The 71,828-nt window shown below is 45.6% G+C and overlaps 1 protein-coding gene across 1 annotated transcript; it reads left to right on the forward strand.

Annotated features, from left to right (window-relative positions):
• The first annotated feature begins 1,494 nt into the window (after nucleotides 1–1,494).
• On the forward strand, nucleotides 1,495–34,101 carry CD82 (CD82 molecule). Its single transcript, XM_023506786.2, has 8 exons — nucleotides 1,495–1,616; nucleotides 10,445–10,517; nucleotides 19,009–19,130; nucleotides 19,519–19,593; nucleotides 25,208–25,315; nucleotides 27,730–27,927; nucleotides 28,080–28,163; nucleotides 29,941–34,101. The coding sequence occupies exons 1-8, from the start codon at nucleotides 1,554–1,556 to the stop codon at nucleotides 30,016–30,018; spliced, it is 801 nt and encodes a 266-aa protein (XP_023362554.1). The 5' UTR covers nucleotides 1,495–1,553; the 3' UTR covers nucleotides 30,019–34,101.
• The last annotated feature ends 37,727 nt before the right edge of the window (nucleotides 34,102–71,828 follow it).

The following is a 71,828-nucleotide window of genomic DNA, read 5'->3' on the forward strand; positions in this document are numbered from 1 at the left end:
TTCCCAAACACCTTAGCATCCTCCCTATAACCTTCCAAACCCCTTACCCCACCTGAGCATAATAACTAAGGATTCTGAGCATCTCAGTGAAGAGCAAAGTGGGTAGAGAAAAGGGGTTCCCTGAGGATGCCAGAAGGGCACAATTTCCCCTAGATTTCTCTTTTCTTCCCATTCCTGTTAAGGAAGGAGACCCACATGCCTGTATTGGCCACCCTGAGGGGTCGTCTCAGGACTTGATAAAGGATCTGGGGATGAAGGGTGGGGTCTGCCTGGCTCTGCTCTCTCATCTCTCTCACCAACAAGCAGGCAGGTGTTTGGAAAGGGAATTGATTCTGGGGCTCAGGCCATGGGCCAGTGCCCACATTCCTGTACCCCTCTCTTCCTGCCCTCGCTGCAGCTGTTCAGTGGGGGCCAGGCCTGTTGTTCCATGTCGGGGAGACCAGCTGCTGCCTGCCACTCTTCCCCCCCTTCCGCATCGCCAGACCATCTGCCTCTCCACACATCCCAGCTCCTGTGGTCTGAGGGACCTCAGAACTTGGGACCCAGTGAGGGAGCCTGGAGAAAGCCCATGCGGTGGGGTTCCTAAAAGGAGATATTTGTGCTTCCCTCCTTCCCTCACAGGACAAATGCTCTGGAAACTTGAAAGTTCATAGGTTGATAGACTGGAAAGAACCTTCAGCTCAGGGAATCCAATTTCCTCAAAGACACAGGGGTCTGGGGAAATTAAGCCACTGAGCCAAGAAGCAGTCCTGCTCTCTATAACTCCACTAGAGCAATTTTTTCCCTCAATAGTATTTTTTTTTCCAGGGACACATAAAGATGGTTTTCAACATTCATTTTTGTAAGATTTTTGAATTGCCAATTATTTCTTCCTCTTTCCCCCTCTCCAAGACAGCAAGCAAGCAATTGAAAAGGTTATCCGTGAACGATCATTTAAAACATTTCCATATTAGTCATGTTGGGAAAGAAAAATCAGAAAGGGGGAAAAACCACGAGAAAGAAAAAACAAACAACAATAACAAAGAAGGTGAAAATAGTCTGCTGTGATCTGGATTCAGGCTCCATTGTTCTCCCACTGGGTGTGGATGATATTTTCCTTCCCAAGTCTGTGGGAATTGACTTGGATCACATTAGATCACGCTGTGGGAGGAATTAGTGGTTTGCTAAGGACCTTTCCTCCTAATAACCTCATGAGATAGGTCACCCTCATTTTACTATCCCCATTTCAGGGACAAAGAAACTAAAGTGATTTGCTTTTGGTCATGGTCACGATAAGTGGCTGAGCTGAGACTTGAACTCGGGTCTTACTTCCCAGCCCAGCAGGCTCCACACTTTACTACAAAGCTTCCAGCACATACAGGATGGGTTTGGTCAAAGGCTAGAACTGACTGTAACTGTCCACCTGGGGAATGGACACTGTTGGCCCCAATGTCCACAGTCCCTGCTGGACCAGAGTTTCCAATCTCCTGTAAAAACTGAGGGGAATCAGCATCCTAAAAGCATCTCACTCCTCTGCTTTCCATCCTCTCCCCAGATCCTGCCAGTGACAAAAGATGGGGTCCGGCTGCATCAAAGTGACCAAGTATTTCCTCTTCCTCTTCAATCTGCTTTTCTTTGTAAGTATGTCCATCTCCCTCCCATGGGGCATCTCTCATCCCTGGAAGTGGTGCTTCCAAAAAATGGGGATTTTTTTCTCTAGAAATCTCCCAATTTGGGGGCAAAAGAAAAAGCTCGAGAAGAAGGGAAAGAGTTATTGACAGTGGTACCTTGTAAGCCAGAGGAGTATTACAAAACAGGAGGCAGTATATGTGGCAGGGGGGGAAGACCACTGGAGTTGGTGTTGGGAAGATGTGAGTTCGAATCCCATCTCTGAATCCTGCTATCTGACATTGGGCAAGTCCCTTCACCCTTTGGTTTCATTTTCCTGACTTGCCTCCTTTTAGGCTGTTTTAACCCTACTCTTCCCACAGCCTCCCTCCCCTTCTGTCTCAAACTTAAGTATTTCGATTTTAGTTCCTTTCCCCAACGGGGAAAGTTGTGCATCGTGTCTCCGGGACCTCTGAGTCATTGCCACACTGGGCTTGAGGCTTGAGGGGGAGGGCTCCTTTTTCATGGTTAGCCAAAATTCATGTACCCATCATCCCAGCTGAGCTCAGACAGCCTACAGATGGGGAGGGGAGGGCTTTCCCGCAGGGCCCAGCTGGCATCCTTGTTTGGGGCACTGCCCTTAGAGCCAGAGGGATTTCCCCGTTCTCGGGTCTCCCACCCCCATGCATTAGTCTCCCCTGTGCCCCTCTGGACCAGCAGGCCTGTCTGCTAGAGCAGGAGCTCAGATGTTGGCTCTCTGGCACATCTGGATCTTGTTTTCCTGGGCTTGGGGTTTTTTCCTCCCTCTCCAGGCAGACAGTGAATACCCATCTCCTGAAACTACCAGAATTCCATGGAACAATAATCATAGGGAGGCTTTTGACATCCCTGGGATGGACTTTCAAAGGACCAGCTCTGCTCTGTGTGGAGGGGGAAAACTGCCCACACCTACATACATACTCTATAGGTTTATATTTATAAAGTATAGAATAGGTACATAATAAATGCTTATTGATTCATTGCTTGGGGATACAAATGTACAAGTGATCTATACCTTAACCTTGAGGAACTGACATTCTACAGACTTGACCATTCTACAGATTGATATATAAGTAAGTGCAAAATTTCTACCAAATCAAAACATATCAGAATGTGTGTGTGTGTGTAAAGGAATTGCTCCCACTTATGTACACACTCTATTGCTGTTTGTATATATGGTATACAGTAGGCATATAATAAATGCTTATTGATTGATTGCCTGGGGATACCAATATATAAGTGATGTATACTTTACAGAATTGAACCTTCCACAGATTGACATATAAGTAAGTGCAAAATCTCTATAAAATCAAAACATTTCTGTGTGTGTGTGTGTGTGTGTGTGTGTGTGTGTGTGTGAGAGAGAGAGAGAGAGAGAGAGAGACCATCCATAGGGGAGTCAGGCTTTTCCTCAGAAGGAGGCTGACCCTTGAGGAGCCCCTTGAGCAGTCCTCCTTTTCTGGCTGCTGAGGGAGGATCTGGTATCTGGGGAGGAAGGGCCCCCTGGTTGGGGGGGGGGGGGCAGCCAGGTTTAGCTTCAGGGAACTTGGATTTAAATCCCTGTTTTGCTAATATATACAACCTGCTATATAAATCTCTGTAGGACCTTGTATAGGTCCCTTCTGCTGGCCTGGATGCTCCCCAAGGTCCCTCCCAGCTTTTAATCTCTGATCCCTTGAACTTTCATTGTTCCAACAAGCCCGAGCCTCTCCCAGTTCTCAAAGATTACTAATTATGCTGATTTCGAGGCCATCCAAGGCCGGGGGAGGGAGTGGAGAAAGGGAAAGGGCGGGGGGGATTCTGGAAACGGGGGAAGTCCTCCCGGCCAGGGCTGGCCCGAGGGCAGGTACGAGCCTGGGGAAGGGCAGGGAGGCCCTGTTTGTCTCCCACGCAGTCACACAATGGGGATGTCCGTGCCCTGCCCTGCAGTCAGCCAGCTCCCCCTCCCTCCCCGGGGCTGCGCTCTGGGCACCATGCCCTCCCACCCACCCTGGGCCCGGCCTTCTGGGCCCACAAAGGATTGGCCTGGAACTGCGGGATGGGGAGGGAGGCACCAGAATGGCTCCGGCTCCTGAGCCCAAGTATTTTCCCACATTTTGCATGGAGGGGAGAGGAGGAGAGGGAGACAGAAGGGAAAAAATCTCCCCCCCCCCCCCCCACTCTATCCTATCCTCCCCCAGGGAGCTGAGGGGGGCAGAGAAGGGGGCCTGGAACAGCCGACCTTCCCAGCCAAGACTGGATGGGGGCCTCTCCTGGCCGGGCTCAGGGGGTGACGGGAAGCAGCTGGGCTCCGGGCAGCGAGCACTGAGCTCCCTGGCTCCCTGCTCGGGCTCAGCCTGCTGTCTTAAAGGGCCCGCAGGCGGGGCTCGGGAGTCAGGGAGGGGCTCTGCCCCTTGGGGACACCCTTTGGCCGATGAGTGGAGGTCACCGTGCTCGTGGATGTGGCTGATGGATAACGATGGTCGCCAGCCTTCATGTGGCCCTTTTGCAAGTTTGCGGAGCCATCTGCTTTTTCTTAGCTTGTTGTATGTCACGGACCCCTGGCCCTTGGCAGACCTTTTCTCAGAAGAATGTTTTGAAATGCATAAAATGAAATTTAGAGGGTGGCAAAGGAAAGCGATTCTATTAAAATGCAAACACAGCATTTACAAGTCCACCAGCCCAGGTTCTGCAGGGAGAGCTCTAAGAAAGGCGAGGGGGCTTTTTCTTTATAAGCTGATATTTTGATAGAGGCGAGGTATCCTTCTGAGTTGTTTTCATTTGTATTTTTTTTTTTTTTAACAGCTGAATTTAAAATTTGGGTTCTAACAAAAACTGTAAGATAAAGGGATTTGACAATCCCCATTTTACAGATGGGGAAATAGAGGCTGCGTGAGATTAAGTGACTGGTGCAGAGTCACACAGATAATAAATGTCTGAAATAGAAATCAGACTCTGAGGGAGCACAGTGAATAGCGCGCTGCACTTGGAGTCAAGAATACATACATATTACTGAGTTCCAATCTGGCCTCAGACACTTACTAGCTGGGCGACTCTGGACAAGTCTCTTGGACTCCTGGAGCTGCAAGGATGGCTCCAGTTCCTGAACCAAGATATTTTCCCACATTTTGTATGGAGAGGGAGACAGAAGGGAAAAAAACAACCTCCTCTACCTCATACTTTCCCAGTGAGCTGAAGGGGGCAGAGAAAAGGGCCTGGAACAGCCGGCCTTCCAAGACTGGGATGGGGACCTCTCCTGGCCGGGCTCAGGGGGTGATGGGAAACACTCTAGACAAGTCATTTAACTCTGTCTGCCTTAGTTTCCTCTATGGAAAAATGAGCTGGAGAAGAAAATGGCAAACCACTCCAGTGTCTCTGTCACAAATGGTGTTGCAAAAAGTCAGCCATGACTGAAAATGATGGACTAGGATTTGAACTCATCTTTCTGCTGGTCCCTAGGTGAAAATTCTATGTACAGTGTTACCTAACTGCCTCATCGATAACATAGAAATATGAGGTTTTGGCAGCCTATTATATGATGCTAGATTTTGAATTGGGAGGAATCTTTGGAACGTAGGATCTAGGGCTGGTGGAGAACTCAGGGTCATCTAGTCACCCCATTTTATAGAACACAACATTGGGACCCAGAAAGGAGCAATATCTTGGCCCACATTGCATAGGGAGTAAGTAACAGGTCCTCCCCAAGGCTGGCATTTTTGCCCACGTGCCACCCTACTGGCAAGGTCCTGTTCTTTGATGGAGGGGGTGCTCGCATCCTTTGTCATCCCTCCGGTAAAAGTTAGGGAAACCCTGGGCTTTGGTCTTAGAGAAGGGGCACAGATTGTAAATAAACACTCGGAAAGAAAAGGTTCAGCCTTAAAGAAATGCAAATTGGAAGGATTCCAATGGGGTTGCTCACATCCATCAAAATGTCAGAATAGGGGGAAATGATCTTGGTTTAGGAACTCCCTGGCAGTGTGCTAGAAGAGGGAAGGAAATAATCACGTCCTTATTAGAAGAATCCCATTACTGGAACAGGGAGGAGCTGCAGAAAGTATAGTTGAGTCAGCAAGCATTTATTGAGGGATGACCACAGGCCAGAAACTGTGCTAAGTCTGAGCAGAAAGAAAGACTTATATCTAATGACAGGAGCTGTGACAGTCACAGGATTATGTGATGATTCCCCCAAAGCATTTTCAAAGGGAGGGAGTTTCATATCAATGTCTCCGAGCCTCAGTTACCTCAACTGTAAGGGAGGGAATGACTTCTGAGATCCATTCCAGCTCAGTGATCCTAATCCCTGTCAGTCCTTGTGGAGAAGGGGGAAGGGGAAGGCGCCTTTTGGTGCTGGCCATCTAGGAGCAGCTCCGTTGGCTAACAGATCAGAGACAGCAGGGACCGGAGTGCACTCAGGGTCTAGATGGACCCTCTATGAGTGGGTTCTCCATTCAGGAGTTTTACTGCTCATTCTGTCGGTGAGATCCCTGGGAGGGATGGTCTGGTGTGGATGGGAGGAATGGAAGCCCCGTGGAGTGTTGTGGAGGGAAGGAGAGAGGAAAAGGGGGAGCAGGGCTGAGTCTCCCCCTCACCTCTTCCATTAGGCAGACACTCCAACCCAGCTGCCGCCTGCTTCTGTCCAAGATGGCGCTCACACATGCCTGGGGAGGGAGATTAAACCGCATCTTCTGGGTCACGTCCAGTGTGTGATCCGATCTCCTGGGCCACGGCCCTATCTCTTGTTCATTATCTGAGCAGAGGGCCGGCCCAGACTGAAGGAGGGACCTGGGACGGGAGGCCTTGCAGCCCCGCAGAGACTAACTTCCTCCTCCATTTTTCTCTCCCCATCCCTCTTCTCCTTCAGTCTTGGATTCCCTTATTCATTCTCACAGTAGACTGCGAACTCCTCTCTTTGGCGCTTAGAGCTTTGTACAGCCTGGCTCTGGCCCGTGCTTGTCATCCATTACCTCCCCCCATGTGCTCCGAGGTGCAGCCCGACCAGCCAACACCGCTTCTCCTGTCCCCTCCCAGCATCATCTGTCTCCGTTCCTGGAGACTTTCTTCGAAGCCCTAACATATCTTCTGCCCAATTCCTCCAGTCACTAGTACTTTCTCCAGGGTTATTTTGTATCTTCCTTGTGTATCTTCTCTCTCCCTCCCTCTCTTTTTTCTTTCTTCTTTTCTCTCTCCCTCCCTCCTTCCCTCTCTTTCTTTCTCTCTCTTTTTGTCTCTGTCTCTCTCTGTGTGGTCTTTGTGTCTGTCTCTTCTCCATCTCTCCCTCTGCTCTCTTTTTTGTCTCTTTTTGCCTCTCTCTCTCTCTCTCTCTCTCTCTCTCTCTCTCTCTCTCTCTCTCTCTCTCTCCCTCCCTCCCTCCCTCCCTCTCTCTCTTTCCTCTTTTTTTCTGTCTCTTTGCCTCTGTCTCTTTCTCTCTGTGTGTCTGTCTCTGTTTCTGTCTCTTTCTCTCTCTCAGAGCTGTTCCCCAGGGCCTTGTTCCCATTGCTAACCTTAAGGGAAGGTCTCAGATTAGGAGTGGGTGGGATCCCAGAGGGGATCTGCTTGAATCTTGAGACATGGAAGAACTTGCCTCCTCCCCAGACCTCTTCATTTGACTCTGAATTCCCTGACGTCAGCCTGGCCCCTGCAGGATTGGGGGGAGCTTCTTGGGCCAGGAGGTGCCCCTCCTGAGCCAGCCCGCTATCACACAGAAAGAGCTGCCTGGGAAAGTTGGGACTGGGGCCATTTCCTTTAGCCCAGTCGAGAAGTCTGGAGAGTGTGGGCTCAGATTTGTTATGATGATTGTATTTTTCTTCCCCATCCCCCCCCCCTCTTTTTGTGTGTCTGTATTTTTGAGGGAAGGGGTGTTTATCCTTCCTTACTGTCTGGAGGAGCCAGGGTGCCCATTTCCCCTTCATAACCCAGCAAGTTCCTGCTGAGACAATGGAAAGCTCCAGAGGCTCTGTATGATCCGAAACTCCCGGGGTTCCCAGAACCGGCCTCTGGGACTGTCCTTGGATGGAATCTCTTCTCCATAAAGAAGTGGAGTTGGTCATCCCAATGCGGGCCCTTTTCGGCCCTCCCACTTACTTCCTCCCAATTGTGTACTGGAGACCCAGCCCTGTGACAGCCCCCCATTTCCTACTGCAGTGACTTCATCACACACCCTCAATCCCCCTTCCCTTTCCCTGATCTCTCTATTTAAAGCCCTTTTGGAGACCCAGGCAGGGCCCCACAATTGGCACCCACAAGCGCTCCCCTAACAGGCGGCATAGACGGGTCAAAAAAGCATCAGAATTTGAATCCCAGCTCTGCCACTGTGACCCCCCTCCCCAGCAGGAGGCATCTGGAGGTGACCTCTCAAGCCGCTCCCTGTGACACCGTGACTCAGACCCGAGATCCCATCTCTACTCTGTCATCACTGGCTTGCTAACGTTGGGAAAATCACTTCCTTTTGATAAGCTTCAGTTCTTTCATCTTGAAAACACAAATAAAATTTATTTTAGTGACTTCTCATAGCGTTATTGTGAAGATCAAATAGGTTAATAGGTATGACAGCCCCTCCTGAAATAATAGTAATTATTGACACTTCTAGAACTTTGCAAAGTACTGTACATAAATTGCCTCATTTGATCCTCACCACAAACCTGCTGTTATCCCCATTTTATTGGGGAGGAAACCAAGACTTGGCTGCTTGTCCCAGTGGATAGAGCACTGGACTTGAGTTCAAATCCAGCCTCAGGCACTTGATGAGCTTAAGTACTAACAGCTAAATCCTTAATTATCGCACTCCCCCAGCTCTACATCTGTGATCCTGTAACCATTCTTAATTCTGAGCCAGAGGAATAAGATAATCACCCAATCTACCACTTTCCCTTAGCCTTCTCTAGACCTTGAGGCAGTTGTTGGGCAGGACCAGAATAGGCCCTTGGGTCCAAATGTGCATCAATTGGATTGTCAAGGAACCAGTGTGGACTAGTGATGGTCAGTCAGAAAGCCAGGCTCCTACCTTAGATCTTTAATAGATTATTGATGTGGACAAATCACAAAAAGGACCTTTTTTGACCTGTTTCCTGATCTGTAAATTGGGGCTGGTAATGGCATCTACTTCACAGGCTTGTTTTGAATGAAGTCCTCTTAAACCCCAAGAGGATTCGAGTTCAAATTTAGACTTTGCCATTCCGTGTGGGAAAGTCACTGAAATGGAAAAGGATTCAATTGGATGACTCCAAAAATTGCTTCCCAGCCCTAAAAGCCCATGATGCTGGTAAATGGCTACATAAATGTGATCCTGGAAGGTTTCTCAAAAAGCCCTCCCATTTTATAAGGGAAAGAAACTGCCTTTCTTATTATCGTAGCCCATGTGATCCAGAGGAATGGATCTGAGGGCTAGCTTCAAAGTCCTGGATTCAAATCCCCAGTAACACATGAGAGCCTCTCAGCACCCCAGGCAACTCTGGGATTCTATATAGTGGAGCAAGTGTTTGTGTTCATCACCGTGACGGTAGGCATTTCCTGACTGGGAGTTCTCTCTCCTGGTCACAAGTCTGGACCCCCCCAAGTATGTATATCATATTTTATATTAATATTACATATGTGTATATATAATACATATAAATATTATATATAATATATGTCATACATTATGTAAATATATACGTCATATATTATGTAAACCAAAATGTAATGATATATGATATATAATAGCAATTAATATCAATTAAATAGTATAATATCAAATAAATAATATAATAATAAATACACATGTGTGTATATATATATATATATATACACACACATGCATTGTGTATATATAGCTTTGTTGTTTCATTTTTATATTTACATATATAAACAGATGGTATGTGGGCATACCTCAGAAATATTGTGGATGTGGTTCCAGACCATTGCAATAAAGCAAATATTGAAATAAAAACATTATGAAATTTTCTGTATTCCAGTGCATATAAAGTTACATTTATATTATATTGAAGTCGATTATGTGTGCTATAATGTTATATCTAAAAAAAGACCCCAACAATGTACATACATTAATTTTTAAACAATTTTCTTGTTAAAAAATACAAAGCATCATTTGACCCTTCAGTGAGTCATAATCTTTCTGTTTGTGGAGGGTCTTGCCTCCCTGCTGATGGTTGATGACTGCTCAGGGTGATGGTTGCTGAAGGTTAGGGTGGCCGTGTCAAGTTCTTAAAATAAGATAATGAAATTTGCTGCATCAATTGACTCTTCACTTGAATACATAGAGACCATTGCAGAGTTATTAACTGGCCTGATTTCAATGTTCTTGTAACTCAGGGGATAGGGAGGCCCAAGGAGAGTGAGAGAGCCTGAAAATAGCTGGTCAGTGGAGTGATCAGAACACACATTAATCAAGTTCCCTGTCTTATGCAGGCGTGTTTCGTGACACTCCAAAATAATTACAATAGCAACATCAAAGTTCACTGATCACAGTTCACCATCATTGATATGATGATGAAAAAGTCTGAAATTTGGGGAAATTTACCAGAGATATGATAGGAGCATGTGCTGTTGGAAAAATGGCATCTATAGACCAGATTATTACAGAGTTACTACAACCTTCAGTTTGTCAAAGGTTATAATATCAGCAAAATATAATAAATAAAACAAATTATACCTGTATAGGCATAGGTGTGTACATATATTTTTTGATGTTTGTTATTATCTATGCAAATACATACACACGTATGTGTCTATATCATAGATCCAGTCCTTAGTCTTTTTTATTAATCGAGAGAAAGTACATGTTTCTACTGTTCCAGGACTTTGACTCCCATCACATCCTAACTCGCTACCCATTTCTTTCTAGATCTTGGGAGCTGTAATTCTCGGGTTTGGAATATGGATTCTGGCTGACAGAAGCAGCTTTATCTCCGTCCTGCGTAAGTTTCCCATTTGGCTTCTTCTGCTGTGGTTGGTTGGGTTAAGGGGAAGACCTAGAGAGTGAGAGAGACATCTGAGACCCCTTTTAATCATGGGCCATTCTCCTTATTCTAAAAAGTCAGTCTCTGTTGGTAACCCAGGGAGAAAGGGTAAGTGTTGGAGATTCAATCAGTCCTTTCCTCTGACTTGAGTACAAGGTATTTGATAGGTATGAAGTCCATTATTCTGAATATTTTGACTCCTCACTGACTTCTGGAGCCATATTAAGTACTGGATATGTGGCTAAGAGATTGGCCTTGGGTGGGTGTTTACTTTTGATAGAGACAGTCCTGCCATATGGATACAGTGCTCAGATTGAACTGAGAGGGGTGGAATTGAAAGAACCCTGCATATGAATTCAAATCCTACCTCTGACTCTAAATATCTCAGACAATCTCTGTGGACCTCATCTTCTTGCTCAATTTTTTTTTTTTCTAAAATGGGACTATTTAAGTAATTCGTTTCCTCTGTTAATGTGGGCAATCTATGTTTTTGTAAATATTCATCCATTTCACTTAGCTTATCATAGTTATTGGTATACGGTTGGACAAAATAGTTCCTAATTATTGCTCCAATTTCCTCTTCATTGGTGGAAAGTTCATCGTTTTCATTTTTGATACTAACAATCTGATTTTCTTCTTTCCTTTTTCTGATCAAATTAACTAAAGGTTTACCTATTTTGTTGATTTTTTCATAAAACCAGTCTTAGTTTTGTTTATTAGTTCAATAGATTTTTTTTTTTACTTTCAATTTTATTAATCTCCCCTTTTATTTTCAGAATTTCAAATTTGGTATTTACTTGGGGGGGTGGGTTATGTGTTCTTTGTCTAGCTTTTTTAGTTGCATTGGATTTCATCTTCTTAATCTGTAAATTGACAAATTGGGCAAGGTGACCTCTTGGTTCCCTTCCAGTTCTAACCATGGGGGGGCCATGAGGGTTTAAATCCTGCCTCTGAAGCTTAGTGCCAAGACATAGAAGCTCGCTTTTGTTTCAAGCAAATCCCAAGGATTTATCTACTTACTAAGTCATAGCTGGATTTCAAGAGTTCCCATAAGAACAAAAATCACAGATACTTCTCGAATTTGAGTTCTGATATAACCTATGCTTGAAACACTGGGATAGCACTGAGAAGACCTGGGTTCTAAGCTCGACTTGACTCCTGGTCTGCTGTAGATAGGACTTTAGCAAAGTCTTTTTATTTTGTGTGCCTCAGTTTCTCTCCTTTGTAAAAGGGTTAACAATGATTTCTACTCTTTCCATGTTCACAGGAATGCCTTGCAGGTCAGGGAGACATCAAGCAATGTTCATTGTCTATTATGTGCCATCAGTGATGAATCTGGGCCATAGTTCATGGGTGGGAAGGGTATGGTAGTATTTTTATTTTGATGTAGATTTGATTTTATTCCCAGTGTAGAAACTCTTTCCATTGTTACAGATTAGAAACTCACTTGTAATCAATCAATAAAGGTCTCTTTAGGGCACTGTCCCTGGTACTGACACTGAGACCCCAAAAGTTAAGTGAGGTGCACATGGCCACAGAGATAAAACTTTAGCCCCCAATTTCCTGCCTCCAAATCTTGCCCTTTCTCTACTATGCCAGGATACCTTTCAGCATAAGCCTGACAAGTATCTCTAAGTTCCAAGTTCTTTTTTAAACAATAGATTTTTACTGGCATCTTTTGTTTTCTGATCTAAGAGATCTAAGAGATTCCCCCTTTCCTCCCCCCAGATTCCTTCTCCTCTCCCTTCCCAGAGAGCCACCTCTTAGAACAAAGAATTTCTGAGATCTTAAAAAGGTCATTGAGCCCAGAATGTTTTTAAAGATGTAATTATTTGATAGAACAGGGTAGCTTTTTCAGAGCAAAAAGCCTGAAGTGGAAGAGTTGAGTCCTGCCTCTGACGCTAACTTGCATGGTCTTAGGGCAAGTCTAGGCACCAGGCTGGACCTATTTGTCCCTCAGTTTCCCTATTTGTAAAAATGAGAGATTTATATGCAAACCTACCGATTTTCAACCACCTGTTGCTCAATTCTACTTGGAATTTTTCAGGCGCAATTAGAACCCAATGTGTCCAACATTAAATTCCTATCCCTTTCCCTTCCTTCATTCTCAACTTACCTATTTCCTTTGATGGGATCATCATCCTTCTGTCACCAAGATTTAAGAAACTGAAATCATCTTTGGCTCTCCCCTCTTCCTCACGGTCTACATCTGATCCATTCTTTGTGCTAGTTCCCTCTCTAAAATTCATCTTTTCGCTGTGTAAACAAATACTGCTCTCATCCAAACCCTCATAATTCTATATGAACCTTCCTAAATGTTCTCCCTGCTCTTGGGTCAACTTTTTTCAATTCATCCTGCATACAGTTACCAAAATTTTATTCTAGATAGACAACTTGGAACCAGTTTCTTCCCTACTCAAAAACCTGCGAGGGATCCCAAATGCTTATAGGCTAAAATCTGGAATCCTCAGTTCTCGCGTTGTCCCTAGTCTATATTCCCAGTCTTATTTCACTTGACTCCCCTCAATTCCCTCTATATTCCAGACAAATCCAACTGTTGGCTGTTCATAGATCTTTCCAGCCACCACCCCTGCCTCGATGCCCTTGTAAAGGCGGTCCACGACCCCTTCCATATTAAATGCACAACCCTCTGCTTGGAAGCCTCCAATGAGGAGGAACCCACCATTTCTCGAGATGGCTCATCCCAGGTCTCATTTTTAGAATGCTTTTCCTGACATTGGCCCCAAATATGCCTTTTTGCTTCAAGCATCGCTCTGGAGTTAAGTAGGACAAATCTGTCACTGTTCAATATTATTATTATTTAAGCATTTGAATATTGCCACTAAGACCTCTGGTCCCCTTCTCCCGGCTGAACATCCTGAGTTTCTTCAGCTATTTCTCATTTAGCAGGGATATAGATAAGGGGACAATGGCTAGGAAAGGACCTTGGAAGGTATCTTTCCATTTTGTACATGAGGAAATTAAAACAATTAAGGGTATTATGTGTCAGAGACAAAATTTGAACTCGGGTCCCCTGGCACTAGAACCAGAGTTATTTCCATGGAGCCGTGGTCTGGAGGCCCATTTCCCCTGGGAAAGAGAGGGTCTACATAAGCAGGGCTTGAAGTAATCTCATGCACCTGGACACAAACTCTGTTCTCTCCCAGTTCTCCATCCCAGCCTTTGCTCTCTAGCCCACTCCCCGTCCTGGCTCAGCAAAGAGTTGTGTTTATCGCTTCTTTCCCTCCTCCCCACACAGCTGCTGGACAGATTCAGGCCAGGGCTGATCTGGCAGCTGTTCCATTTGCATAAAGGAGAACTTCCACAGAGCCTGGGGTGGGGAGAAGCCCACACCTGTTGCCGCATCTCCCCCTAACAGAGGGGGCTAGGAAGCAGGGCCATCCTGTGTCAGCTGCCTCCGTGCTCCCGGGGGAGGAGGCTGGCCCCATTCTGGTCAGGCCTGAGCTTCGCAATGGTTAGTTCTTCCGGGGGTTGAGGAGGGGTGGGGATTTCCTGCTTCAAGCTAGGATCCCTCTCCCCCAGCTGCGCCCTGTCTCCTCCCACCCTTCTGGTAACCTGAGCGTCTTTGCAAGGGACGCTCCTGCTTAGGGCCTGCTATGGTGAAAAGGGGCAGGGGAGGAAGGAGAATACAATCTCCCTGTTCTTGGCCCCTTGCCCACGCTTCCCAGGCACTGGTCCAGCAGGGCAAGGTCCAACAACCTCCCACGTTCTCGAGTTGGCACTCACATTGCAATGGGCTGTAGACGTGGGGTGCCTTGCTGTGGGGATGGGATCCTTCTCCCTGCTATTTCCAGTCCCCTCCTACCGTTTCAGTCTCCTCCCCGACACCTACTTTTTGATGCAGTGACACTGCCCTCCTGGCTATTCGGGAACAAGATGCTCCGTCTCTCAGCTCTGGGCATTTTCTTCCAAGCCTGGCCGACCCTGACCCTGGCTTTCTTTAAGTCCCTCCTTCCACAGGAAGCCTTCCCTAACCCCTCCTAATCTCACCGTTCTTTTCCTCTTTTATTTCCTATTTGTCCTATTCATATCTTGTTTTGTATACATTTGTTTGCTTCTTGTCTCCCTCATTAGATTACAAGCTCTTTTGAGGGCAGGAACTTTCTTTTGCTTCTTTTTGTATCCCCAGTGCTTAGCACAGTGTCTGGCACACAGCAGACAATGTTTTTTCATTAGAGCGTTAAGTGCTGACTTCTGATTCAGAAGATCAAAGTTCCAAGTCCAGGCTCATTTGATTACTGGCTATACGACCCTGAGCAACCTTAGACTATCAGATTTGGGAGGTGACTCTGAAGATATCTAATCACAATAAGGGCTAACATTTATATTTAATTGTATGGCATATATAATATTTACATAAAATGTATTTATTTATATTACATTTACATACATTTATTTACATATTATATTTGTAAACGCCATATACATGTTTTCCACTTAATTCTCACAACCTGGGACATAGGTGCTATTTTATCCCCATTTTACGGATGAGGAAACCGCGTCAGATAGCAGTTAAGTACCCAGGGTCACACAGCTAGTAAGTGTGTGAACACAGGTTTTCCTAATTCTGGGCTCAGTCCTCTATCCCCTGAAACACCTAGCTGCCACTGCTTAAACCCGTTCCCTAATAAGGATCTTTGTACATTCTATCCTCCCAAGTGGGCTTTGCTCGGGTAGCTATCTTTATAGCAGTTTGATCCATTTTGGGAAAACTTTCATGTCCATTGGAAGTTATTTTTTTTTCCCCAAGGGTTGGGGCTCGAGTGTCTCTCATCCTCTTATTGCAGAATGGATGTGACTATCCATCCCTATTGCCATGTCTTGCCCTTGTCCCCTACAAGAATCCCTGGGCCTTGCTGCCTTCCCCGTTGCTGCGATCTCCTGTAAGCGATCCTTGTCTCAATTAAGAGCATGAGCTCTGTGAGAGCAGGGATTGTCTCATGTTTCAATTTATATCCTCAGGACTAAACACAGTGCTTGGCTTACAGTAAAGGCTTAAAGGCACTCAGCTTTTCCATTCGGTTTTTACGTGAGACCAAAATCTTCCTCTATAAAACACCCGCTCCGTTGCTCCTGCTTTTTCCCTGTAGGGCTGAGCAGAAAAGTTTATTTCTTCTTCTACAGAGACTTGGAAACTGCTATTGTATGTGCTTGTGTGTTTGTCTTCTGGGCTAAATTGATCCAACTCCTTTGATGTTCAAATGGCACTTTTAAAAAAAAAATGTAATACCGAGAACTGATCTCCAGGGGACACGGATGACAAAGACATCGGGGAAGCTCTGCCATCTCCCTAGTTTGGGATCACTCCAATCCCCTCATCCTGGAGGACATTTTTTTAAAGTTATTCAGTTGAGTTCAGCCAGCATTTATGAAGCATCAACTCTATACAAGGCACCTGAGGGCACAGATAGGAAAAGGAAACAGCCCCGAGTCTCCAAGGAATTCTCTTTCTCCTGGAAGGATGGGCCCCACAACTCGAGAGCTGGTCGGTACTGACTATGAGCCAAGCAATGTGCTGAATACTTGGTGAATAATATCTCACTGATCTTCACAGTAACCCTGGGAGGCGGGTGCGATTATCTCCATTTTGCAGTGGGGGAAACTGAGGCAGATGGAGTTTAAATGACCTGTCCAGAGTCACAAAGAGAATGTCTGAGGCCAGGTTTTAATTTTGACTCCAGACCCAGTACTCTGTACTGTCTTTGATACAAAGGCAGGAGTTACAGCGTCAAGTTTGGAGAAAGATGAGTGGGCTAGTGCTGCTGGAGCATAGAGTGCATGGAGGGGAATGGACCATAGGGAGACTGGAAAGGGAGGAAGTTATGAAGAGCTTTAAATGTCAACAAGAGAATCTTACATTTAATCCTGGGTTAATAGGGAGCCACTGGAGTTCTGGACAGAATCATACTCGCATGTTAGGAAATTCCTGGCTCTGACCCTGACTATCTTCTTCAAGTGACTTCCAGAGGGAAGGTCCTTCCCATCCGTTGGGATGGGAAAGGGGAGGAGAACTGAGGAAAGCAGACCACCAAGAGGTCAGCGCAATAATCCAGGTGTGACGCAATGTGCTGCTTCTGAAGGGCCCTACGTCCCAGCCAAGATCTTTCCCCAGGGATTCCTGGGAATTTTTCCTTGGGCCCACAGGAGTCTGAACATGTCTGTAGAGAGCAAGGAGATCATTGGCTTCTTACAATCAGTCTTTCACAGTCAGAGAGTCCTGATTTACTCCATAATAGAGTAACTGGGTTTTTTCTTTTCTGTTTTTTAAAAAAAAATAGACTTTGTTGGTATTTATTACTCTTGAATTATTTAGATTTCTCCCTTACATCATTCCCCTTCTCCCTTCCAGAGATCCGTCTCTTAAAACAAGGTAGCATTTTCAAGGAGTTAATTGAGTCTGACACCATTCCATCTGCTGAAAGTTTGGAGGCAACCAGTTTGTGACTTGTTTGCCTCTCTCCTTCCTGAGCTGTCCTTTTGGAGTGGGAAAGCCCTGTCATCATCATTAGTGATGTCACTAAGGTCTTTCATCTGGTCCTTGGACCTGCTAATTAACCCTTCACCGGGGGCAAAAGATTTAAGTCATTGAAAGACTCTTCTCCCATGACCTACAAATAGGGAAACCGAGGCACATCTCCTAAGCTTCCTGTCTCCTCACAGTCTCTTTTGCCTCTTTCATCTGATGATTCCTGCATCGCAAACAAGTACTTACCTCATGAAGCTTCCCTGGGAGCTAGGTGGGTGGCAGACAGGTAGCTTGTCATCCCTAGCTACCCAGACTAGCCCGAGGCCGAGTTGATGAGTGAATATGGAGCAGCAGCTTTGTAGCAGATTGGAGTTACCTTTCATTCTGGGTTGGGGAAGCTTAGTTATGGAATCATTTGCCCCAAGGTGTCTTAGACTGTGCCCACATTCTTGGTATGTTGGGCCAAGAGGAGCCCTCTCCCCCACCTAACACCATCAGTTGCCAAGTCCTGTTGATCCCATCTCTAGATCAGCTCCCAAACTCATCCCCTCTTCTCTATTTCCACTGGAACCATCCAAGGACAAGCCCATGCCCAGTTACAAATGCATTCTCTCATCATCCTCCCCCCTTCCTTAGGAGCAATTAGATTTCCCAATAGATAGAGCACTGGATCTGGAGGAGGGAAGACCTAACTTTAACTTGGCCCTTTGACATTTTCTAGGTGTGTGATAATGGACAAGTCGCTTCACTTCTGTCTCCCTCAGTTTCCTCATCTGTAAAAATGGGGATTATAATAGCACCTACATCCTGGGGCTTTAATGAGCATGAAATGAGATCACATTCGTAAAGCATTTCACTAATTTTAAAGTGCTATGTAGATGCTGGTAATTATTACAATCATTACATACAGATCTAGCAGGTGGGAGGTACATGGAATTTTAGCTGAGTCTTCAAGGAAGCCAGGGAAACTCGGGAGGTGGAGGTGGAAGAGAAAGAACATTTTAGACATAGGGGACTGTCTTTAAAGTTGGATGGGCAGGAAATGGGCAAAACCCATAGAACTATAGCCACAGAATGTTTTCCTTTCCCAGGTAATTAATTAAAGCAAGGATGGGCAGTAAAAGCTTCAGAAGTATCTTTTAAAGAAATAAATAAAACATAAATGTTGTCCAGTGGTGGAACAGACTGCCTCCCAAAATGCTCTGGAAGTCTCCCATCAGAGCCTGGTTCACCACTTATCTGTAATATTATGGATGAAATCCTCGGTCATGAATGGATTGGCATACGGGAGGTCCTGTCTAGCTCTTAGTGTTTGTATTTTAGACTCCTCAACCCAATGTTCTTTTCACTATAGAATTGTCTGTTTTAATTATTTAACCTATGACTTCATTAGATTAGGAAATTCCCCAGTGAGGAAAGTCCCTCTACCCATACAGAGATAGGCGACTATTTTGTAACTCAATGTCTTAGTTGCTTAGGTCACGGAAGAGTCAAAGGACTTGGCTGGTATCACGTAGTCAGAGTAGATCAGAGATGAGTCTTGAACCTGATCCTTACTCTCTATCCACTAGGCCAGTCTGCCTTTTTTTGTTTTCATAGGACCGTGAAATCTCAAAATTTCATGGTCCTGGCTTCCCCATGAAGTTGGGAGACCTGGATTCAGCTACCATCATTGCTCACTCTATTATCACCTGTTATACCACTTCACTCAGGTCTCAATTTCCTCCTCTGTGAACTGGAGATATTAATCCCTGCCTTGCTCCCTGCAGGGCTATTAAAACCAAACATGGTAACATTTAGGTGGAAGTCATGTTGGCCAGGAAAAAATACTCCCTCTGCAAGTAAAAGCAAGTGATTTTTCATACAGTTCTCTGCTTTGGTCCCCATTTCCTATTCTGCAGTAACTTGGGTGTAGGGAAAAACCAGGGAAGGAATGATTATCTCCTATTCTTTTTTCCCCAGAGAACTCCAGCAACATGAAGATCGGGGCCTACGTCTTCATTGGGGTTGGGGCCATGACCATGATCGTGGGTTTCCTGGGTTGTGTCGGTGCAGTCAATGAGATCCGATGCCTCTTGGGGATGGTGAGTGATCCCCCTGAGGAGGACCCTTCCCCTGTCCTCCACCACATCCTAATCTGAAGGCCCTGGATGCTGATGTTTGCGGGATGAATCCTTGATCAGCACACGCTTCTTCCTATCGGAGGGAGTCCTTGTGCCATTAGATTGACTTGTACATGAGACCTAGCATAAGGGCCCTCACATCAGCAGCGTGGCTTGACTAGCTCTGTCACAGTGAACCTCACTTCCTTGGATCTCAGTTTCTTTACCTGTAAAGTGAGGAGGACCGATTAGATGGACATTCAAGGTCCTCCTAGCCCCAGCCCTTCACACAATATGGCTTTAACCCAGGCTAGCTGAGATAGCTTTTGTGGATGTCCTACCCCTCATATCCATTGCTTTACCTTTCCAGTACTTTGCTGTCCTCCTTCTGATCCTTGTGGCCCAAGTGACAGCTGGAGTCCTCGTCTACTTCCACTCAGATGAGGTAAGTCCTATTCTGTTGCCTAGAAAGATCCTGAGGATGGGCATGTACAGGCCGTGACCAACCTTCATTAGCCCCTTTCTTTTCACTACTCAGGGGAAGGATCTTGAGTAGTCTAGGCTAATCTAGGTAAATTTTTTGGTTTCAGAATCCCTTTAAACTGTAAATTATTGAGAACCCTGCTCCAAGAACTTTTATTTACATGGGTTCTCTGGTTGCTTCTAGCTCTAACTTCCAATTTTGACATCTTATGCCTTGAGATCCCTTCCTGCTCTGATATTTTCCCTTCTACAGACCCTTTCATTGCTATCATTCTGTGATCCAATTTCCTTTCCAGCTCTCATATTTTATGAGTCTACCAGTGATCCCAATGGAAGTTGGGGTAGTAGATGACCTAGAACCTAAGTTCTGGCTTTGGCTAGCCTGAACTGCCTCTTCTAGGCCATCCCACTTTACGAAGTCACAGAATTTTAAAGCTGGAGGGCACTTCCAATCCACACCTGAAGAAGCTCCTCTCCAACTTAGTCCCAAAATGATCATCCAAGTTCTGATTGAAGATGGCTAGTCAGGGCGAAGCCCTTGGTACCAAGGTAGCCCGATTCCTGAGGGTTCAAAGTATTCGGTAGGAAGTTTTTCTTGCCATCAAGGCTGCATGTGCCACTACTGATTCTAGTTCTGCTCTCTGGTCTGAGCAGATTAGTCTTGATTCCTTTGTCACTTCAGATTCCATGCATTTCCCTTGGCTGTCTTTTTACCTGGAAGTCTGCCCCTTCTCATTTTCCCCTCTTAGTTCCATTGAGTTCCTTCAACTCAGCTCAAATCTCCCCACCTTGTACAAGAAAACTTTCCTGATCCTCCTTAGATTCCTTCCATTTTGGGGACTAGGTAAAAGTGGCCATTCTCTGCCTCATTTCTTGCCTTAGTCACTGAATGGGTGTTGCCTCAATTAAACTGAGCCCTGTTAAAGCCTTAGCTTAAAAAGGCCAGGGTCTCCCCCTGCATCCAAGTCCATCTCCAGTCCTCCTGATCTATGTTTTGCCACTGAACCTAGGTAGCTCCGGAGGGGAAAGTGAGGCAGGTGAATCTGCACAGCCCTCCCCCATTTGAATCAATTCCCTGGCACATCATGGTATCATCTCCTCAATCTCATGGTCCTTTTTGAGAATGAAAAACAAGCCATAGTCTCCCATTTGTCCTGAATCTATCTTACTGCGTGATTTTTTTCTTCATTAGGATGCGAACTTCTTCAAGGCAGGGACTTTTGGGGGGGGCATCCTTAGCAGTTGGTACAGTGACCGACTGATGCTCTTTGGGAATGAGTCCCTGCTTGATGTTTCCCGTGCTTTTCCCGGTCCAGAGTGGGATGGAGGAAGAGACAAGCTCACAGGGGTCTTGCTCCCTAACTTCCCAGCAGTTGCCTTTGCTGGTGTAATCCATTCTTCCTGAGAAAGGGGCTGCCTCCCTTGTGGGAAGGGAGGGTGTGAAGGTGCTGGCTGACTGCAGGTCCCTCGGCCCCAGTTTAGACTGGGCCATAGTCCAGCCTCGAAATCCCCTAGAGTCTCTTTCCATTCCTATTTCCTACATCCATTTTTTCCCTCCATGTAGTGGAAAATAGGAGGAGTCTCTGGGAATGGGGTCAGGAAATTTGGTGGTCGGAAAGAATCTGAGTTGAAGCGAAGCCCGGTAAAGAACAGGGTAGGGAGATGCTCTCAGGCCAGTTTCTACTGGTCTTTGCCAGGACTCGGGCCCAGAGCCTGGGAGAAGGGCAGAGGGAGCCCCAGAGCCTGGGAGAAGGGCAGAGGGAGAAATGGTGGCTCTTCTTTCTCATCATCCTGCTCTCCCTTGCTGGAATGACCTTCACTGACTTTCCAGGCAGGAGAGAAGAAAAAGCAGCAATGAACATGAAAAGCATGAAAAACAAAAGCAGCCCTTGCAAAACCGGGGGCCTGAAGTCTGACTCTCTCCTTGGCCCCCTCCTGCCTCCCTCCTTGACCCTCAGTTTTCCTCTTCTGTAAAATGAGTGAGTTGGATGAGCCGGCCTCTGAAGTCCCTTCTAACTCTGTGATCCTACATCAGTTTCTTTCTGGACCTCAGTTTCCCCATCTGTAAAGTGAGGGGTTCGTGAGTGACAGCTTCCTCTTTCTGGGACTCCATTTCCCCATCTGTAAGATGGGGCAGCGGCCCCCTGAGACCTTCCCCAGCTCGAAATCTCTGCCCCGCACGCTGACCTTGCTCTGGCTGCCTCGAGGAGCTCGGGGCGCCCACCCGAAGCGCCCGCACAAGACACGGGCGGGAAGGGGTTTTCTCTGGCGCAGAGCAGCCCGTGTGGGAAGCCCTGCTCAGGCCAGCAGGAGCCCCGAGGGAGCCCAAGGGATGGTCTGTCACCTGTCCCCGCCCCCACTCAGCTCAGGTTTCTGCATCAGTGCCGGGGGCTGGAGGGCTGGCGGGGAGAGTGGCCAGAAGGCAGAAGCGGTGGGGAGGGAGGGGTCCTTTCTGTTCCCCTTTGGGGCGGGAGAAGGAAGTTGTGGCTGAGACCAGGGGGAGAGTAGTTCCAGTCTCCGTGGCAGGCTGAGGCCCGGCGGCTTGGGCTCAGAGAAAGCTCGGAGCTTGTCCCTGTGTGAGATTCGATTCCACATCTGGGACTTTGCCCCCGCGCCAGGACCTGAGACAGGCGCCATCAGTGGGTTGTTAGGGATGCTGTGTGTGTGTGTGTGTGTGAGAGAGAGAGAGAGAGAGAGAGAGAGAGAGAGAGAGAGAGAGAGAGAGTGCAGGACTGGGAAAAGTTAGTCAAACATTTAGTAGGCGCCTGCTGTGTGCCAGGCACTAGGTGATAGGAAGACAAAGACAAAGTGAAACGTTCCCTGATCTCAGGAATGAGCTTGGGGAGACAGAACGGATCAATGAATTCGGATCACAGGCACCCTGGATCAGGGACAGCAGGAGTTCAAATCAGGCTCAGATATTTGCTAGCTGTATGATCCTTCGTGGGGCACTTAACCCCTGTGTACCTCAGTTTCCTCCTCTGTGAAATGGGGGTAAGAGTAGCATTTCCCATCAAGGCTTTCTGTGAGGATAAAATGAAATAGTATCTGTGCAATGCTTTGCAGCCCTTGCTGCACTCTGGGAGTGCTATGAGAGTACAGAGGAACGAGGCTCTCCACGAGCTAGGCTGGGACAGTCAGAAGGCATAACAAGGGAGAGCATTTGAGACCTTCTCAGCTCCTGCACAGAATTGGGGATCCCTTCGGGGGTTACGGCATTCTCAGCCCCCTCTTAGTGCAGAATTCCCAGATAGAGAGGCTCCATCTGCTCCTAAATGCTGGACTCTTGGGGAGCCAGAGGCCCAGAGTGGCCAGTGGTGAGGGCACAGAGGCTTGGGCCTTCCCTTCCTGTGTAGCTCAGGGTCTGTTGTAAAATCTTGGGTGGAAACAGCCCTGCCTTCATCCCTCTGTGTGGTGTCAGGGCCTCTGGGATGTGAAATAGGGAAGTTGGGGGCTCACTCTGGGCCCACACCTGGGATATAAATAGAGCAGAACAGCAGAGCTAAAGGCTTGAAGGGTGTCTAGAGCATGGCAAAGAGGGGTGAGCCCAAGTATATCAAATGGAAGGAGCAGAAAGGACTCTTTAAAGGGAGAGGCACCCTACTATGTGCCAGGTATAAGGGATAAAGAGCAGACCCAGATACAGGGGGGTCTGGCTTCCGGTCCTGCCTCTGGCAGGCCATTCATTCTCTTGGTGCCCCAGGTCTCTCTAAGGTCTGAGTCCGAGATCCTCACCATGGGAGATCCTTCCCTCAGTGAGTGAGGCACTGTGCTAAATGCCGAGGCAAGATGACATGACCTTGTCCTCAAGGGGTTTGCACATGACTGGGATGAAGAACTGAAACAAAGAGAAGGAAATATGAGTACAACAGGGGAGTGACAGCTGGGAGCAGCAGGGGAGACCCCATCGTAGTTGGAAGGTTCTGAGCTTTGGAGGGGAGGCAGGGAGGCAGGTGGAGCCCAGGGAGTTGTCCACACTCACAGAGACTGGCCTCTGATCCACTCTCTTTGTGACTGTTTCCCCTTGGGTTTAAACAAATAAGAACAGGCCAAGCCTGAGCTAGGGCCCCCCAATCCACTGGGCTCCCCTTTATCTGTGTTTAAAGAAAAGCAGAAATCTTCCTTTTGGCCTCCTGGCCCTAGAATCAGAAACTGCATGTGCTTTTCCTGTGCAGGGCTTCTCCTCTAGTCCCCTTGTGTTTCTCAAGAAGGAAAGGGGGGGCCTTTCCTTGGCTCCTCCAGCCCCGGGGTTTGGGGCCGGGCAAATTCTACAGCATGCTCAGGGGGCCAGTGTCCTTGAGGTTAGGCAAGGGACTCGAGGGGTGCTCAGGAAGCAGCCAGGGGAGCTGGCCTTCTTATATTCTGGAGATGCTGACCTCCCTCCCTCCCTGAGGGAGGCTCACAACACTCATTTACATATAGGTCTGTTTCCCTTTATTCGAACATGTTCCTGAAAAGCTGCAAATAATGAGTCAAGTCCTATGTTAAATGTGCTTTGAAAGCCTCCTGAGGTGAATTCTTTTAAGGAAGCATTCACCTTCTGATTTATAGTTTAAAAAAAAAAAAATCCGCCTCTTTGTTCATCAGATTTGCTAAATGTTGGAATAGTGCTGAGGGACTCAACTGGATCTTCTGTGTTTTTCTGACTTGTAGAAAAACTCATAGTTTTTGATCCGGGCCTGTGATTTCCTCGATCTGGGGAACTCCTGGTGTGGAAACTCCCTCCCAACATATTGGAAACTCATCCATTGTCATAGAAAGTTTTCTGAAACACCAAAAAGTTAGATGAATTGTTGCTAATCACCCAGCTTCCCAGTGGCTCAGACTCAGTTGTAGTTGGCAGGAAGAGGGGGAGGAGGTGTTATAGACACAATTCTTGTACAAAGATGAGTTGGAGGCACTGGGGCTGTAGAAAAAATGTAGGAAGGAAATGATAATCACATTGGAAAAGTCCTGTCCTGTGAAAGAAGGGTGAGCTTTGTTCTGCCTGGCCCCTGAGGGCAGAACCAGGAGCCCTGGGTGGCAGGTAGAAGGAGGAAACACTTGCTAACAATTGGAGAAGGAATGGGCTGCCTTGGCAGGAAGAACCTTTTTCTTCCCTGGAAACTCAAAAAGAGGCCTCTCAGGTGCCTTATGGGAAGAGAGAGCTCCTGAATCTCAGTATGGGTCAGACTAAAAGGCTTCCCTAGTTCCTTCAAAGTGGGGGGTTCCATGATTCTACAGTTCCAGTTGGGTGATCTGTCCTGCAATGGAGGAAGGGCTCAGGCCGATGCTATTTCAGGTCCTTTCATAGAGATCTGAGAGCTTTGGGGCAGTGCTGTGTGATGGCCAAGGGGGAGGCGATTCCAAGTAGGCTTCCTGGGAGAGGAGGTACTTCATGGCTCGGTGAGCAGGGATGTCTCTTCTGAGCTGGTAACAGGTTGTCAGTGTGTATTTAGAAAGGACGGGGCCATCCCACCTTTTGTATCTGGAAGCCTCCTGAGATAGGACTAGTATTGGAAGAGGGGGGAAATTTTGAAATAAGATCTGGACGTCACTTGACCCGACTTTCATGCTGCTTTGCCCCACCTCCCCAGGTGAAGAAGGAGATGAGCAACATAGTGGAAGAACTTATCCAGAACTACGACCCTGACAACTATGGAAAGAAAACTGTTCAGGATGCTTGGGATTATATCCAATCAGAGGTATGATGTTAGGGGAGAGGGGAGTGGGACTGGAGCTTCTGAACTTCCTGTACCATCTGTGCCTTTTTGAGACAGAATCCTGGGTCATGGATGATGTCTGTTTGGAGACTGGGAGGAGGAGGGGAAAATGGCAGGAGATTGCTCTGACTTCCACAAAGGTGTCCTATCCCTCATCTTCTGTCATCCTGGGCTGGGGAATAGCAAGGGACAGGGCAAGTCTTGTTGAAATGCATGAAAATGCCTTCTTGGACCTCGGTGGGCACTGTGGGAATCCTGGGTGCTTTCCTTCACATCACAGTAGAAATGGGCCAACACAGAACATAAGGATGGTCCCTCTCCCTTTATAAAAAGAGACAAAAATTGGAAAGAACATAAAGGAAGACGAAGGATCATGCCCACTGAAGAATGAAATATTTGGTATAGGAAACAGTTTAATAGAAAGCTTACTAGAGTGGAAGTCACTTAACTTCTCTCTGCCTCAGTTTCCTCAGCTCTGAAATGGGAACAATAACAGCAGCTACCTCACAGAGTTGTGAGAATCAAATCAGAGATGATATTTATGAAGCTCATTGCAAGCCTTTGGGTTTTCTGGGGATGCAAAGTCCCGTGATCTCTGATTATTATCTGTGTGGTCTTGAACAAGGCACCTCCTCTATTAAAATAATGGGATCAGCTTCTAGGGACCCTAAGGTTGAGCTTTAAATGTCTGATATTAGAAGTATTGTGTATTAGTGGGAAAAACTCTCGATTAGAGTTTGATGTTGCAGAGAATATCGCAGTCAGATGATCTGGATCACGCTCTCTGTGTGACCTTGGGCAAGAATCTCGGGGTCAGAGGATCATAGAGCTAGAGATGGAAGTGACCTCAGAGGCGGTCTGGTTAATCTCCTCATCTACCAGAAGAGCAAGCGGAGACCCTCGTAATCTGCTAGAAGAGGAAACCGAACCCCTTCCCCCATCTTAGAGAGGAGGAAATCCAAGGGCAGGAAATTGAGCAATCTGTCCAAGACGGCAGAGGTAGTGAACGTCAGCGCTAGACATTGAGCCAGTCTTTGGGCTCCGGTCAGTGATTTCCCCACTGCCCCACGGCTCATCACTCTGGGTCTCAGTTTTCTCGACTAAAATGAGAAGTTTGGGGTAAATGATCTCTCAGTTCCTTCCCAGCTCTAAATCTGCAGGGAGACGGCTGTAGAGTCCTTCCCTGGCTTTGGGGGAGCCCGACCACATTTGACAACCTCGGGGCACCCCCTGCTGGCTCCAGGAGCTAATGCACCTCAGATGGTGGCAAAATGCAGGGATGCGGAGAATTTCGGTGCTGACTGCTTTGAGGGACTTTGTGATCCAAAATGGGACTGGTGGGTCCTGTGGTCCAGGTCCCCTTAATATGGATGATGAAACTGAAGGAAGTGAATTGATCCGATGTCGCCCAAAGAATCTGCAGCAGAACGGGGACCAGTTCATACAGGCTAGTTATCACTTACCCCTGACCTAGACTCCAGGGGCATTTGATAATCTGGGTTTCTCTCTTTACAAGAAGGACAAATCCTTTCTACTACAGAATCCTTGAGACAGAATTGTATAGCATCCTCAAGTGGTGGGGAACTCACTACCTCCTAAAGCAGACCATCCTCTTCCTGGACTGGAAGGAAGGGCATGTAGAAGGGAGGATTTTTAATCTGGGAGCAGGACTATCAGAGCTGGGAGGGAGAGGAGAACATTGAATGTTAGAACTGAAGGGAACAAGAGAATATGTCAGCGCTGAGGGGATCTTGGGGCAGAGAAGGTCAGAACTAGAAAGGGCTGGAGAACTTAGGATGTCAGAAACAGATGGTATATTAGGACAGAGTGTCATAGCCTTAAAACAATCTCAGAACTAGGAAAGGGCTTAGAATATAAAATATCAGAACTAGAAAGCCAAAAGGGCTTAGAATATAGACTATCAGAAAGGAAATTAGAATCAGCCCTGAGAGAGACAGGGGAACATGGAAGGTCAGAACTGAAAGGAACAAGAGAATATGATGTCAGAGCTGAGGGGGATCTTGGGACAGAGAAAGTCAGAACTAGAAAGGGCTTGAGAACATAGAATGTCAGATACAAATGGCATCTTAGAACAGAGTGTCATAGTCTTAAAACAATTTCAGAACTAGGAAAGGGCTTTCAATATGGAATATCAGAGTGAGAATTAGCACTGAAGATGGGGGAACATGAAGTGTTCAAGTTTGGAAGGACAGGAGAACACAGAATGTCCGAGCTGAGAAAGAGCTTAGAACAGAGAAGGTCAGACTTAGAAGAGAGGTTGTGGCCACAACAGGGTGAGTGCCCGCCCAAGGTCACATCCCTTGCCCGTCACAGAGTCCACTTCCGACGCAGAGCTTCATCTCACCGTGTTCCTTCTGGGTGTGTGTTGGTGACAGGTGAAATGCTGTGGCTGGAACAGCTACCTTAACTGGACAGCTAACATCATACTCAGGAACAGGACATTCACCAGCTATCCTTGTTCCTGTGGCAATGGGGAATTTCCTGACATAGAACAGGAGGGCTTCAGGAGCGGCTTCTGCGTCTCCAACGGTACCGTGATCGATGATCCCAGCAAGTGGCCTGTTTTCCAGAAGGTGCGTGAAGGGCTGGACTGAGAATGGAGCCTCCCCTCTTCCTTTCCTCGGTCCCCAAAGAATGGGAGGGAGTGCACGTCTCGAAGGGCCTGGTCTCCCCTTCCCCTTCCTCTTTCTCATCCTCTGTGACGTAGCTGTCTTTTCACCATCAGGGTTGCATGGAGAAGGTGCAGAAGTGGCTAGAGGATAACCTTGGTATCATCCTCGGAACCTGCATCGGAGTGGCCATCATTGAGGTTGGTTCCTCTTGCTCCATCCGCCCCCAGGGATGCCCCCTTGAGACAGGGTGGCAGGTGGTAGAAGGACAAAGTAGGGGGTTCATGGAATAACCTTTCTCTAGTGTAGCCCGGGGAAAGGAGAGCCTCTCCTGCCTGTGTCACTCCCCTGAGCCCCTTCCTTTCTCTGTGGGAGTTGGACAAATGGTCTGTATGATCTCTTTCCCGCTTTGAATCTCTGAGCCCAAAAGCTTCCCTTTGGCCACTGTGCTCCATGAGCTGTCCCAGTTCACCGGGCTCCGCTGTTCTTCCTGGTGTTCTTGGCCCTTCTGGCCCTGACCCTTCCTGGGCTTACTGACCAGTTCCCATGTTCCTGCTTGGTGGAGGTTCCCAAGCTCACTCCTCCAGGAGAAGCATGGGGCAGCAATAGAGAAGAGTTTTGAGGTCATAGGTCCAAAGTTCAGATTCCAGCCCTCTGGCTGTCTAGCCGTGTGATCTTGGGCAGACCCTACCCCTCTTTGGGAAGGTGAAATGTAAAATGAGTTGAGGCAGATTAACAACCTTCCTAGCTCGAAATCCTGCGTTCTCCTCCTCCGGGACAGACAGTTTAATTTCATCTTGGGAGAAGATCCTGGGAGATCTCTCTGATGGGGAAGCATAATGTGGCCTCATGGCAAGAGCCCCTAATTGGTAGTGAGAAGACCTGAGATCACCACCAGCTTTGTCCCTTTGAGAAGTTTCCTTATCTTTGGATCTGGGGAGTCCAGCCCTGCCCTGTCCCACTTACTTGCTTGTTGTGTAAAATAACTACTTGGTTGCAAGTAAGATTAGAAGGTGTTTTGTAAATTATAGTATTTAATGAGTGTGTGCATGGTATTATTGCTGGGAAGAAGCCGGGACCAAGGGGAGTATGGGAAATGGATGCAACCAGAAATTTGAACCCAACTCTGATCCCCATGCCAAAGCCAGCGGGGTTAATTGGTTGACACAAACACATTAAAAACAAACAAACAAACAAAAACTAAAATCCCACTTCCCCCCACTCCCCTCCAATCACTTTGAATTAGAACAAAATATGCTTTCTCCACTGGATGTCCCTGAGTTACCCTCCCCTGGCTCACGGTCAGGGGCTCCTGCACCCAGGAGAAGAAACTCTGACAAGTCCTAATCTGCCAGGAAAGCTTCAGAGATTGGGCTGGTGATGGCCAGGGTGTGTTGCGGGAGGATTATGTTCTGAGTCTCATCCCCAGGCTGCCCACAGGGTGAAGATTTTGGACTGAGACTTCCTGAAGGACAGGACCCATTTTGGGGGGATGTTGTTTTCTTTCTTTGTGTCCCAAATGCTTAGCACAATGCCTGGAACGTAGTAGGCACTTATTCACTGACTGACTGACTGACTGATAAAATTGTTGAAACCTAAAAACTCCTAAGTCTATTCAAAGGATCATGGGTCATAGTCTGAAGCTGGAGGAGACTTTAGAGGTCATTGAATTCAAGCTCATTTTACGGATGAGAAAACTGAGGTGACCAGTGCTTAAGGTCAGACAGATTGATAGAAAGTGTCACAAGTATGATTGCCAGACGCCCTTAAACAGAACACACACACCCTGCCCCCCAAAAGAAAAATGAAGCCTAAAGGGGTCAGAATCATTGTGGGTGCAGACCACAGTTCCCTGCAGTCTTAAGCATGGGTTGAACCAGAACCACAACTTCCTGATCCAATAATCTGGACTGATTTGAATCCTGGAGACGCAGAGACCTCTTCCCACGATCTGACTCTGTGCTTGTGTTTCTCCAGCTCCTGGGGATGATGCTGTCCATCTGCCTGTGTCGGCACGTCCACTCGGAAGACTACAGCAAAGTCCCCAAGTACTAAGGGGGTCCTGACTGCCTCCTGTCCCACCCTCCTGCAGTGCAGGGCTCCGGACAATCCGGCTTTCTTGGGAGCTGTGACAGCTCCCGGCAAATCAAATTCCACCCCCTCCTTCATTTGTGGCCTTCCCATTCTCCCTGTTGTCACTTTCCCCAAATCTGGAAGCTGCCAGACCCCAGACCCCTCCTGTGGGCTCCGTCTGAAGAACCCCCTCCCCGGTCCTGCTCCCTTTGACCTTTACTCTTCCTTCTTGGTCTGTTTTCAGACCTCTCAGATGACCGGCTACTTGGAAAGATTTTCACTTTCTTCTCTAGAAGGACAGGAGTCTTCCTGTTTCTTTTCTCTCTCTCCCCTTGGCTCTGTCCTTTCCCATGTTCCCCTCCTCCCTTTACTGCCTTTCAGGGTTTTCTTATTAATGTAAAGAACTGCTTTCCTTCACACTCCTAACCAGCCACAGTTTGGCATAGGGCATTCAGCAGAATGGGCAGCCCCTTCTTTCCAAGACTAGACCGAAGTCTCCCTGAGGAAACCATTGAGATAGAGCTTGTGGCTAGGGGCTGCCGAATGGCCGTCTCCCGCTGTCTCAGGGAAGATTCTTAGAAGGACGGGTTGGCTTTTCTCCAATATCACCCCTCTGTTAAGTTCCTATCCTGTCATTTAAGGCCCCCTGCTCAATGCCCAGTGGCCAGGTGAGCACCTGGCACCACCTGAGTGCCCCCTTGTGCTAAGTCAGCTGGAGGATTGACCATTGGCCAAGAACTGGTACAAACCCGAGGGGGATCACAGCTGTCTAGTCAGGACTCGGCATTAGCAGCCAAAAAAAAGGTTACTCACCTAGTGCTGCTGAATAATAAGTCTCAGTGACAGCACCCCAACTGTAAGAAAGGAGAGAGAAATCTGTCTTCCTTAGATGGGTTCCATATACTGCTATTTGGGGGGTACCTGGGAAGACAGCAGTGACTGGCTATGAGTGTGTATGGGAAGAGGGATGATGGAGAGAAGGAATAATATGGCAACAAAATTAGCCTAAGGTTTCTAGAAGTAGTAGCTTCCTGGGGAAGCAGGAAATAAATTGGCTTCCTTCTCTAAGAAGCTAGTCCCTTTCTCAGGTGGCATCTTCCCGGGGAGGAAGTCCAGTGCCTTGGAGGGGAGGTAGATATGGGGAAGTTCTGCATGTACAGACTGAGAGGTTCAGAACCAGGCAAAAGGTAGAGAGCTCAGAAATAAAGTAGATTTGTAACAAATCTGATCCCAGTGCTGATGTCATGGCGTGCTCAGGAACCTGTAGGGTATGGGAGGATCCTTGATGCTCACTGAGATCTGGTGGAATGAAGAAATAGCTGACTTCCTTGGGTTAAGGGACTTGGAGCTACAAGATCTCCTGGAGATCCTGTCATTCAGTTGTAACATATCAACTCCTACCTGGGAAATGGGGAGCTTGATGGAGGACCCTCCAAAGGGCTGATAACTCAGACCCAAGGGGAATCAGGGCTTGCATGATCAGGGATGAGCCTTGGCACCCAAAAACCTTGCCCATGTGCTGACAGGGCAGATGGGAGCAAATTGGGAGAGCTTCCTTGGCATAAAGGACTAAATCAAGTCTAAAGTCCTAGATCTTAATCCCTCCTGCAGAGACTCTTATTTTTGTCATTGGTTAGCCCCTCCTCACCTCTCAACAGGCTGTTTTCTCCTAAGTGCAGAAGGATTGTGGGGTAATTTCTTTAGGTCTCCAATTTCTTTAATTCTCTAATTTCTTTAGGTCTCTTTCATTTCCCTAGTTGTCTTTTCTAGCTCAAACATTCTAAGATAGTATAGAGATGAAGGTGGCTTCTTGTACCATTACAAGTGCAAGGGGGGAAGCAGAGCTTAGCTCGCCCTACAAAGGTGGCAAGCATCTGAGATGGGATTTGATTTCATCTTCCCACTGTGCACCATCCTTGATCAGAGGGACAAGACCACTTTGGGAGATTTGGGTGCAAGGAGTTGGAGGATCATGGTTGACTGCAGCCTGAATCCAGTAGGCGGTACTGTTCCCTTGGTCAGTCCTGCCCAGCCTGCCTTGGCAGGAGCACTGTGATCCAGGAAGGACCCCTATCTAATAATCTAGGTTGTTGTCCTTTGTTCTCAAAGATGACCAAAATGAAATCGCTATATTAGAGTCAAGTTGCAGTGTGTCCGATGTGGCGGATCAGACCAGTACAGTCTCGGAATGCTCTGCTGCGGATCGGACACAAAGAGTCCCTTTTAACATTTGGGGTGATTCTCTAACTCTGTGCATCTCTCATTTCCTTTGGGCTAATTCAGTTCTGCTTTGCTCATAGAGCACGGCCCCTTCTCTGATGGAGGCTACCATACTGGGCGGTCCTGTGCCAGTGTCTCCCTTGTCATGCAATCGTTCTAAAGTTTGTGAGAGAGACCTTGAGAGTGTCCTTGTATGGCTTTTCTGACCACCCTGTGAGCGCTTGCCCATAAAATAATTTGGGTGCTAAGTACCTAGATTGTTGTTTGTCCTTTGAACTCAGAAAGAACCATGACCTCAGGGATGCAAGTGAATTAGATGTAAGTCACCAGCCTCACCCTCCAGAGCCTTCTGGGTCCAGTGGCAAGATCAGGAGGACTGGAGATGGCTCTGGATGCAGTGGGAGAGCCCGGCCTTTTTAAGTCAAGGTCTTTAACGGGCCTGAGGGAACACTCATTTAGTGACTAAGGCTAGATTAGAAATGAGGCAGAAAGTGGCCTCTCTTACCTATGTGTGTGTGAGTATCAGTTTAATAGGAGAAGACCCTCAGGGTTTCTGGCCAAACAGAAAGAGTCACTACTTCCACTTCTAGTGCATCGCTGCCTTGGCTGTGGCCCAGGGGAATTGCTGTTCTGCTATAGATTGGACCACATGTTGCCTGAGGCAGCTTTAATTCTATGGACATTCATCTGACGTCCAAGGGAACCTTGATAATTGGCAGAATCTTTTCAATTTTTCCAGAGAGGGGAGGACCCTTGAAGTCAGGTCTCTACTCTTCTGAATAGCCCTTAAATTCCCTGACCAATTTATGAGACAGAACTGTCAGGTTGTGATTGAGATCCAGAAGCAGTTGCCTGATGGTCCGTACACAACACAGAAGCACCCCTATAACTCTGACAAGATCCCCAAATCCCAGGAAGCCTCATTCTAGTTCAGCCCCAATATGGCAGCTCAGGCACTTCACCGCTGGTTTTCCACATCAAATCCAGCCCACTTGCTAACCCCCATGAGTATCTGCTGGCTGTATGAGGGCATCTTGCTTTTGTGCTCCTAGTGTTCTGACCCATTGTCCCAATATCAGCTCCCTCTGCTTGGAGAACCTTCCTCTGCTTGTCCCTCAGGCCCATTCTTCCTGAGCGATGGAAGGGGACTTGCACACTGACCACAGAAGCGCTCATTTGGCACTGGAAAGGACCTCTGAGGCCGCCAAGCCCAGCCTTCTCACTCTACAGATGAGGCTGTGTCCAAGATCAAAGAGGCAGATCCACTTTAAATCTGGGTCCTCCAACTCGGTGTTCTGTGTGAGATTTCCTCAGAATAAACTTGTCCAAGATCATATTGGTCCTAAGCGGGATTTGAATCCAAGTCCCGCGACCCCAAATTCAGCATCAAACATCCCCAGCACCAAACTTCCTTCCAAGCACCTAGCAAGCAGGAACTTTGAGCTATTGCAGACTTTGTAACCAGGGATGACAATCGTGGCACTTGCATCACTGAAAAACTGCCTTTCCTTTTTCCTGCTCGTTCTATATAAATTCTAGTTATTATTATTAATGATTTGTTATGTTTATTGCTAATTTTATTATCTTTTGGCTTGAGTTTCTTCCACTGTAAAATAAAATGTTTGGATTTAATGACCATCAAAGTCCCTTCTGGCTCCCGATCGATGGCTCCCAACAGCAAAAGAGAGGGGAGAAGGGATGCTCCCTCCAGAACAACCACACCGGATGGATTCTGGGATCCGAGTCAGCCTTGGTTTCCTCATCTATAAAATGGACACAGTAATCTCTGTGCAGTCTACCTTACAAGTGTTGTTCTGAGAAGAGCACATTGAAAAATTTAAAACACCACAGAAATGGGTTCTCTTTGTGTTACTCAGTAGGACAGACCAATGTGTTCTCAAAAGAAGGAGTGAGAAAATCCACCTCCTTTCTCTTGCAGAGTTTGGGGAATGGGTGGGTAAACATTTCAAGCCCACTTGGTTCTTAATACTGACCCGCTTGTCCTTTTTCAATTTCTTTGGAGAATGGCGCTCTGGGTAGGGAATTATGGTTTATACAAACTGTCCTAAAAATCTTAGTGCATTTTGAAGCTATTGGAACACGGTCTACTTGGAAATGAAGGTACTTTAAGAACAAAAGATGAGAACTTTTTTTTTCCCCTCCTGAAGAAATGTGATTTTATGATTGTGTTAAAATGGCAACAAGTCTCCTCTGCTCAGCTTAGCCATGAAGTGACTGGGGTAGAGTTAGGGTAGACCAAGCGTGGAGACCGAACAAGAAGTTAAAAGGGGGAACGATGATCATTATGAAGGGAGGGGGAGAAGAAACAGTTTCATCCGGAGAAATGATTTATTTGGCAATGCATAGAGTTGCAAAACAAACTGGAACTAAAGCTCTCAGGAGCCAAAGATCCAGAAACTTTGTTTCTCACGGTTAATATACAGTTTGGAGAGAGTGAAAAACAGGAAACGGGGTGATAGGGATTGGGACATCTGTTCTCTCATTGGTGGAGGAAGGGAGGAGGGTGGGAGACACAAGTTGGAGGGAGAGGGGTCGGTTTTATGACATGCTTTATGTGGGATGACCTTCGGGAGGGGGAGTGATCTTATAACTTAAAATCACATGACTTATGGGCAGCTGAAACTTCATAAAATAGTGCATAAAAGCAAAGTGGAGTTACTCATGCTGATGTTGGATGGAACGTGATAGGGAAGTTGCCAAAGATCGGGGGAGAAGAGTGAGCATACTAGTTATCCCCACTCCGTTGGTCTGATAGAATGGGAAGAGCTTTTGATTTGGGCTTAAGGGAAACTTGGGTTCCAGGCTAGCTACGAATGACCTTGGCCAGCTGTTTTACTCTCAGGGCATCTTCTGCAAAATGAGAGCCCCGGCTAAATGATCTTGAAGGTCTTTTCCCTGTCAGGCTCCAAATTCTCGTCCTAAAAGGATGGAAATACCCTAGTTTGATTACAGCCCCTGGATATGCTTGAGCTTGGAGAAGAAGGGAATTAGATAAATTGGGTTCTCCTGCCAGTGGTTTGTGTTTGGATCCAATTATAGGGTTCACTTTCTCCAGCCACTCGGGGGGAAAACCCAACAGAACTGATGTGTGACTTCATTTGGCAAATGGATTTAAACAAGGAAGAAAATCTATCTTGTGGGCCCATCCCTCATCACTTGGTTCTGTGACTTTCTAGATTCTGAATGCAGTGAAATGGGGAAGGGTTCCCTCTATTTTACTGATTGCTCTCATGCCTGGACTAGCCTGGCTGGACTAAAAGCAGGAAACAAAAACCCTTTCCCGCAGGAAGATTTCCAACAAATGTATTTTCTTCACAGCCAGAGAGGAGTGTGTGCTGGCTTCCAGAGAGTATCCCCTGAATTATTCATGGTCTGTGTCTGGCTCAGACTCTCTCTCTTCACTCTTACTCTAAGGTGATGAGGTTTTTGAGGGTTGGGATGAGGGTACAGGAGGAACCTTATTTACCACTTGATACCCATACCCACCCAGTCATAGCCAAGCCCAGTTCTTTCTTTCTTTCTTTCTTTCTTTCTTTCTTTCTTTCTTTCTTTCTTTCTTTCTTTCTTTCTTTCTTTCTTTCTTTCTTTCTTTCTTTCTTTCTTTCTTTCTTTCTTTCTTTCTCTCTCTCTCTCTCTCTCTCTCTCTCTCTCTCTCTCTCTTTCTTTCTTTCTTTCTTTCTTTCTTTCTTTCTTTCTACTTTTTATTGACAGAACCCATGCCTGGGTAATTTTTTTACAACATTATCCCTTGCACTCACTTCTGTTCCAACTTTTCCCTTCCCTCCCTCCATCCCCTCCCCTAGATGGCAGGCAGCCTCATACATGTTAAATATGTCACAGTATATCCTAGGTACAATATATGTGTGCAGAACCAAGCCCACTTCGTTCTATTCCTGAGGTCCAGAGGAGGCAGCAGAATGCCCTGTACAGCTCTCAAGAGACCCAGCTTTGAGTCTTAACTCTGCTATATGGACTTACAAAGGGCAGCTACCTTGTGCCATAGTGCATAGAGAGCTGGTTAGGGAGTCTAGAACTCATCTCCTTGAGTTCAAGTTCAGCCTCAGACACTTATTAACTGGGTGATCCTGGGCAAGTCACTTAACCTTATTTGCCTCAGTTTCCTTATCTGTAAAAATGAGCTGGAGAAGGAAACGGCAAATCACTCTAGTATCTTTGCCCAAATGGGTCACAGAGTCAGATACAACTGAAAAATGATTGAACAACTGACTTGATAAAAAACTGTCCTCTTTGAGCCTTTTATTTTCCTCATCTAGAAAATGGGGATAAGGATGTTTGCCTTGCAAGGTATATATTAAGGAAAGAGACTGTCTTTTGTTTCTTTTTGTGTCCCCATAACTTGCCACAATGTTTGCTACATATGAGGCACTTGATAAATGTATGGCTATTGACATCCCTCCAAGATTTCCACTAATTTCTCATTATCTCCCAACTCCACACATTGAAAGGCATATATTTTATAAGATATAAGCGAATGATCTAACAATGATCGCCACTGCCAAGCCCAGAGGATAGAATATTCTCCCCACTCCCTTTCCCCTAAGGGACCCATTTGCTCTGATTCACACACACTCTCACTCTGCTGGGTTTAGTCCCAGTGAAGTTTGGCTTCTAATAAGAATTGTGAGCCTCTTTTTTCTCAAACTCTAGCTTGTTATATCCATGCCCTGGTGGCCCAGGATGATTTATTTAAAACTGAGACACTGACACATGTCTAGGGTTTCCTCAAAAGAAGAGGTACTTAATGCACAAGGAGAATCAGATGTGGGACGGGTGATTATTTCCTACACATGGAGGAAATGATAAAAAACAATAAATCAACTCAAACCAAACAAATGGCAGCAATAACTTCCATTATACCTCTCAAGAGGTTGACATTTTTCAGGATTTCACCTCTGTTCTGTTGTCCCCTTATATAGATGTCTTTGAACAAACTCAGCTAGGGTGTGACTTCATCTCCTTGGTGGTAAATGTATGCTCCAAAATTGCTGGAGTAAGAAGCAGTTCCCCTTGCTGCCAGTCAGCTCTGACCAAAGAACCCAGAATCGCGGAACATAAGGAACTCAAAGTGGTCTCCAAGCATGGATGTTCATTTGGGGTTGGATACTCATTTAATTAAGATCAGGAAAGGACCAGCACAGAAGAGATTGTCTCAAATTCAAGATTCTGTTATTTGGATGCTGGTAACAACGGCTAATTGTCCGAATAGTTTGGCAGTTAGGGTCTAGGCCAGAGAAACCAAGAATTTGGTTACCATCATTTGCCTTGCCTCCCTTCTCATCCTTCACTCCCACATAATTTCGAGAGAAGTTGGGTCACCTGGATGAGAAGATACGAATCCATGTCATTAAGCAGAAGGAACCGGGGATATTTTACCAAAAGAGAAGAATGAAGGGGAACATTACAGCTGTTTTGGGGGATTTGAAGGGATCTCATAGAAAGAGAAATTAGATTTGTTTGACCTGGATCCAAAGATAGGAACCAGGAGCAATGACTGGAAGCATTATAAATTTAGATTTATCCTGAGGGGCCCGCCAATGTGTGGAGTCGGGAGATAATGAGAAATTAGTGGAAATCTTGGAGGGATGTCAGTAGCCACACATTTATTAAGTGCTTCCTCTGTAGCAAACACCGTGCTAAGTTATGGGACACAAAAAGAAACAAAAGGCAGTCTCTCTCCTCAAGGAGCTTACATCTAATGAGGGAGACAAGAAGCAGACAAATATGTACAACCAAGCTATACAAAATGAATTGAAATTAATTAAGAGAGAGAAGACACTTGAATGAAAAGAAATTGGGAAAGTCTTCCCATAGGGGATGAGAATTTAATCGGGGCACTTAAAAGAAACCAGGGAAGCCAGTAGGTAAAGATAAGGAGGGAGAGCATTTCAAGCATAAGGAACAACCTGAAAAAAATGACTGGACTCAAGAGATAGAACGCTTGTGGAACAGCAAGGATGCTGCTGTAACGCGATCAAAGAGTTCGTGATATAAGTAAGTAATGGTGCGGGAAGACTGGGAAGGTAGGACAGAGTTAAGTTATGAAGGGATTTGAATTCCATATATAAGGACTTGTATTTGATCCTGGAGGTGATAGGGAGCTAATGGAGTTTGTTGAGTAGGAGGTGACATGATCAAAGCTTTGATTTAGGGGTAGCTAGGTGGTACAGGAGTCAGGAGGACTTGAGTTCAAATTTGATCTCAGACACTTAACACTTCCTAGCTGTGTGACCCTGGGCAAGTCGCTTAACCCCAATTGCCTCAGGGAAAAAAATAAAAAAATCTATGATTTAGAATATTAGAGTGAGGAGCGATTTGAAATGGTAGATTCCCCCTGTCCCTATCAGTTAATTGCTCCAGGGATGAGGTGATAAAGCCCTGAACTGAGGAGGGATAGGGTCAGAAGAGAGATGGGGACACATTCAAGAGATGCTGCCAAAGTAAAATTGACAGGACTTGGCAATAGCTTAGATATGAGGCAGGGGTGAGAGATAGTGAGGAATCCAGGAAGCCTCCTGGGTTTTGAGCCTTGAGGGATGGGAAGGATGATGTAATAGGGCAGATAGGATTGGGGGTGGGGGAGATAATGAGTTCTGTTTTGGATATAATGAGTTTAAGCTGTCTACTGGACATTCCATTCAAGATGTATAAGAGACAGTTGGAGATGTGATATTGAAGGTCAATAAAGATTAAAGTTGAATAAGTAAATATGAGAAACATCAGCATAGAAATGATAATTAAATCCATGAAAGTTGATGAGATCATTAAGTGAAGTAGTATATAACACTCATTTCTTTTACATTTCGAGTTCCAAATTTTCTTCCACCCTCCTGTCCCTCTCCCGCATTGAAAAGGCAAGCAATATGATATCAATTATACATGTGAAGTCATGCAAAACATATTTCCATGTTAACCATGTTGCAAAAAAACATCAAGAAAGAGAACATGGAAAAAATATACTTTAATCTGAGTTGATCGGTTCTCTCCCTGGGAGTGGATAGCATTTTTCATCATGGGACCTTTGGAATTGCCTTGGATCATTGTATTGATTAGTTAGATCTTTAAATCTTTCACGGTTGATTATCATTTCAGTGTTGCTGTTACTGTGTATAATTTTCTCCTGATCTGCAAAAGAAGAAAAGGAGGTCTGGTATAGACTCTTTCTGGGACCCCTATAGTTAAATGGCACGATGTGCCAAAATTCAGCAAAGGGTATTGGGTAGGAGTGAGAAGTTAGGAAGAAAACCAAGAGAAACTGGTAGCCCAAAGAAGGCAGTATTAAGGGTACAGCAATAGTGGCTGCAGAGAAATCAGGGCGAATGAGGATTGAGATTTGGCTTGGCATTGGATTTGGCAATTATGAGAGCTTTGGTAACACTGGAGAGAGCAGTTACAGTGGAGTGATGGGTAGGAAAGGGTTAAAAAGAGAATGAGGGGAGAAAGTGAAGGTACTTGTCGTAAACAGCTTTTTTTAAGGAGTTTAGCCACAGGGCAGCCACAGGTTTTTGAGAGTTGGGGAGGTATATTTGTAGGCAATATAGAAGGGACCAGGAGACAAGCTGAAAATAAATAAGAGTGACAAGACCTGAGGGGGTAATCTGTTGGAGAAGATGGGATAGATTAGGATCACTTGGGCAGTAAGGCTTGGCTTTGTCAGGGGATAATATCACTTCATTCTTTGAGAAGAAGGAGATAATGGCAGAAAGCATCTGGGTGATACGAGATAAGGAAGAGAAGTGAAGAGGGATCTCATGATGAATGGCCTCAGTTTTTTTCTATAAAATATGAGATGAGATTCTTCCCTAAAAGTGCGTGGTAAGATGGAACTGTGGAAGGCTTGAGGAGGGATAAGGAGATTTGGGAGAATTGCTGGGAATAGTGGGATAGTGAACTGATGAGAGGGAGATGATTGGATTTCCTAGCAGCAATGAGGGCCCAATTGAAGTAATGTAAGAGAAATTTATAGTGGATTCAATCAGAATGAGCGTGTGCTTTCCTCCACCTTCACTCACATATAGGATCAAAGGCGGCAAATGCTGGGGATGAACCAAGGCTAAGGCTTGGGAGAACACAATCAACAAAATGATAAGGAACCTAGAGATTCAAGAGGAGGAGGGCAGTGTAAAGTTGAATTGGGTCATCAGAGGATCAAGAAAGTGAATACTGGAGAGATAGCTAGGAGAGAAAATCAAAGTAGTAGAGGTCATGATAGGGATGAAGAGCTGAAAATCCAATAAATTAAGGTTTGATAAGGAGATTTTGGAATTCTTGAACATAAACATGGTGCATTTGTGGATCATCATGCAAGATCATCATGGGTATGAGCACCTTTGTGTGGCTGAGGAAGTGAGTAGTTGAAAAACCGAGTGGTTAGAAAATATGAGAAAGAGGATATGTCTATTGAAGTCTCCTAATATGAAGGCAGGATTTGGGAATAAGAGAAAAATTGTGAGCCGTGGACCAAGCTTAATGAGGCAGAAAAGAGAGTGAACAGGAAGTCTATAGTTATCAGGATGGGAGAGATGAACAGTGTGAATCTCATTGGTTCCTATAAGGATTGTAGAGTAGATTCCTATTTAGGTACAAATTTAACCATATGGTTTCTGAGGTGCTTTCCATCCCTAAGATTCTAGGATTTATTATATGCTTCCATATATAATATGGAAGCACTATCAGCATTACTGATCCTGGCTGGCCAGTTACATCTTGAATTTTTTCTGTTGGCTACAAGAGATTGATTTTTAGCAAGTATGGCTGAATCCATGAGATTCCCCCCCCCCTCTTTTTCTGAGGCAATTGGGGTTAAGTAACACAGCTAGGAAGTAAGTGTCTGATACAGATCTGAACTCGGGTCCTCCTGACTTCAATATGTTCTGTACCACCTAGCTACCCTGAATCCTATCTCTTTTCTAGTTGCATCTTGAATTTTTCCTATTGAGTTATAAGACATTGATTATGAGCAAGTGTGGGTGAATCCATGGAATTTTGTCTTTTTCTGGAAAAGCCCAACATGAAACCCAATTAGAAAGTGTGTGGTACAATATAAAGAATGTGGACATAGGTTCCAATCTTGCCTTCACCCTTATTAGATACATGGATTTGAGCAACTCACTTTATTTCTGTCCCTTACTTTCTTCCTCTAAAATGGCAATAATCATACACATCTCTTGGCATTGTTCCAAAAATCAAACAAAACCCCAAGGGCTGTGAAGCATTCCTTGCAAAATCATAGGATTTAGAATTGAAAGAGACCAAAAAAAGACTTCTTCCAATCTTGGGAACTTTTTGTAGTGATGGAGAAACTAAAGTCAAGGGATACAAAGTCATTTTTCCAAGATTTCATATTTAGCAAGTGAATGAATTCAGATGTGAATCTTGATCTACAGCTTCTAAGTTCTGTGTTCATTCCCCTATTACAGAATCACAGAACTTCACAGTTGGAAATGACTTCAAATGGCTATCCAGCTCATCCCAATTCCAATGACCCTACATGGCCATTCATATTTGTTGAAAGCCCTCTAGTGAGGGGGAACCCTTCATCCCCCAAAGCTTCTCACTCTACTTTTGGATATCTCTAATCCTCGGGGCATTTTTCATTACATCAAGCTAGAATTTGTCTCTTTTCAATCTCTGCCCATTACTCCTAATTCTACCTTTTAGATTCAAATGGAATAAATTTAATCCCTCTTTGACCTTTCAGGTATTTGAAGACAACGATTATGCTTTCTGCCTTTCTCCCATAATCCCTCAGTATCCTAGTCTCTTTATCTAAAGACCATTTCCCATCCTGGCCATTCTTCTCTGGAAACTTTCCAGCCTCTCAGTGTTAAGTGTTTGCAGCATCCAGAATGAAACACTCTGTGTCACATGAATTCTGTCTAGGTCAGAATGCAGAGATCCCATCATTACTTTATTTTTTGGATGCTATGTTATATTTAATGTAGCCAGCCTTTAACAGGCTTTATTCTTTTCAATTATGGGCGGCAGAGTAGTAATATTATGATTCAGACAAGTGCTAACCTATGCTGTGCTCTTCTACAGAAGGCAGGGGGATGTACTAGATAAATTTTGAAGATTTTATGATTATCTGATTCTTACATAAATGCTTAGACATCTCCAAGGGTACACAACATGGACCAAGAGCTCCAAAGAGATGACTAATCCTACAGTGGCGGGAAAATCATTGGATTTGAAGTTGGAAGATCTGAACTTGAAATCTGACTCAAAATCATATATATATACATAATACATACATACATACATAATATATAGCCCTCAATTGTCTCATCTGCAAAATGAGGGTAGTAATACTGTATTTACTGAGGAGCTATGATCTAGAATTGGAAGGAACTTTGGAGACCTACTATTTCATTTTACAGATGGAGAAACTGAGACCCATGAATTATCCAAAGCCAAACAAGTAGTAAACAGCAATACCAGAATTTGAATCAAAGCCCTCGTATTCTAGAGAAAGCATTTCCCCCACTATACCATTTTTTATGAAAATGTTTTGAGGAAAGCACTTTGTAAACCATTAAGTGTTAGAGATATGAACTTCTAAGGGCAGTTAAGTGGCCCTGGACCTGGAGCTGAGAAGACCTGAATTCAAATCTGATCTCAGATATTTACTAGCTGAATGATGCCGTAACTTCTGCTCACTTTCCTCAAATGATAAAATAATAATAGCATCTAACTCCTATGGTTTTTGTGAGGATCAGATGACATAAATGTTGTAAGGGGCTTAGTTAGCACAGAAACTGAAACAGAATAAGCACTATATCAATGTTGCTTATAATTATATATGTTAAATGTAAACTGATAAAAATTATTTTTGTTGTTAGTGAAATAATATTATTACTTGGTGTTCACATGCCAGTCCAGTAGATGTATAGCGAGGGCTAAGATGAGAGGAAAAGACAGATTTGGGCTTAGACCACACTGAATTTTCTCAGTTAAATCCGAGCCTAGTCCCCCTTCTTTCAGACAACTTTTTCTGGGGTCCAGTTCCACGTGAGCCCCAAGTGTCTTGTGAACAACAGCTAGAGTGACACACAATGTTGGCCCCCTTTTCTCTGCCCCACCAAAAGAGGGCAAGCATGTCTCTCGATCCCAGGTAGTTATGGACTACCCAGCCAAGTTTGGCCTTCATTGAAATTCCTTATCCCTGGAGCCAGGAGGGAGAGGTCAAGTGGATGGGCAGAAGGCCGAGCCACAGGTGGAAGGGGTTCATCAATGGTATCGGCCATCCTTCCTCCTCTTCTCCAGAATGAGAGACAGGCAGGTAGCTAGTTCCCAGGGAATCACCGTTACCCAGAGCCAGGACAGCTCTGGCCATCTGAGGGAGAGAGGAAAACAAATGACAGGATCAAGAGAGCAGAGGAGTGGCAGTCACTGGCTTCCTTCCCCATTGTGACCCTGCTCAGAGGCTGTGGCCAGTTCCCTTCCGGCCCAGTGCCCTACACACACACACACACACACACACACCATCCCTGCTCCTGTCTCATGTGCAGACAACAATCTGTGCATCCACAAGATTACAGGATTTAGATCAGATACAGAAAGTGGAGATAAGCCCACAGGAACTTTCTTAAAAAGACATCCTATTCTGTTTTGCTGCTAGAATCTAAAGACTAAGACACCTTTTCATCTTACTTACTTGTAGTAATTGTGTTGTTCCCTCCCGCCACCCCAATTAGAACATGAGTCTCTAGGCTCACTTTTTAATTTTTGAAAATCATTCACTTTTTTTCCACTGAAACTAGACACATATTCACCCTACTTCCTTCCAAATGCTTCTTACTCTCAGTGTCCACTGCCTACAGCTAAAGAGTTCCAATCTAGATGTTGGGAAAGAAGGATGTTTCCTCCAACTTCTTGGTCTTCCCCACCCATCACTAAGGACCTTTGGACCCCATCCTATGGCCCATTTGATGGGTGTCTCTCTGAACTGCTCTCCCATTTCCCTCTTCCCACCTAGGACCCTGCACAGTATAGGACCGTGAAAAAGACTTCATTACTTCTCCTATTCCAATCTTAACTGTATTATCTTCTTAATACACTCATCTCCTGATTCCCAAATCCAAGTCTATTAGAATTGCCTTAAATCACCACATTGTTGAAAAGAACCAAATCCATCAGAATTGATCATCACATAATCTTGTTTCTGTGTACCTTGTTCCCTTGATTCTGCTCACTTCACTCAGCATCAGTTCATTTAAGTCTTCCCAGGCTTTTCTGAAATGAGTCTGCTCATCATATCTTATAGAACAACAATATTCCATTACATTCATACCATAACTTATTCAGTCATTCCCCAAACTGATGAACAACATCCACTCATTTTCCAATTCCTTGAGTTGGTCTTTTTACCCAAGATGCTTTTTGTTAATCATTTATTTTTATTAAAGCTTTTTATTTTTCCAAAACACATGCATGGATAATTCTTCAACATTAACTCTTGCAAAACCTTGTGTTCCAATTTTTCCCCACCTTCCCCCACCCTCTCCCCTAGATGGCAAATAGTCCATGGTAGAAATGTATGTTAAATCCAATATATGCATACATAGTTATATAATTCTCTTGCCGCACAAGAAAAAGCAAATCAAAATGGAAAAAAATGAGAAAGAAAATAAAATGCGAGCAAACCACAACAAAAAGAGTGAAAATACTCTGTTGTGATTCACACTCAGTTCCCACAGTCCTCTCTCTAGGTGTAGATGGCTCTCTTCATCACAAGACTATTGGAACTAGTCTGAATCATCTCATTTCTGAAGCATCCAAGATGCTTTGAAGAAGTTCAGAGCCTGGTGCACACTTGCTTCTGCATTCTGTATGTAGCTCCATCCACACCCATCACATTCTCAGCTCAGCTCATCCTGGTCCCACATGATAGCTCTGAGCAAAGCCTGTGCTATGTGCTGAGCTGAGCCACACAATGTTGTCCCTTGACCCAAGCAGACACCTTCCTTCATTCCCACTCAGTGAAATTCAAGACACTGTGCAGCTCTGATTCACTTAAATCCGATTTCTGTGTATCACCCTTGTAATGTCACTAGTCCTTTTCAAGAATAAATCCGACCAACCGACCAATCAGCTTTTTTGATAGATCTATCCATCCTGAGTTGAGGCATCTGATTAGGAGGGATTATGGCTTTTTTTTTTTTTTTTAAATCACTGAATATTAGATCCAGAAAGATCTCAGAACTTAGAATGTCAGAGCTAGAAGGGACTTTAGTCCCTACAACACAGAATGGCAAAGCCGATCAGGACTTTGGCATAGAGGATGTTTGGATGGCTGGGAGCTTTGAGCATGGAACTAGAATGTTGGAATTGAAAAGTACCTTAGAACAATAGCATTAATGGCAGCCACCAAATCATAGGAAAGATTCCCTGTGAGACCCATATTGACTTAAAAACCTTCTTAGCAGTATCTAATGTTCTATTGTATTTTGCTTATTTGTTTTTAATGTTTCCTAATTGCATCTTAATCTGTTGTGGCCATACTGGGAATGGTGAGGACTCCTTGTTGGATACTTCTGCCTTAGGAACAGAATATGGGATGTCTGAGCCAGGAGGGACATCAGTAGAATGCTGAGCAGGAAGGGGCCTTAGAACATAGAATACAGAATATAAAAGCTGGAAAGGACTTTGGGATATGATAGGCTGAGTGGGACCCTAGAATATAGAATATTAGAGCAGAAAGAGGCCATTTAATACACTCAGTTTCATTTTATCTGATGAATCTAGGCTCGGGTGAGAGAAACAATCTTCCTAAGGTTTCCCAGTGGTTGGGGCAGAATCAAGCCATTGATTATTCTTCCCAGTGCCTCCCTGAAGTGCTGTGAATAGCTCTTAATAGGGATACCCCGGGGGTACTAGATTGGCTTTCTTCATGAGCATCCATACCCAGGAAAGTCTGATGAGATAGATGGGTTTGCTTACAGATAGCAAAATGACTGAGTAAACTCCTGGGTCTCACTGGAGTAAACTCCTGGTGGGTCTCACTGGATCACCTTTCTCTTCTGTTAAAGAAGGAAAGCTGAACTTGATAGTGTCAAAAGACTAGATCAAAGGCACTAGCCTTGGAGTAAGGAAGAGAGGAGTTGTAGCCAATCAAAAATTTAGTTCAGGCAGCTAGGTGACACAAAAGACAAAATGTTGGACTGGAAACCCCGAGTTCAAATCTAATCTTAGATATTTACAAGCTGTATGACTTTGGGCAAAGCCAACCTTTTAGTGCCTCAGTTTTCTCATCTGTAAAATAGGGATAATAATGGCACCTAACTCCTAGGGTTATTGAAAGAATAAAATGAGGCATTTTTTCAAAGTGATTTGTACCTAAGTACCATGTAAAAGCTATACTATTATTATTATTATTATTATATAGTTGGTCATAATAGAATTATTATAATATTAACACATTAATATAACGTATAAAATACAATAAAAATATAGTAATCAATAAATTCATAATAACATTAATAATAATAGACATAATATTATACTATTAACAATTATAATATTAATACTATTATAACATTATTACAATATAATAATTATTATATTATTAATAATATAATATTAATAAATAATGTTTAGATTAATTGTCTGTGTGACCCAAGACAAGTCAGCCTCAGTTTCCTCATCTGTACAATAAGGGATTGGCATTAGATAGAACCCGAGATCCATTCCATTTCTACACTGAGGATCCCATGATTAGCTTTCTGGGATCCCTTCCTAAAGAAAAGCCCAAAGGGTAGCCTCTCAGAGGTTCTTGGCTGAACTTTTTAGCCTACAGCTACACCGTGTCAGATTATATTTTAAGATGCAAAAAACACAAATAGGAATGGACACAAGGCAGAATGGGAAGAACATCTGACCTGCTGATTAACAGTGAGACAACAAAACTGTGGACAGCACCCAATTTACTCTCCATCAGAGGCTTAACTAAGGGAAGGCAATTGGCATTCGGCCCAGGGCATCAAATTTGAAGAGTACCGATAACGCTTGCAGTCCCTCAGTAATACAAAACTAATATAATTTAGCCACCAATTTGCAAGAATAGTTGGATAAAACAGAGCACTAGCAGCTGGCAGTCTGGGGTGAGCTCTCATTTCTGCCCCACTGCACTAAACCTTTGCCACCCAATGGTACCTCCCCTTCCCTCAAGTGAGGATGTGCCCCCGGCTGCTTGTTCGGGGTGTTGTTGGTGCTATCTGCCCATTCCTAGTCACAGTCCTGCTTCTGTGCGGCCTCCTTGGAGGGAGAGAGCCCCGCAGCAATGGAAGTTGGGGCACCAGCCGCTGTGTCCTTGTCCAGGAGGCTCTCTGCATTACTGCTGCTGCCCCATAAGCACTGCCTGGCTGAATGCCTTGAGCTGAAGGGCAAAGAAAGCGACTGTTAGATCTAGTGCAAGAGGAAAAAAGCCTGGCAAGCGCATTACCCAGGGGAATACTTCTTCCATGAGTTTGCTGGAAGCTTTTTTCTAGTTTCAGAGCTTCATTGGGGGGACCATGAGCTGACCCTCTGGTTCTCCTATAAAATGGAGATACCAACTCTCTTTTGTTCGAAAAGTCACCCAAATCTGCACACATATTCACACACAAATGCACATGGCAGAGGTAGACTCAGAGATGCTCCAAGGTTCCTGGTCTGTCCCCTCTGCAGCCCCATATCCTGGGGAAGGAAGCATCAGGGGAAAACATGGGAAGTGGAACAAATAGAATAAGTCACCACTCCGATCCTCCTGCCACGATGACCCCGACTTCCCGTGTCCCCAAATGGGATCTTAACTCTAGCTGCCACGCTCCCTGCCCCAGTCCTTCACCAGCGATGACTCAGCAAATGAATCCAATTTTTGCCCTATATTAAGCAGCATGTGGGGATGGGGGTGAGAGAAGGACAGATCGCCCATAAACAAGAAGACAGGGTCCCTCTTCTCAATGAGCTGTCGCCTTTAGGAAACATGACGCACACACGAAATATTTAATAACATTAATAGACTAGTCAGCGAAAGACTGAACCAAGCTCTTCCCTAATCCCTGCGTTCTTGCAAAAGTTCCTCCTCTCCTGGCTTTCATTCTCATGAAAAAGGCTGGACTAAATGGGGCTCCAAGATCATCAAACTCCCAACGTATTCTATAGCTTCGGGCCCCTCTCAGCTCTGATGTCCTATATTTTAAGTTCGAAGACTTCTTCTGGCTCTGATATTCTGTGTTCCATGAGCCAAGGTCCCTTCTGCATTGGATTTTCTATGTGCTATGTTCTAAGGTCTATTCTGGCTTTGACATTCTATGTTCCAAGTTGCAAGTTCCCTTCTAGGTCGGATGTTCTTTGTGCTGTGTTCTAAAGTCCTTTCTGGTTGGATGTTCTATGTTCCATGTTCTCAGGCCCCTTCTGACCCTGACATTCTAAAGGTCTAAAGTCCCTTCTGGGTAGAATGTCCCGTGTGCTATGTTCTGAGGTCCTTTCCAGTTCTGATCGTCTTTGTTTCCATGAGACGTGCCTTTGCTAATGTGCTTATGCTCAGAACAGCGGGCTCCAGGTCCTTCCGATCGATGACTAGCTCCGGGTGCCCCTCAATGACTGAACCTGTCCGAGCTGGGGTCTCACCGAGCTGATGGAGAGATTTAATACCGGCTGCAGGGGAAAGGGAGGGGCTTGGGTCACTGGAAACCTCCAGATCTAGGGCAGCCTCGTGACTGCACTGCCCTTCCCAACCCCCATCACCTCTCAGCTCCTGGGCTATGGGGACGCTCCCCTTGCCATGAGGAAGACTCTCCAGTCTCCGGAAGAGCGGATCAATCCGCCGTCATGCAGTCACCGCGCACTCTGCACCAGCCGGCCGGGGCACCGCGAGCACCGGACCCGGGGTCGGGAAGATCCGATCACGAGCCCAGCTGAGGGGCCAGTCACCGTGGACAAGCCGCCTCAGCTTCCTCAGCTGTAAAGCGGCCCGGAGAAGGAAACCCCAGTAGGAGATCATGAAAAGCGGGACGTGGCGGAGCGGCAACGTGCTCCGGGCGGGATTCCCTGACCCCAAGGCTGAGACTCCTCAGGGCAGAGAGCGTGGGTCACTTTCTGCACGCTTCCGACCGAGAGCAAGTTTTCCTTCAATCAAGAGGCCGCCGTGTCCTTGGAAACCACCCACCCACTCATTTTACAGGCCAGGAAGCCGAGGCGGGCGGTAAAGGCGGGAACTCTGCCCTTGGGCCCCGCATCCCCGCCGGGGCCGGGACTAGCGGCCCGAGAGGGGGAGGGGGGCCGGGCCACGAGGTCAGGTCAGTGAGACGGGCACTAGGACCCCGGAGCCGGCCTCAGGGGGTGGCGAACTGATCAGAAGAGGGGGATACGGCGCGTCCTGCCCGGGGGGGGGGGGGGGGGGAGGGGGGGGAGAATATGCAGATCTCTGCTTTCGCCCACCCGGGGGCGCTGCTCCCGGAACGAGCGCTTCCCCCACCGGGAGAGGGCGCGCCGGCTTCTAACTCGGCCTTAGCCGCGCTAAGCCCGGGGCGGGAGGGAACATCCCTGCTCCCAGGCGTTCGCAGGGCAGGAGGGAGGCTGGTAGCGCGCGGATGAGCCGCAGGCCCCGCGCGTCGGAGCCGGCCCCCAGAGCGGAGCGGGAGGGACAGGGACAGTTAGCCGGGACCTGGTGGGAAAGGGGACGGGCGTTGTTCCTCGCCCGCCACGTGCACGTATCATCCTGCACCGCCCCCCCCCCCCCCGCGGGAGGGCGCTGTTATTCCCTCGTTTTACAGCTGAGGAAACTGAGGCAGGCGGAAGTTAAAAACTTGTCCGGATTCATGGAGCGGGTTTCTATCCGGGTCATCCGTCCGGGTCTCCTTCCCTTCAGCCCCACTGTCCAGTTCCGAATCTTACCCAAGAACGTAGCTCCAGGTGGGGAGCGCCCCCTCCCGCTGAAGCTTGCCGGACGAAAGATGGCCGCCTTTGGGTCCCGAGACGTCGTCAAAGGGCCCTTGTCTCCAGGGACCGCCCCCTCTCCCCTCCCCCCCCCCCGCGGCGCCCCGCATTCCCTTCTGGGGTTCCGTGACTCCGCGGGGGGAACCTGGCTGCGGGCCGTGGGTTTTGTCGCTAGGTGGCGCTGTCCGCCGGGCTCACGCGAAGGCGATCGCGCCATTCCCAGCACCGGAGGGTGGATGGTGTCCTGGGCCCGGGCGCCGCGCGGCTCCGGAAAGGGCACGAGATGTGAAACGGGCCCCCGGCCTCCGGCCCGGACGGAGCGCCGGGAGCCGGCCCGGGCAGGGCCGAGGAAGGGGCGGCGGGGGCTCTGGGCCGGGCCCGGGGCCCCAAGCCTTTACACCGTGCGAGGCGCCGGGGGCGCGGAGCATGGGGCGCCGGCCCGCGTCCGAGGGGTCCCGGGCTCGCGTGGGACACCCGCTAACCGTGTGCCCAAGGCGGGACTTCCGCTCGGCTGCCCCCACCGCGAAGCGGCCACATGGGTCTCTGCCCGTTTGGGAATCGCTGTCAAAAGCTGAAGTCACGCGGTGCAGCGCCACGGGTCAGGGCCCCGGATTCAGATCCTGCCGCCTATGGGGCCCGCGGAAGGCCGGCCCCGTGCCCGCGGGACTCGTTCTCACGCTCAGACTGTCTTCCGCCTCTGTCAGCAGTGAGACGCAAATAGTCCCCAAAGACGGCCTCCGGGCGCGCAGAGCGGGGGTCCCCGCTTCAGGAACCTCCCTGGGGGTCCGCTTGTGGGGAGCGGGGTGGAAGGGGGACCTCGGGACTGGGCAGACCCTCCCGGGCCGCTCCCGCGGTCCCGGGTACCGGGCAGGGCCGTCGGGGCAGGGAGCCAAGGGCCAACAGAGGCTGACTCAGAGCTTGGGAGGCGCTCAGAGAGTCGGGGAGCCCACAGCCTGGCCCTCCGCGCCTGTACCGGGGCTCCTCCACAAAAGGGCCGCTCCGCCCTCCGCTCAGCCCCCGGGAAGCGCCGCCCGCAGCCCCGCCACGTCGGGGCCCCTCCTCCCCACTCCCGGCCCGGCCCACCCGGAGCAGAACCGCCCGCCGCTCCCTCTCGGGGAGGCAAGAGATGGTCCTCGCGCCAGCGGCTGCTCGCTGTGAACGACCCCGGGCACCGGGCCAGAGGGCACATGCTGGGAGCGCGGCGAGGGCCATTGACCCAGATAGGACCGAGGAGGGCCCGATGAGCCCGGATCACTCAGCAAGGATCCTGAGGCTGAAGCGCTCCGAGCCTCGCCCTCCTGGTCCGCCAAATGAGGGAGCCCCGGGAGGGGCCTCCCGGAGACCTTTCCAGTTAATGCGGGGTCACACGGTTAGCGAGCCCCGGACGTCCGGCGGCAAAGCCGGGAGCGACCCTCAGACGCACAGAGTCAGGGCCAGGGGGGGCCTCAAACCGCACAGAGTCAGGGCCTGGGGGGGCCTGAAACCGCTCAGTCAGGGCCTGGGGGGGCCTCAAACCGCACAGAGTCAGGGCCAGGGGGGGCCTCGAGCCGCACAGAGTCAGGGCCAGGGGGGGCGTGAAACCGCACAGAGTCAGGGCCAGGGGGGGGCCTCAAACTGCACAGAGTCAGGGCCAGGGGGGGCCTCAAACTGCACAGAGTCAGGGCCAGGGTGGGGCTCAAACTGCACAGAGTCAGAGCCGGGGGCCTGAAACCGCACAGAGTCAGGGCCAGGGGGGCCTGAAACCGCACAGAGTCAGGGCCTGGGGGGCCTCGAACCGCACAGAGTCAGAGCCTGGGAGGGCCTGAAACCGCACAGAGTCAGGGCCGGGGGGCCTCAAACTGCACAGAGTCAGGGCCAGGGGGGGCCTCAAACTGCACAGAGTCAGGGCCAGGGGGGCGTGAAACCGCACAGAGTCAGGGCCAGGGGGGGCCTCAAACTGCACAGAGTCAGGGCCAGCGGGGGGGGGCCGTAGAAAATGAAATGTCACCTGGTGGAGCTTAGAATATTGGGGCAAAAGGCTGCTTTAGAGATCATCCGTCCGAGCCCCTTTGTTTGCAGATGGGAGCACTGAGGCGCTGAGAAGGCTTTCTAAACATGTGATTTAGGGCGTGGTCCTGTTTGACCTTCGCAGCCCTCATGTGGGGCAAGAAATGCAAACAGTGTCATTTGCATGGGGGGGAAACTGAGGCTCCAAACACTTGGCCCCGCTCATAAAGCTAATATTCCAGAGGTGAGATTCAAGCCCCTATCCGGCGTCAGTTCCGCAGTTTTCAAAAGGTCCCTGATACTTTTATATGTACACATATGTGTTGTGTGTTGTATACACATGTACACTTATATATGCACACATGCAGGGTGCACACACGATACTCATATCTGTTTACTATATCATATATCACATACATGTGCACATGTAACACACCACATATATGTGCATATAGTATACACTTGTATATATCCATGTGGATGTGTCTGGTTACGAGCCTACATATATATTATGTACATGCACATATGCTTATATTCTATGTGTGTATGCACACATGTGCACACGTACATACATATGCATACACATATATAACACATATGTTATGTATAATATATATGTGTGTATATATAACGTATGTATGCATGTATGAAATATACACACACTTTATATGCATAAATATACATTATATATGTAAAATATATCTAATATATGTAATAAATATATATATGTAATATATACACACATTATATATATATATATATATATATATATATATATATATATATACACACACACACACACACATAAATTCAGGCATAGGCTAAGAAATAAATTAGCCTATGGACTAGCTGGTCTTTTCCTGACCTACATCTTATATGTTGAGACTAAGTGTTGCTGATCCCTCCCCATCCAACTCATGCTGCTGTGTGCAGAGGGGGCTTTGGAGGGGATGCATCTCTTTGGAGGGAGGGTTCTTTAGGAAGTTTTCCCACCTTCCTCTTCGCCTCCCATCCATCCCTCTGCCCTTTACCTTTCTATTTAGAGCATTTTTAAGACAGAGAAGAGAAACTATTGATTCTAATCTCTCTCTTTTCCCCTGACAAGCCACAAGTTTGTTGGTTAGGGGTTTTTTTTGCCACTTTTAAAACCCACATTTCCTGCATGAATTGATAATTATCACACGTGAGATGGCTTCTATTTACAGATCGCCCCCCCAATAAAGTAGGGGAGGAAGGACGAGGTTTGGCCTTTTTATACGTGTGTAGGAGAGAAGGGTTGTGGGGCTATTTGTCACATCTAATTTCCGTATGATCTCAAACAAATCACTTCCTTTTCTGTACCCAAGTTTCCTCATCTGTAATAAAAAGCTCCTTCCAGAAAGGCTTTCCTGTTCTAAGGCCGCCTTCATTACTGAGATTCTATGTTGTAAGGTTCCTCCAAACTTTCACATTCACTGTTCTAAGCCCTCCCAGCTCTGACGTTACATAAGTCCACACGGCAGCTTCCATAAGCCCAGGGATGATGCACAGACGTGCAGGGAGTGCCCACCTTTCCATGGTGCTAGCAGAGACAGCAATCTCCCAAACTGCGGTGGGAAGAGGTCATCCCCACGCAAGCTTTCCTACAGAGAACTCGGACACTGTGTGTGCCGTCCACTAGACACCACCCAGGGCTCCCTCTTCTCCCTTCTGTCCTGACCTGGCGCAGGTAGCATAGGGGTCAGGAATACCTGGAATCAAATCCTGCCTCAGATACTCTCTAGCTGGGCGATTCTGAGCAAGTCACTAAACTCAGTGACTCAGATTTCCCCATCTGTACAATGGATGGCTTGGACCACATGGCCTCTGGGAGCCCTCTCGGCTCCAAATCTACGGTCTGATGACCTCATTGCACTTCCCTTGTGCAGCAATACAGGGTGGCCGGATGCTCATAGTCCCCTCTATGCAGGACCCCTAGGGTTCTCCCCCTCCCGCTCCCCCTCAAGCCAATTTGACTTTATTTTTACTCGTTTTGCAAATATTTGTCTATGGATAAGTATACCTTCTCTACTCCCTCTGCCACAAGGGCAGGGATTTTATTTTTTTGTGTGTGTTTATGTCCCTGGGAACATGTGTTTAATTAATACTCATTTGAATCTGAGCTGAATTACAGTGAGTAGGGTGAGCTTCCTTTTATCAGAACATTGCACCAATCAGAGGACAGCTCTCCAGGGAGCAGAACCGGGCCTAATTTTTCATTGATTCCAACAATATCCCCTCATTTTTTTAATCAGCATTTCTAACCAAACATTGAATGAGTAAGTAAGGGCCCAGCTGCCAAGGGGAGCAGGCTGGCTGCTACGGAGACAGGAGAGATCCCAGCTCAGCTTCTCACCTCCTCCCAAGGACCCGAAGTACAAGAGGGATGGTTTCCATCCCACGGAGGGTGAGCGGCCACTGAGGATGGCCAGGAGCGGGCCGGTCACGCCGGAGCGTGATGTACACTCAGCAGTCCCTCAGTAACAGTGCTGAGTGAGCATCCATTTGGGCTGGTATGACAGCCCAGGGGGCCCATTCTCTCTGCCCAGAAATGCTATCAGGAGGAAGCTGTCTGCAGAAATGGCTTTTCCTGAAAAGAGTGTGGAATGGCCCAGCTGGGAAGCCTCTGGAGCCAGCTGTTTTCAGGATCTCCCCACCTCCAGTTCGATGTGACCCAGAAAAGGTGGGAGGAAGGTGGAGGAAGGGGGGAAACTGAGGACTAGAAGAGTGAAGTTTGGGGGACTGAAATCTCTCTGTCTGGCTCTGGCTCTGTTTCTGTCTCTTTCTGTCTCTGTCTCTATCTCTTTCTGTCTCTCTGTCTCTGTCTCTATCTGCCTTTAGAAGTGGAAATGATCTTAGAAAGTAGACTAAATATTCTGGGAGCAAGGGATGTTTTTGTTTTTTTTTAATCTTTGTATTCATCTGAGCCTGGCTCAAATATCAGTGCCAAGAGCTGTGATTTCTTTAGTGGAAAAACTCCCTTCACCAAGGATTAGCCATAACGAGAATGGAGCGAATGGGGCTTTGTCCCAAGGCGCCAGCAGAGATGGGACACGTCTCCTCCCCAAACCTCACACCTCACTTTTCAGTCCTCTGGGGGCACAGGAGCAAGGCCCCAAGACCCAAACTCAGGCTTTTCTCCTTCCCCAAACCCCAAACAGGGGCAACAGTTTATCTGCAGACAAATAGCCCCCTTGTCCTCTGTCCCTGCCACCAGCCCCCCACATTCAACTGAACCTACCCCAAGAGCCTTTGGCGCTGGTTATGGCTCTGCTGAGGATGTACACAAGACCTAAGTCTGAGCTATGGCTCCGAGGAAGTGACTTGTCCAGCCAGTCTGTGTCAGAAGCGAGATTTGAACCTGGCTCTTGCTAAAGGGTACTATAGACAATGAAGCAATATCAGTTAAAACATATATGCACCAAGTGGTATAGCATCTAACTTCCTAAAGGAGAGGTTAAGAGAGTTGTGAGAAGAAATAGACAGCAAAACTATAATAGCGGGAGATCTCAATCTTGCACTCTCAGATTTAGATAAATCAAATCACAAAACAAATAAGAGACTTGAACCCGGCTCATTAAGACTCTCAGTCTAGCACTTTCATGCTTTTTCTCACCCAGTGCACATTAGGACATTAATGTTTGTTTACTCACAGGCCTTAGAATACAGGATGTCAGAACTGGGGGGGGGGGAGCTTAGAACCTAGAATGTCAGAGTTGGGAGGGATCTTAGAACCTAGAATGTCAGAGCTGGGAGAGGGCCTTAGAACCTAGAATGTCAGAGCTGGGAGAGGGCCTTAGAACCTAGAATGTCAGAGCTGGGAGGGATCTTAGAACACAGGATGTCAGAGCTGGGGGGGGGGAGGGGGCTTAGAACCTAGAATGTCAGAGCTGGGAGGGGCCTTAGATCACAGGATGGGAGAGCTGGAATACAGTTCTGAACATGGAAAATTAATAGTTGGAAAGGATCCTTAGAACAGAGAATATTAGGGGTGGAGAAAACATAAGAGATTACTTAGTTCAATCCTCATTATTTATGGGGAAACAGGCCCAGAGAGGGAAAGTATCATTAGAGTTCACAGAAAAGTGACTCTAGATTAGTCATAGGCTCAAAGGATCTTAGACTGGAAAAGGCCTTAGAGGTTAGTGAGTCCAATCTTTTCACTTTGCAGATTGGCCAACTGAGAGTCAGAGGAGTTATGTGCTTAGTCTCTCTCTCTCTGTCCCTGTCTCTGTCTCTGTATCTCTCTGTCTCTGTCTCTGTCTCTTTCTCTCATTCTTTTTTCTCTCTGTCTCTCTGTCTCTTTCTCTCAATCTCTCTGTCTCTGTCTCTGTCTCTCTCTATCTCTCATTCTTTCTCTGTCTCTGTGTCTGTCTCTCAATCTGTCTCTCTCTGACTCTCTCTGTCTCTATGTCTCTGTGTCTGTCTCTCAATCTGTCTCTCTCTGACTCTCTCTGTCTCTATGTCTCTCTCTCTCAATCTGTCTCTCTGTCTCTGTTTCTGTGTCTCTCCTTATCTCTCTCATACAAACACACACACATAATATTAAGGAATTAAATGGACAAGTTGAGATTTGAATCCCGGTCCCTTGACTCCAAATTCTGTACCATTTTCACTATATCACAATTCATCTTCTTGGGCCTCAGTTTCTCCCTCTGTAAAGTGAAGGGATTGGGTTAGAAGATCTGGAAATCTCCTTTCAGCTCGAAGATTCTCCACTTCTATGCTTCCAAGCACCAGGTGTTTGCTGCAGCACAAAGTGGAATCATCTGAGATCCCCTTCCCTTCCCACCGCCCAGCTCAGGCCCCTGAGTCCCCCGTTCCCTTCCCACCGCCCAGCTCAGCACTTGGTCTATGCCGGTAGGAGCCCTGGAAGCCCTTAGCCTCCGGCACAGCCTCCCCCCTTCAGCCTTGACCTTTTCTTGGTGGCCCACCTCTTTGTCCCCAGGAATGAGACTCCTCTCCCCATGGTTACAGCAATTACATCGGATCTTCTGGCTCATAACTCTTTCCTCTCCTTCCTCTCCCCTCTTAAAGTGGGATCCGCAAGACCTGCCAAAACATTACTTCAGAGCAGAACGGCATGATGTCATCAGCTGGGGCCAGAAGGTCACCGTGGGCTGGACCGTCCCAGGCAGCCCCTCCCTCAGTGTCTGGGGCTCGTCCTTCACCCCTGGCCACTGCCAGGGAGGGGACGTGGTCGGGGGGGACAGCGGGAGAAGGTGCTCCTGGAGGAGCTGGTGTTTGGGCTCCGGCTTCCACCTCCCAACCTGGAGTCCTCCCCAGCCCATCACTCTTTGGACAAAATCATGCTTTTCTGGTCCCTTCTGCTCACTGACCAGGGACGGAGCTTGCTTTGGTCCCTTAGCTCCCTGCTGCCAGGTTTTCGGAGAGGATCTGAGCATCTGAGACAAAGTCCATCTCTCTGTCAGAGCTTCCGGGGCAGCTCGAGGTTGTCCAGTGTCCAGAGGGCCCAAAAGGCCAGAGGACACCAGGGCTGAAAATAGAGAACCCACTTTCTTCCCTAATTACGGAGCCATTCCTGGCCCCCTGGGACAAAGAGCCTTCCCCGCCTCGACTCCATTCAGCTCCTTCCTTGTCTATGTAATTTTTCCATTCCTTAGGGACCACTCTAGGCCACTAAAAGAGTAAGATTGTTTGCCCTAATCAGGGCCTCTGGTGGATTATTAGTTAATTATTGCTATCATCATTATTGCTTAACTAGGAGAGAGGAGGGCTCCCTGAAATAAAATCATGGGGGCTTAAAAAAATGAACTTAGCGGTGTGATCCTGGGCGAGTCACTTAACCCCATTTGCCTCAGCAACAACCCAAAAAAGGACTTAACCTCTGGGAAATTTGATGGTGGAAATTGGAGGGAAGATAAGGAAATCACATTTCTGATTGGGGTTCTTCAGAGTAAGTTTGGTAGAAGGCATGAGAAGAGACAGAGGAATCAGAGGCATAAATACCCAGATATGGGAAGCTCAGACACAGAATCATGAAAAAAAAATAATGGCTCTCCATCAGGCCCGGGACATCCTGTCCTCTCTGCCCATTTTCACCTCTCAGAATACCTCGTTTTTCAGCCTTCAGCTCAATGTTAACACAACCTTCCAGACAATACTTTTTCTTATCTTCCCTGATATTAGTGCCCTCCTCATGACATTTCTTTAATTTTAGGTTGATAAATTTGAATGTTATCTCCCCCGTGTCAGGTGTTATTAATGTTTTTATAAGTCATGAAACCCTGCGGCCGTCCCTTTTTCAGAATAATGTCTGAAAGCACATAAAATAAAATATATATCATTACAAAGGAAGCCAAAGGTATTGAAATATTTATTAGAGAGATTAATTTTAATTATATTATTGAGATTAGGTTAATTACTAATGAAATTTTACCTAATAATCACTTTTGTTGGTTATCAAATCTTTAGTTCTCAAAAAACAGTTTTTTAAAAGAAATCAAGTTTATGAATCCCAGGTTAACAACCTTTGCCTTATAGAATGTAAACTCCTTGAGGACAGGATTATGGATGGAACTATTTTTCCTTCTTCTCCTTCTCCTCCTCTTCCTCTTTTTCCTCCTCCTCCTCCTCCTTCTTCTTGTCTTTGTATTCTAATACCCAGAAAAGAACCTGGTATATAGGAGGCATTTAATAAATGCTTGACTAATTGATTGATAGAAACACAGTTGGGAGGGACCTCAGAAATCACTGATTCTGATCTATATTTGAATAAGGATTCACTCTTGAAAAATCATGTCCAATGTCCATCAAAGTCTTCTAGTGAGAGAGAGTCCACTGTCTTCTGGGATAATCTGTCCTCTTCATTCTGAGTCAGGTCTCATTTGTTGTTTTTGTTGTTGTTCAGTCACTTTAGTCATGATGGACCTTTTGGGATCCCATTTGGGGTTTTCTGGTAAAGATACTGGAGTGGATTGTCATTCCCTTCTCATTTGACAGATGGGGAAACTGAGGCAAACTGGTTAAGTGGCTTGCCCAGGGTCACACAGCTAGTAAGTGTCTGAGGCTTCCTGACTCCAGGCCCCACACTCTCCTCTGTACCATCTCATTAAAACAATGATCCAAATTGTCCCCTTGACTGGGACTGATCCCTGAAGTACAAATGGGATAATTTATAACACCCCTCCCTCACACGGCCAGGAGATTTTCCTCTCATCCTGCAATAACATAGCGCCAATGTCTCTCCTCTCCATCACATCTATTTGCCTGTGCTTCTGTGTCTGAATATCATGTATTCAGTCTTTTCTCTTAGCACAAAACCTCTCAGAGAAGCCCCCATCAGGGAGTGTCCTTCTTTATCTGTCAATCAACCCTCCTTTCCCTTTCTTCTTTCTCTAATAGTGCTTCTTGTAATTTTGAGTTTTAGTCCCTCTTTGCACCCTTAAAAATTCTCAAGGGCTCCAAAAGAATATTTGCTTATTAATTATTAATATTTGCTTATTATTGCTTAGATAAGAATTGCTTATCTATCTCTATGTATCTAGCTATATATAGTTGTTAGTTAATTATTAGTTACTAAACTAGAATTTAGTAACTAATAACTAATTATTATTTATTTTTTATATTTTTAATATAATTTTATATTTTAAATATATTTTATATATTTATATATTTTAAATATATTATTATATTATATATGTAATTTATAACTATATAATTAATAATTAATATATAAATGAATAATTATGAAAACTAAATTATTAGTTATAATTATAATTATTAATTATTAAATACAGCTATGTAGTTACTATAGTTATAGAAATTTAAATGTTTTTAGCATTATTTGAAAAGGTTTGATTTCACTGACCCCCCCAAAAAAAGGGAAGAAAAGGCGGGAAATAAACATTCATATAGCACCTATTATGTTCTAGGCACAGTGACAAGCACTTTACAACTATGACCCCCAGGCGACTTCACTTGGGGAAACATTGCTCCAGGTGCACAGTCCTAATCTCCTCAGTGCTAGAACATTAGGATGATATTTTGACATGAGAAGATCCTACCCTAGGTTACTTCAGGAAAATGTCCTACTGTGTTCACATTGTAACTTATGTCAAAATTTCTGCCAAAAGTGGGTATAAAGAGGAATTCAACAGTATATAAAAATCAGCCACTGGGTGGCCTTTATCCCACAAAAAAATCAAGAGTATCAGGAGCTCACAAACAGATATAGGAGCACATAATGTACCCACATAAAACTTCAGCTCCCAATCTCACAAAAAGTTGTCTTTGAGATTGTTCTTCAGATTAGAAGACAGTTCTATGGAAAGGATGCTGGGACTGGAGTCTGGACTGAGTTCAAATCTAGCCTCAGATACTTATTAAGTATGGGATATTGAGCAAGTCATTTAATTTCTGCCTAGGAGGCTGCTGGGTGGCTCAGTGGATAGAATACAGGATCTGGAGTCAAGTCTGATCTCATAAAGTCACAAGCTGTGTGATCCTGGGTAAGTTATTTTACTTCTTTTTAGCTGAATTGACTGGAGAAGGTGATGGTGAACTACTCCAGTATCTTTGCCCAAAAAACCCTGTAGATCACCTTAGTATGTTATGATCTAGGGCAATGGTTCTCAAATATGGTTTAGAGAATCCTGGGGATCTCTGAAACCCTTTTAGAGGGTCTACAAATTCAAAAATAGTTTTTATTTCCAATATGGTAAATGTCTATAAATATAACCCAGATAAATAAAAATGCTTTGGAGAGATCCTCAATCATTTTTAATAGGATAAAGATACTGAAAACAAAAGTTTGAGAACCACTGGCTCTAGGGGGTCATGAAGAGTCAGATGCAAGTGAACAACAATAGCCATTGGGTCTACCCTTCCATATCTCAGTGAGTCTCTCTGCCAGAGGGTCCTACACACTCTTCCCAGACTCAATTTGGAAAGTCAAAATACTATTGAAGAAAAAAACCAAATTATCCCCTTTCCATCGGGCTCCCCCCATCCAAATTACCCGTTGATTTTGTCCCGGTGCGCTCCAGCAAGAATTTCTTTTCTCTTTAGAAGGTCTAATGCCCAAACTCTCAGTCTCGAGAACTTGGGAAACAGACAATCATCTTCAGCTTGGGCTGAACAAGCCCACACGTGTCTGCCTCTGTCATGTGCTTTTCCAGGAACTCTCTTCTTGCTCCATCTGGTGCCTTATCTTGGACTAGGGAAAGGCCATTTGCTTTTCCACCAAGCTAAAAGAATACGAGCACATGCCAGTCTCTGCCATGTGCTTCTGCTGTATGTCTCCGTTCTTCACTCCTGGAGAAAGGAGACTGTGCATGGGAACAGACTCCATCCCACCTTCCAGAATCCAGGTCTTCTGTGTTGCATATTAGAGCAAGAGAGAGACAGAGACACAGGGACAGAGACACTGAGATAGAGACTGACAAAGTGACAGGGAGGTGGAGAGACAGAGAGAGAGCAGAGAGATAGAGAGAGACATACAGAGACAAAGAGACAGAAACAGAGAGAAAGAGAGAAAAGAGAGAAAGAAAGAGAGAGAGAGAGAGAGAGAGAGAGAAAGAGAAAGAGAGAAGAGAAAGAGAGAGAGAGAGAAGAGAGAGAGAGAGAATTGAGGAAGAGACTGACAAAGTGACAGAGAGATGGAGAGATAGAGAGACAGACAAGGAGATGGAGAGACAGAGACAGAGCATAGAGATAGAGACATACAGAGACAAGGAAACAGAAACAGAGAGAAAGAGAGAAAAGAGAGAAAGACAGAGACAGACAGAGAGAGAGAGATTGAAAAAGAGACACTGAGACAGAGATTGACAATGACATGACGGAGATGGAAAGACAGACAGGGAGCTGGAGAGACAGACAAAGACAGAACAGAGAGAAATAGAGACATACAAAGAGAGTTCTATCTGAACTAGATACAGAGACACAGAGAGAAGAGAAAGAGAGGGAAAAGGGAGAAAGAGAAAGATAGAGATAGAGAGAGAGACAGAGAGAGAGAGCACTGATCTCACAACTCATGTTTATGGACCATGAAGGTCATTCCCTTCAGTCTCAATCAACCATTTATCTTAAGGGATGAGGAACAATCTGTGTTCCTGAATTCACTCTTGGCTTTCCTCACAGAGTAGGAAAGCTCTGCTCCCAGCCTGTAACAGGACAGGTACGTAACTGGTTTCTGGCTCACTGTTTCAGGTTCTAACAAGGCTCAGAGAAGTTCAACAACTCTTCTGTATTTGCCAGAGGTAGTGTTTCTATCCTGGATTTCCTGGTTCTCTCCATCCATTAGTCGTTGTTGCCTGACACAGTCCAGTAAGGACTTCCAGAGCGTTTGTCGGGCTGAGACCATTTGGGGAAGAAGTCTGGGGTCAGAGTGGAAAGCCCACCGGACTTAGAGTCAGGTCTTGGGTTCAAATGTTACCTCTTAGCATCTGTGAGATCCTGACCGCAGCTGCCTCAGCTCTCCTGGCTTCATACTCTACTTCATAAATAAATCAGAGGGTTTAACCTGGTGATCTCTTCCAAATCTCAACCCTGAGCTGAGGAGCTGACAGCTCGGCAACCGAGCCCCCTGGCTCCAAGGCTGCCGGGATGATCAAATCCCAAGGACTCACTGTGGGGGCGGAGGGGGGAGCTCTCAGGTTTCTAGGAAGGGAAGCTATTTACTGCAGGTATCAAAGGGGGGGAGGCACTGATCCAGTTGGGGATGTGCTGAGTCTAGGACTGGGAAGGAAGGAAAAAAGGGGAGGAAGTGTGACTGAGTGTTTGAACAGCTGTGATGAATCAGCAACTGCTTCCCCCTCCTCCAGCCCCCAACCCACACCCCTTGCTTCTCCTTTCTCCTCTTTCACCCCCTCACAGCCCTACTCCATGAAGTTGCTGTGGGCCGAGGGAGAGGAAGAACTCTGGGTCCCTTTCTTGCTCCATGATCACAGGCAAACAAAGACAAGGTCTGTAACCTGGGATCCACCTCCCCGGGCTGGTCTGCAGAGAGATTTCAGGGTGAATTTTCAGAATTATACTTGTCCAAGTAAACCGGAGAAGCAGGGAACAATCTCTATCTGATGCCTTGGGTTCAGGACTTTTTCAAGTATTGGACTTGAGAAGTCCTGAATTCCAAATACAGGTCAGGTACTTACCAGCTATCTAATCCTGGTTAAATTACTTTATCTCTGTTTACCTCATCTATGAAATGGGTGTGATAGCACCTATTTCACATGGTTTAAAGAGGTTAAAGTGAGATGATATTTATAAAGTGCTTTCCAAGCCTTAAAGCTTTCTAGTACTATTACTACTAGAATATGACATATTAGAACAGAACCCCATTGATGGAATATTAGAGTAGGATGAAAACTTAGAAAAACCCACCCGATCTGGGAAAGGCTCTTGGAAAACAGTCAATGGTTGCTCGAAAAATATTTTTAAATGCCTTTTATGCACTGTGTTATGTGCGCTAAGGCTAACAGAGTATTAGAGGTAGATGGGATCTCAAAAGGTGAGACATTAGAACAAGGAGGGATCTTTGAGTATCAAACATGGGGTGTTAGAGCAGGTGGTGACACAAAATGAATGTGTTATTTTCCCAGAGGTCTTTGCTTTTTGAGAAGTGCACAAAGAGAGAGGGAAAGCCTAACCCCAAAGGAATGAAAGCTAATGGCAGAATTTTCAGGCATCAGCTGACAGGTTAATGGGGAAGCTAATTTTTTAAACCTTGGGGGGATGGGAACAAGAGGCTGTATCTACATAAACCATACCATAGACTCCACTGACAGATCATGAGGACTTGAGATACTTGGAGCTAACCACGACTGTGGAGGTTGGAAGGATGTTGGACCATAGAATGTCAGAGCCTCAAGGGACCTTGGAACATGGAATGTCGGAAATGGGAGGAACCTTAGAACATAGATGAGAGATGGAAAGGATTTTAAATAATAATTCAAGAAATACTGCATTTGAAAGGTCCCTTCTAGTATAACTCTACCTTATTTTACAGGTAAATTTTAGTAACAGAAGACTTGTCCAAGATCCTACTAACTCATTGTAACAGGGCTAGGAGAACCCAGGTCTCTCGATTCTGGGTCGTTTATCTTTATATAGATAATGTGTAAATGGTCAGTTTCCCCAAATCAGAAAAATCACAAAATAAATATATCTTGGATTATACCAGACACAGGACAATCTTGATGATTCAAAAAAGCCTGTACAAAATAAGACCCAATGCAAGACCTCTCCTTCATCCCTGTCTCTTCAGACAAAAGGATCTATGTGGGGCTTTTGATCACAAAATCCAGCTTCCAAAGCTATCCGCCATCAGTCACTAGCCCCGACACTAGACAGCATCTTAATCAGTGGTGGATTGTGAAAGAGGGACATTGGAGGATTAGTCAAATGCCCACCATCCTTGCCCACATCCTTGCCAAGATTACGGGCACCATTGCCACACTTTATTCTCAATAGGATTAGGAGTTCAATAACCCCATCATGTGTATTTTCCTCCATTGACTCCCCTGCCTGACTTCTCCCAATAACAATACCGATAGCTCTTGTGTGTATGTGACTTTACAAAGTTCTTTATGATATTGAAACATTTTTATGGTACTTGAGTGAAAGAAGGATAAGATCCCATCTTTCTCTATGTCTTTGTACAGGATGTTTGCCATGGCTGTAAAATACTCTCTCTACATCTCAGAGCCCAGCTCAATAACTAGTTTTTACATGGTCTCTTCCCCTAACCCTTCCCCTGCCCCCAGTTCTTCTTCTACTCCTATATATTGCCTCATATTATTTTAAATACATTTCTATAATGTTTTCCTTTTGTTTTATTGAAATGTACATCCTTTGTTTCATTTTTTCTGGGTCCCCATTGTCTAACACAGTCCTCAGCCCATAGTGGATGTTTAATAAATGGCAAACAATTACTTGGTTGATTAGTATCCCCAAAGGGCAAAACTGAGAGGTTGAGAAGGCACAAGGATGAAGAATTTGGCTCCTTAAAATAATAGGATTTAAGAGCTGAAAGAAACCACCAAGCTGCCATAGATCTTGCTTGTCACATAACATATGAGATTTTACTACATAAAAACTTGCTCCCATTTAGAGCTGTCCCCAAAACGTAAGCTCGGTGTCATTTTGAGACCGTGTCATTTTTCCTCTTTGTCTCTCCAGCTCCACCCCAAGCACAAAGCCAGTTTGTCAAATAAGATTGTTAGATGGGAATGGACTGTCTCTAAAAGGTAATGAGCTCCCTGAATGTCACAGAATCACAAAAACTCAGAGGCTACCAAGAATGCCATTTATAACATCCACCTCCCATGACAGGTCAGGGGGATTTTGGTAAATGTTTAATACCTGACTTTCATGACGGACCTGCTTTAAAGTCAAATAGACATTATTTATATTTTCTCCATCACTTTCTTAAATCTAGACAATCAAAAAATGAATTGAGCTCTGATTTGTAGTGCTTTCCAATTTCCTAAGTGTAAAGGATCACACTGAATATTTATTAGTCAGTGTTCTCAAGATGGTCCAAGCTGTACACCAGTGATGATGGGTGATACTTTAGAATGAAGAATTATGGAAGAGAAAGGGGTCTTGGAAATGGTAGCCTGGGATGTTCCTTCGGTGCAGGAGGAGCTAACTATCTCCCACGGCAGCCCAGTGGTTTTTGGGAAAGTTCTGATCACGTGGCTGGTTTTCCCTATATCAAGTCTACATTCCCTCCTTTATATCTTCTCCCCATTTTTCTTCTTCTGCCCTCTGAGATCAAGCAGAACGAATTTAATTTCTCTTTTCCTGAGGGTCACCTTTTGAATCCCCATCCTCCCCTAAAAGTTGTCTTTTTTTTTCAAACTTCCATCTTCAAATTCTACTTGTGAGTGACCTGTCAGAAATATTGCAAGGAGGATGTTTACTCAAGCTATATTCTTTAAAATGCCTTTCAAATTGGAAATTCTACAATTATATAATATCAAGCTTTAACCTAGTAAAAGAGGTTTGAGAAATAGCCTCCAGTAGATCATGGAGCTGGAAGATACCTTACATGAAGATTTTACAGATGAGGAAACTGAGGCAGAGAGCAGCTAAGTGATTTGCCCAAGAGTACACAGCTAGCAAATGTTTGAGGTGGGCTCTGAACCAGATAAAATGTTTTATCCACTTCCTGGCTCACTGACCACCCTTGTTAATCCCACTTCACATCTAAGATGTCTTTTGGGTTCTTTAATTGAAACTTGGCTAGGCTTACTTGAGCTCATCGAACAATGAGAATTTCTGCTCGGTCATTTCAGGCACATTCAACTCCTCGTGACTCCATTTGGGGTTTTCTTGGCAAAGATATTGGAGTGGTTTGTCATTTTCTTCTCCAGCTCATTTTACAGATGAGGAAACTGAGGTAAACAGAGTGAAGTGACTTGCCCAGGATCACACAGCTATTTGAATTTATAAAAATGAGTCTTCTTGACTGGTGCTTTCCTCACTGCACTACATAGCTAATAAGAATGAGCATTATGAATATGGCCATTCTAGGATTCAAAAGTAATCTTGGCTGGTAAGTACAGTATTCTGTTTCCTTCCTACGTCTGCAGATAGTCACTATTCCCAATGGTAGGGAGCCTAACTCCACAAGAAAAGATGATAGAACAGGGTTTAGCCTGTGGCTCCAGGTTCTCCTCTGGTAAAGAAAAACTGGATTTCATTCAGTCTCTGACTCAACTCAGGCTTCTCCTCTGTTATATCCTTCCATTAGGCTACAATCAGGATGGAAGTTTTAGATGTCTGGGGGATCCTTGGAATCATTAACCATAGAATGTTACATCTGGGAGGAGTCTAGTCTAGTCCTTTATAAATGGGGAAACTGAGGTCCTGGGTGTTAAGGGGCATTGTGGTACAGGATTTAGAAGTAGAAGACCTGAATTCAAATCCTGACTGGCTCTGCCCCTCACTGTCTGTGGGACTTTGGGTAAGTTATAGTTTTCTCATCTATAAATTTAACGAGAGATGGTTTCTAAGGTCTTTTCCAGCTCTAAATATACCAGTAATAATAATAATAACTTCTATTTACATGGCACTTTAAAATTTACAAAGTGATTAATAATAATAATAATAATTTCCATTTACATAGCATTTTAAGATTTGCAAAGTACTTAATAATAATAACTTCCATTCCCATAGCACTTTAAGATTTTCAAAATGCTTAATAAAAATAATAATAATAACTTCCATTCCCATAGCACTTTAAAATTTGCAAAGTGCTTAATAATAATAATAATAACTGCCATTCCCATAGTACTTTAAGATTTGCAAAGTGCTTAATAACAATAACTTCCATTTCCATAATATTTTAAGATTTGCAAAGTGCTTTACAGAAGTTACCTCCTTTGGCAGGCATTATTACCATTGCCATTTTACAGATAAAGAAAAAGGTTAAATGACTCTCCTACAGAGATAGAAAGGGTCTCAGGAAGGACTCCAAGTCTCCTGTGCTATCTACTAGTCCATCTCGCTGCCTCAATGTGCTTTATGTAAGGTCACACATTAAGATAGTAATTGACCCAGACCCAGGGCTTTTCCCACAATTTTCTTTAAGAAAGGTGGAGAGCATTGATGGAAAGGGGGCTTGGTTCCTGGGGGAAACGAGAGCACTGGATTTGGAAGTGGAGGACCTGGGATTGAATCCACACTCAGTGCTCACTGGTCACTGGTCACTTTATCTTCCTGGCCACAGATTCCTAATGAGGGAATTGATGGAGGTGTTCCCTAAGGACCCAGAACTACATTCTCTGAGATAACCCAGCCTTGAGGCAGCAGGAGAAGGGGCCAACTATGAGGGAAGCTCTGGGAACTTGGGACAGACAGGAGGAGTCCACTGCCTTTTTTTTTGAATTATGTATAAGGCTGCCACAGTTCCAGCCTTATTCTGTACCAGATACCTTTCCCTGCCTGCTTTCACCACCTCCTGTGGAAGGGAGAGAGGCAGAAGCAGGGAAGTCTGGAGCCTCCAGCAGGGTCCTTTCCAGTGGGTCATGGGAATAGGGGCAGGGCCAATGTATGAACTTGACCGCTCAGTCTCTTGAGAGAGCCTGGGACAAGACCCGCCCTGTAGCCTCCAGCCTTGGCAGATGGAAGCACACCAGGACTGACTCTCAGCTTCCAATGTGGAATGTACTTAGGGATCCTGGGGGAAAAGCAGAGGAATCTGAGTCAAGCTCTCTCCCTTTTCCCCACTTTGTATCTTTTGGCTCCAGAGACAGACATTGGTTTAAACGGGGACGGATGCACATAGAGATGTAGGGGAGAGTTGGAGGACCCTACCCCTCTCTCCGAGTGAATTTCTCTGTCTCTCCTTGGCTCAGTTTCCTCACCTGCCATTAGGCCATCTCCTTTAAATGTATCCTTCTCTCACAAGATGTCGTTCCTGAAGGGGTCAAACCAAGAGTAGAGGAGCATCCAGCAAGAGCAGCTGGGAATGGTCAAGCCTCTGTTCTGATAATGCCTTTTAAGTTGTCCCCAGTACTGGAGCCAAGGAGGCTAGTCTTGGACCATAGAATGTCAAAGAATGGTAAAAGATATAAAAAGAACCATAAAAGACGGTCTCTATTCCCAAAGAGCTCACAGTCTTGATATGATAGAAGCAAGTAAATCCAGGAGGTAGAGGAGATAAGGCAGAAAAGCTTTCAATGAATGTGAAAATGTCTGGAATAGAGAAATAGAGTGCTTTTGTTGTAGGAATAACAGAGACTGAGGTTACTGTATTGAAAATGTACAGAATGTAAGAAGACAATAAAGATGAGAGATGGGTAGGTAATGAAAGGCTTTGGACACCAACGAGGAAGGTTTATATTTGAGCCTGGAAGCAAAAGAAGCCACTGGAGTTCATTAAGTTATAGAGGTGACATGGTCAGTCCTGGCCTTCAGGAAAATCACTTTGACAGTTTGGTGGAGAATGGACTGGAATGGGGAGAGACTCGTAAGCAGACTTACCAGCAAGCTATCACAATAGCAAGGATGAGGTGATGACTACAAGAAACATAGTGATTAAATTTAATAATTTCAATGACAAACAATAAATTTTACAGGCCACCAGAAGAAAAACTTTCAAATATATAAAGGAAAAGAAATTAAAATAACACCAGACTATTTTATACTCAAAGGGGATGGAAAAATGTATTCTGAAGAGAATAGCAACTCAAAGCGTGACCCAAGGTGACCTACTCTCTAAACCTGAGCTTAACCATTAATGAAAAAATAGATCTTTAATAAAAAAAGATGTATCTGAAGCATTCCTGCAAAGGAAGTCAGACCTGATCATATTATTTGTTTTGCAGTCATTCTAGACAACAGAAACATACATGAATGGTAAATAAATACAGCAGCCAAGGAAGGCACAGGTAATGAAATAAATTATTCCAGAAAAAAAAAGGAAAAGAGAAAAATACCTATGGGGTTAACAGCAATAACAATAGTAACAGTAAAGAAGCTGTTAAGAGATTTCTTTCCGGAAATACAGATGGAAACAAGGGAGAAAGCAGCAGTCAAATTGAGAAAATTATGGTGGAGGAACAGGTCTGAAACATTATGGACTAAATCACATATCATCTGCCTATGGGTAAATCAAATTTCTTTGTGGGACTAGCAGATGAGAGAGCCCATAAAAGGGGAGAGGGGAGAAAAAAGATTGGCAGGAATGTGTGTTGTTCCTGAATCCGGTGAATGATTAACAATGGAGGGAAAATTACTCAGCAAAGTATTTTAGAAAGGGGAAAACCCACAGGAGAATGGCTGAGAGACATAAACAGGGGGAAAGAAAAGGGAGAAAATCTCATTTCATTGGTGAGAGGAGGTCCCACTGCAGAAAGATCCCAGGAGGGAGAGAGAAATTTTCTATAATCAGAAAGGAGCACCTTACAAGCAGTATAATCAGCAAGGATTTAGTGTTTAAATCAGTTATCCTGCCACAGAGAAGACCCTAAGTGCAACTGGTTACCCAGAAAATGAGATAGCATGGCTGAGGAAGAAGATTCCATGACAATGAGGGAGGACTTTATCATGGGAAAGGCAAAGGGTAGTAAAGAACTATCTAATCAAGAAAAATTCTGATGCGAGTTGTAACACCTCTACCCTCTCTATCCTTAGAAGGACTGGGATTTCTAAGAAGGAGACACAACAGAAGACCAGAGGTCAGGAGGCAAGCTCTATAAATGCAATAACACAGAAACTGTCTAAAAGAGGAAATTCAAAATGGGTATTTTAGAAGTTTGAATTCATGAAGACTGCTGAGATTAAAGAGGACTAAATAAGTCTAAGAATCATGAATTAAAGATAAACGTCTCAAAGAGACCAAAAGGGAAGAGAAATAATAAGAATGGGGAGGGGGAAGTTCTTTTTTAGAAAAAGATGGAGGAAATGAAATTTTAAAATCTAGCGGACCACGCAAGTGCAAGGGCTATTTTACTTCATTATTTAACTGAAAGGAGGAAAAAAAAAGGAATTAATGAGTAAAGCAAAATTCTAAAATTAGGAAAAGGGATAACAAAGAAGGAAGGAAGATTTGAGGATAAGAAAAGTTACTGGGAACAAGTCTTCTTTAAATAAATTAAATTAGTTGATAAAATAAAATATTATTTACAGAAGATGAAAAAAATCTTAATTTGTAAGAAAAAAAACAAGAAAGAAAAGAAATAAAATTGAACTTAACCTCCATTGCCTCAGCAAAAAAGAAAAAAGAAGAAAGAAAATTAAAAACAAAGAGAAAACATAAACCTAATTTACAACTTTAAATACAAATGGATCAAACAATCCATTACAATGTAAAAGAGCAACAAATTGGATGAAAGAAATGAGGCATACTAAGAAATAAAGGTGAGGACAAAATATATTCTGCTCATGGAGGATGGCCAATGCAGAGTTGGAGGTGAGGAAAATTGTTTTGTGTGTGCAAAACAACAAGGATGTCAGTTGAGCTAAAACGCAGAGTTCAAGAAAGGGAGTAATATCTAATAAAACTTGAAAAATAGATTGAGCCTAGGTTGTGAAGGGTTTTGAAAATTAAAAGGGGAGTTATATTTGGTCATAGAGAAGCCATTATCAATAAATATACATCGATTAGGCATCTTACCAGGTACTGTGCTAAATTCTTGGGATACAGAAGCAAGATAGCCCTTGACTTCAAGGAGTTTATAATTTAATAGGGGAAGACAAAGCAGAAAAGGAAGCTGAAAGGGGGTGGGGGAAATGAACGTATCTGTTGAGATTGGTGAGTGCATTTTGGAGAAGTTTAAAGTCATACAGCAAGGGATAGTGAACTTGGACACTTTCCTTCATTCCACCCTCCAATCAGTGGGGCCTCAAGAGCAGAGGATACTATTGAGGTATGAGTCACAGGGATTATGCAATTTTACATGAAAAAAAAAATGTTTCTGGTTGGGATACAATGGAGAAGTCTGGAGTATAGCCAGGAAGAAATGGAGATTAGTGAATAGACATGCTATTATAAATGTCAAATTTTGGAGACAAGAAGACCTAAATTCAAGTCTTGAGTGTGATGTGGATTAGATGGGTGACAGTGAGCCAATCACTTAGTATTTCAGGCAATTCCCTAAGACTATAAGTTAGAGAAATTACTGCTCTGAATCAGTGGA

This window comes from Sarcophilus harrisii, chromosome 6 (genome assembly GCF_902635505.1).
Source record: "Sarcophilus harrisii chromosome 6, mSarHar1.11, whole genome shotgun sequence".
NCBI classification, from domain to species: Eukaryota; Metazoa; Chordata; class Mammalia; order Dasyuromorphia; family Dasyuridae; genus Sarcophilus; species Sarcophilus harrisii.

Excerpts from the sequence above, each read along its gene's own strand:
- CD82 (XM_023506786.2), top strand. The coding sequence starts at position 1,554 with ATGGGGTCCGGCTGCATCAAAGTGACCAAGTATTTCCTCTTCCTCTTC. Across the intron at positions 19,131-19,518 it reads TCCGATGCCTCTTGGGGATG|TACTTTGCTGTCCTCCTTCT; the intron begins GTGAGTGATCCC and ends TTACCTTTCCAG. Across the intron at positions 28,164-29,940 it reads TCGGAGTGGCCATCATTGAG|CTCCTGGGGATGATGCTGTC; the intron begins GTTGGTTCCTCT and ends GTGTTTCTCCAG.